The sequence below is a fragment of the Python bivittatus genome, unplaced genomic scaffold (assembly GCF_059951505.1).
Source record: "Python bivittatus isolate LINGU-HERP-01145 unplaced genomic scaffold, Pbiv_v1 ctg000030_np1212, whole genome shotgun sequence".
Taxonomy (NCBI): Eukaryota; Metazoa; Chordata; class Lepidosauria; order Squamata; family Pythonidae; genus Python; species Python bivittatus.
In genome coordinates, this window is record NW_028277031.1 from 3,635,195 (window position 1) to 3,706,531 (window position 71,337).

At 45.5% G+C, this 71,337-nt stretch overlaps 2 protein-coding genes across 3 annotated transcripts; one reads left to right on the forward strand and one right to left on the reverse strand.

Annotated features, from left to right (window-relative positions):
* Nucleotides 1–745: 745 nt before the first annotated feature.
* On the reverse strand, nt 746–30,776 carry LOC103050506 (lipase maturation factor 1-like). 2 transcript variants are annotated; one of them, XM_088152782.1, is made up of 3 exons: nt 30,591–30,776; nt 21,406–21,715; nt 746–889 (listed from the first exon to the last, which is right to left on the reverse strand). In XM_088152782.1, the coding sequence occupies exons 1-3, from the start codon at nt 30,754–30,756 to the stop codon at nt 871–873; spliced, it is 495 nt and encodes a 164-aa protein (XP_088008908.1). In that variant the 5' UTR covers nt 30,757–30,776; the 3' UTR covers nt 746–870. The 2 variants fall into 2 exon arrangements, with proteins under 2 accessions (XP_088008908.1, XP_088008911.1); XM_088152785.1 differs by lacking the exon at nt 746–889 and adding an exon at nt 9,238–9,369.
* Nucleotides 30,777–36,760: 5,984 nt separating this feature from the next.
* Nucleotides 36,761–54,748, forward strand: SOX8 (SRY-box transcription factor 8). The gene is made up of 3 exons (XM_088152794.1): nt 36,761–37,392; nt 47,882–48,120; nt 51,398–54,748. Exons 1-3 carry the CDS (start codon nt 36,956–36,958, stop codon nt 52,135–52,137), a joined length of 1,416 nt encoding a protein of 471 aa, XP_088008920.1. The 5' UTR covers nt 36,761–36,955; the 3' UTR covers nt 52,138–54,748.
* Nucleotides 54,749–71,337: the final 16,589 nt, after the last annotated feature.

A 71,337-nucleotide genomic window follows, 5' to 3' on the forward strand; every position in this document is an offset into this window, starting at 1 on the left:
ATTTTGGATACAGCTCTAAAACCTGAAGCCTTTTTAAAGCTTAGATGGCATTTGTAAATCTTGGCCCCCACTTTCCCCATATACATTCCTAAAAATGAAAAGAGCACACATCTCTTAAAAAGACCCCCATGCATGTAGCTACCTTGGGGGGCAAGGAGGGGGACTGCGCCACTGGCCTTGCCTTGGCAGCAAGCTTGTTTGGGTCATCTTCTTTGGTTTGGGGCCAACCCCACGGAAGGGCTGCCTGGGGAAGACCCTCTCTGTATCTCGTCAGCAATGAGCTTTCGGGAACCGCTATTTTTCTGAAATTTAGACCCGTTTTGATGGTTGCCTTCTGTCTGAATAGATGGCCCTAGACAACCTTCTGCCTGGGTGTGCAATTTTCTCCAAACTGGGAGCCACGCTTTCTTTTGCTTTTCAGTCGGCTTCAGGTGCCACGAGGGGAGCGGCAAGGACCCACGCAGGGCCAGCCTTTGCAACCTATGGGGAGGGGGTTAAAGGGAAGCAGGGGGGTTGTAAGCCTTAAGCACTCCAGGGCAGGAATTTTCAAACTTTTTCAGGCCATGGAACCTGTTAGTGAAAAAACAAAAGCAAATTTCCCACAACCTCTGATCAAGAGGCGAAGCTCTAGGGATAGCAAATCGTCTGCATTCGAATGACCCCTTTTTAAAAAGCCTCTTATGAACCCCATCAAGTTCTCATGGAACAGAGTTTGAAAGACCCTGCCCTAGTGGTACTTGGGGACAGCCTTCAAGGTAAGAGGCACGTCTCTCTTTAGAAGGGAAGGGGGGAAAATAGAGTAATTTTAAAATACTACATACCCGAAAAGTGCATGAAAAAAACAACTACTCGAGATGCTCTGAGTTATATTCACTTACCAAAGGAATACCTGCAAAATAAACAGGAGGGAAGGAAGGGTTAGAATACTTTGGAAGATCCAACGTTTTCTGCATGTATTTCTACCTGAGGGGAAACCCCCATCAAGACAGGACAGCAAAGGACTTCTCCAAACTGGGGTTGTTGTTGTTTTGGCCTTCTGGACAACGGTGCTACAAAATTTGGTGGTATTGTTTCCTACCATTTTGTGGCAGGAAACAAACAAAAAATTTTTTTTTTATTTTTATTTATTTATTGGACTTGTCCCCGCCCATCTCCCCACAATGGGGGACTCTGGGCGGCTGAGCCAAAATGGTAGCATAAGACTTAATATAGCTATTTTTTTAAAAAAAGAAAATTCCGATTGAATCCCAGAACCTTGGAAAATACCAGCTTTACCTAGCCCTGCCCATTTCCCACTGTCCCCGCCCCTTACAGCTCTTAGGCTCCTCCCAGAAAAAGTTAAGGGTGTCCACAAAGAGGGTGTTCTCTTTCTCATACCTCTACCAAGGTTCATCTCTACCAAGATGAACTTCTCAGCTGAGCTTTCAATCTTCATTTTGTTTCTAAAACTTTCAAAGACTTAAACATATGTTTAAGTGAGAGAATTACACTGGCACCCGATGCAAGTCCATTCTCCACCCCAAGAACAGAGACTTTGTCCCAAAATGTCTGCAGCAGAAACACAGCCAGGCTCTGAAGTTTGTTGGTGCTGGGGCTTTACTTCAAAAAAAAGAAAAAAAGTCAAGAGTCCACTGGAGTTGGGCAGCCAAAACATTTAAACAAATCATAATAACTTTAAAACATGCCTTCCAGGTTTAAAAGGTTGAGAGGCTGAGGAATGGTTACATCCAACATTTTACAGGTTTGGGGAAATTAAGGAAAGCCCCCCCCCCCGCCCAGGAAAAACTGGCCCAACTATTTTGGGGCTTGTGGGGGTTTTAGAATGAAATAGAAGAATGACCAACAAAGAGATATCCAGACTGATTCACATGTCTGTAAGGACACATTTTGAAACCACAGTCTGGATGAAGCTTCATTTTTAACAGACTTTTTAGCAGTGCCCCCTCCCTTCCTCTCCTTCCTCCGAATTCTCAAAAACCCTTGCAAAAAAGACTTTCTTCTTTGCTTGACATGCCTTTACTTTCAACAACTTCTGTAACATAATGAAGAGTTGCCATGTAATTGACTGACATTCGGTGCTGATATCATTTCACAGGTAATGTTGTGATGACATCTATGGCATGTTCATTCTTGACTGGCTAGGGTCACCCAGGCCACAGTTGAGGAGGAGCAACTCTCCAAAAACAGAACAGTGCCAGAAAACATTTGCTGCCAAGTGGAGAAAAGCAGTGATGTAACAAAACTGTTCAGTCCGATCCCCAACAGCCTCAGGTAATCAAATACCTGGAAAGGTGTCGCCCACCAGGGTTAGAAGGCTGAATGCCCTAATTCCATATAAGGCTATTTCCTATATTTGCAATCACTGAGGAAGGCCACTCCTTGACTAATTAAAACACGTACATTACCTGCATGCAAACTCAGAGACATATGAATAAACGGTCCCAGGTTTGATTTTTAGCATCTTTGGAAGAATTCAGAACAAATTGTGCCTGAAACTTTGCTGGAAGCCAATACAGAGAAAATTAAGTTGGATGGACCCATTGTCTACCAACGGGGCTTCCAACGTTTTTATAACTGGCATCACATAGGATTAGGAAAGAAAAAGTTCAGTGTTCAAGGAATGCAACTAATTTTAATAGACAAAAAGCTACTCGGCTGAACGTATTTCTTTCAATCCACCCATTCAAACTTTGTGGTGAGATGCTAGGCCTCCTTTCCCAGAAGGAAAAAGCCACCCTTCGCTGTCCTCCCTGTGGCTTCTGCAAACTGTCATGCTTGGCAGTGCGGAGAGGGCAGACCATCGAAAACCATCTCATACTGTATGGGTGCTAAAGCAGTATTTGTTGTGACACCACCCGAGGCAGCCTCCGAGGGTGTAAAATGAGTCAGGCTTTGCACCCAGTTTCTTGGACGGAAGTCAGGGGACGGGCAGAGCGGAAGAGGCAGGAGGGGGACTGGCCACGGGGATGCAAATGTCACATGGCTCCAGGAGGCGTTGGAGCTTGGTTAAAAGGAAAGGCCCTAATGCAGTTGCATTCCCTTTCAAGGTAAGCAACGCTGTTGCAAAGGGAGTTCAGAAAGAGCAAGCTGAAGAAATGAAGAGAAAAAGGAAACATTGCAAAAATTAATTTCCACTCTGTCATTCACTCTGCAGTAGCCCTCCATCCCTTTCTGTCCTTGCAAACTACCCTTGACTTCCACCACATCCATTCACTGCTTCATAGGTTGCCTTTTGCTCTTTAAACTTCTGAACTCTTTCTTTTTCAAACTCTTATCTACTCCACCCAACCACAACTTTCTCCATCTTTACTTGACTCATTTGCTTCTTCATCTGTTTGTCTGGTGACTCTTTTTCATCCTCTGTATATGATCAAAGCTTCTCAACACAGCTCCCTTGGACACATACTTTTCTTTCAGTCCTTATTCATTCAGCATCCTTCATTCTTGACTGCTTCTCTTCTGGTTCTTCCACACATCCTTCTTAAGTACCACATTCTCACAACATTCAACTCCCTTTTATGGAACACCTGACATACCCAATTCTCACTTCCATATAACAAAGTATGCAGAAGTTTCATTTCTTTCCACAAATATTTATTCCTTGTAACAAACCACATACTTCCCACAACGCTTCTATCAGCATTTGCACATCTTAAAATTTCTCCATCTATTTCCCCATCATTAATAAACATTCTACCATCACACAAATTTATCTACTTACTCTGGTTTTTCTGCCATTTATACATAACTTACAAGTTCACTCTCTTTTTCCTGTCAATCATAACTACTATGATCTCTGATCACCTGAATTTTCCTCCTTGCATCATTCAGTCTATCTAAAATTCATTGCCAATTATTTAGGCTCTTAGTTAACACAGCATTGTCTACATACAATATTCATATCCCCAACCAACACAATTCTAACATCACAAGATTTCCGTATGCATACTATTTAGTATTTTTCTCCCATCCATCCCAATTTTTGCAGCAATTCCTTTTATGCCTTTTTTCTCTGATGTGCCTCTTTTGTTTCACTGTTCGCCTAGTAACCTCTTTCATACTTCCGATTAGTGTAATTCCACAACTTCTCTGGCGCTCGGTAACATAAATCTTTTCATTCTCTTCCAAACAGCTTTGACACCCACTTTCTTTGCATCCACCTCCCGCTGATTCTGCTGGGAGAGAGTAATCTATTCTTCAAGACTTGTTCATTCATACTTTCTTCACCCTGCAGCCATTCTACTTTCACTCTAGTTTCTTTCCCATCTTCCCTTTTCTTCCTTGTTCAGTTTCTCCCAAGATCCACTCTTGAGGCTAGCAACAAATGGCCTGTCCTACTTTCAGAGCTTCTCATCGCCCTGTACCCTTCACCAGTTCTCTCATCTTTCACTGTAAACAATTAAACTCATAGCACTTTCAGATTTATATCCGTTCCTTTACCATGCATGTATATGTACATATGTATGTATGCGTGCGTGCGTGCGTGTATAGAGAGAGAGACATACTTAAAACTTGCAATCAAACCAAGCAGACATTTTTCTAAGCAGATATTCACCAAACTGTCTCCTGTCTCATTCTTGGGTCTCCAATGGCCCAGATCCTTCCTGCACTCTGTCATGCTGCTCCCATCCATCTTTTTATGTCATCTCATCAGATTTTTTTTCCCGTTTGGGTCACATTCATTCAGAAAATTCCACAATGAACAAAACTGGGTGTTCTTCACTCGGGGACTACCTGCACATAATGTTTTCTTTCCGTTCAAGGCAATGAATAGATACAACGCAAAGATTGACAGATAGACAGGTTATGCCCCAAGGTGCCACAGCTATTATTACTGCCCTTGGCAACTTTCAAAGGTGGCTGTGGGTGGTGGTGGTGTCAAACAGATCAGTGTAGCGAAAGCATTACAATGCAAGCTTGGAGTCTTTTATACTTTGTCATGACATTGCACACACAAAAGGGCAGATCTTGTGCTGCAACACTGCTTTCATCATGTGGACAATCTGCCCATGGGGAAACAACCTGGATGAGGAAAGGAATTTGAAGTCTGCAGGGCAGATCATGGAGCAACCCACAAGATGACCACAACAAACCACTTCCACACTGTGGTCAAGAAACCACCTGTCCGTGGCCATCTGATCACCAGGGTCTCGCTCCTTTTGCTTATTTTTTTCCTGAGATCCTCATCCACAGCCCACTATTGCCTTCTTTAGGCTAAGAATTCAGTTCCACAGACCACAGCACCAGCTCCTTCTCTGCCCCAAATGTCCAGTCCATCTCTTTTGCCCCAAATTAAGAATGCCTGTGTTTACAAAGCCAAGACAGGAATGTTGGAGACGTGGGATGGCTTTCTTACCTGTGTAGAGAAAGGACAAAACCAAAGCCCGTGAGAAGCTACTGGAAGCCCTTTCACTGAATCAAAAATGAAGCGATAAGGTGGTATCAACCTGCTTTGTTATCAAATTTGACTCCCTATTAACCTGGAAGATTGAGTAACATCTCTAGCAGCTGTTTCCAGTTCCTGCTAAGCAGCAGGAGTTCCAGAGTGGTCATGGGGAGGAAAGAGAAGGAAATACATTTACAAGAGGAGTAAATGAAAGCACTTGGTTGGTTTCTACATCCCCTTTATTGTGGTTCCTCATCTTTCAGGAACAGTCCTGTAATTACAAAGATTCACATTTGAGGGCTATTTCTTAGAAGGAGAAAGTTCTCTCCTTTTCTAAAAGTTTTGTGCTGTTTGTTACACGGAAGTCACCATACTTTTTACTCCAGGAAGCATTCAACCAAATTCTCTTTCTGATTTCTCTCAGATCATTTGCGGGTCACTTTCTCCAGGGAACTGGGAAGGAGATGCCTGATCCTGCAGTGGGGGTGTATGCAGTCTCCAGATATATTGACCACCAAGTGCCATCATCCCCACTGGTCATGCTGGCGGGAGATGACGGGAACTGCAAGCTAACACATTTGAAAGGGGCGGGATTGAGGAACCCCACCTTGCATTAAAACTGTTGTCATGGGACAAGGACAGCCCATTAACCAGAGGACATGTCACCTGCACCACCTGTATCCACCCACAGCTCTGGATGATCCACTCTGGAAGTGGTGTTTTCCCTCTTATCCTGCATCCTGCTGGTGGACCACACAGGACGTGTTAATGCACACAGGGGAAGGCAGTTTGAAATGGTATATCCCAAGTCAACAAACTATTTCTACTTATTCTCTGTGGGATCACTCCTTCCATATGGTCCTTGATCTGTTCTATTGTCCTTCAATCCTCTCTTGACTGGCAGGAAGACTGGAGCCCCAGTCTCTGCAGCCACTTTTTTTTAATGGGTTGGTTGAATATCAACCAGTAAACCTAGAGAGTGTGAAATATACTAGCCTGTCCTTGGCTTAATGAGAGTAACTGGAAGTAGAATTGAAAGGAATGGACCTGTGTACTGCTGCCATCTGCCCAGCAGGAAGTTCCCCTCTCCAGTGTCTGCACTTCCAGGAACTGGGGAACTCCTTCTCTTGGCATATTTACAGCTTCCACACTGATACAGCTAAACCTCTTTCTCAGATTCCAGCTCTTCAAGGCCATCTATCCAGCAGGTGCACGTATCAAAACAACCAGTAGATGGCAGCCATGAGATACAAAAGAACACTTTGCTGCCACCTAGAGGTTGATGGGTTGAACAGTCAAACAGTCAACCAAAGTGTTAAGGAATTTAAAAAATTCGATGCAAGAAAGGATTTTTTTTTACATTTTTTTTAAATAGAGTATGGAATAACTAGAGAACTGTACATGCCAGTCATCAGCTTTTCTCAGGGTGGATCAGCAGGAGGGGGCTGGAGCTTCAGCCAAAGGAACTGCCAATCCTGGCCCCTAGAAGAGTGTGCATTAAAGCCATGCGGACAGCTGCCCAGGTGAGACCTGTTCTAAGCATGCAATAAAGGCATGCTGAGGCTGCAGCAAAAGTTAGGGCAGCACGATTTCCTGGGGGGAAGGGGAGGATCACAAAGCAGCTACGTGGCGGTGCCGATGTTAATTTTAATACAGCTTTTCCCCCCCCATCCCATTTTTTAAAACACGCATTGTACGTAATCTAGAGAATTTCTGTTATTAGGCAGGCCATTAAATAAATAAATACATAAGGATATCTCAACACAGATTGGAATGGGAGGGACTTCTGGCTGCCCAGATGTTGCAAAGCCATCACTCCCACCGGCCCTTGGTGTCAGGAGCTGCCGCGACTCTTCCTTCAGAAACACCAGATGCACCACAGAGTTGCAGAGCAGGCGATTCCAATTAGGATCAGGGGAAACATACTGGCGTTTTTTCTCCTACCACTGCTCATTCAGTATGATGAAAAACTTATCTTGCCTCTGAAACGGCTTCCAGGAAAAAGAAAAGAAATCCTGTCAAAGTTCTCCTGGTGATGTTCTTACATTCACCGAGCGAAATGTTTTCCAAGGAGGACAGAGACGTACCGTTTTTCATAGAAAATTCCTCCCTCCGGCCACCTGCACCTAGTTTTCCTCTAGATCCCGGGGAGACTTCACGCCGGAGGGATCTCCCCAGAGCTGCTGTTATTGCAAAGAGGGAAATCTGCCGTGCTGAAAAAATCTGCTTCCCCCAGAGAAATCATTCATGCAATTTCTCTGCCCATCCATTTAATGGGGAACCTGGGAAGGCCAGTGGTCAGCTCCGATCCTCTGCTTTGAATCCCCTGGATGGTGGAGGAGAAAGAGATTGCAGCTATGTAAAACCGTCGCTTATCCTATTATCCTTATCACAAGGAACAGGATCACCAACTTCCCTTTTATCATCATCATCAGGATGACGACGAGCTAAAAGAACATTGAACGCAAGGAGCGAAACCTTAACATCTGAAGCAGGGAATTCTTCATTCTAGCCTGGCGATTTCTTCCCCTTCCGCATCTGATCTTTCACAAGACTAGGACCGAGGCCCAGGATCACTGCAAAGCCATCTCAAGAAGGGGATGATAATTACTCCCTTCTGACATCAGCCATCACTAAGATGTAATTTCGGGAACCAAAAATATGCTTCTGATTAGCCTCGTTAGCTCTGCTTGCATGGCAACGCCGTGACCGTGTCACATGGTATTAATCTGGGCTTCATTAATATGTCGTATCAGCTGCACACAGTGGTCTTTGAAAGCGATACCCCGTGCTTCTCCAGCCCCCCTCCCGCCCCCATATCAGAAAGAGGTGCCAAAATCTGCTTCCTCTACAGGAAGGATGGACCCCCCTGGGATCCTTTAACTTTGAGTTTAGGTTTCTAGAAATCATTCCCTTTTTTCCACTAGGAGGAGAAGGACTGGAGAATGCAACTCAGCGCCTTCTGATAAACAAAGGCATTCCTGGAGTTTATTGCCAAAGAAACAAGCAAATGTAATTTTAAGAAAGAAGCATTATATTGTTGTTTATAATGAAAAGCTGCTTTTTTGAAATAACAAGCTCAATGCAAAATACCTCTGAAAGAAAAGTTAAGCAAACAAACCCCACTTCTAAAACGAAGGGAAGTCAACCTTACCCTTTTTTTTTTTTTAACCCCCAAATATCCTGATCAAGGAAGAACTTTGCATTTTCACTGCCTATGGTTAAACAGGACTGGAGCCCGATGGGATTACCCAAATTTCTCCCGCTAAAATCCAGGCAAGTTGTAATTAACTTGTCTAAGTGTAATTCAACTTAGCTTGCAAAATAGAATCCATAATGAACAAACCAGAACTCCGTTATGGCTTAATACGATGGATTGGTTCAAACAGCATGCAAAGGCATAATGTGGTTTGATCCTGACTTAGTCCACAATGGTTTGTAAGCCCCAGATTAAAGTATCGTACAATCACAGCCAGCAACAGGTTCACTTACATTAACTCTTGGCAATGGCTCTGTAAAGCTGGAGTTTACAATGTCCATGTTATAGAGAAGATGGAAAACAAGCCAGGGTGAGATTTGAACTCAAATATCTTGAATCACAATTCACCCTTTCATTCATCAGCTACTAGGAGATAGATGTATATACTATATACCAAACAGAGATTTGCACAATTCACACAGCACTGATTTCAGTACAATTAACCTCAATCCATTTGAGACACAAGGCTGACTTTCAAACACAGCTTGCTGAGCCCCACTGGATGGCTTATCTTGGGTTGTTTTGTACATGTCAGGGCTTTGGCCCTACCTGAATGGAAAGTAATTTTTTTCCCAAGCGCGAATTCACAAAGTTCTCTTTGCAGGTTTTATTAAGATGACACACTGGTACAAGAATTTCCAGTCTAGAACCAATATGCCAATGTACAGTAGAGTCTCGTTTAACCGACCTTTGCTTATCCGACATTCCGTCTTATCCGACGCCCCTAAAAAAAACACAACACACATAAATCGGCGATGAGAAAAGCGTGCCGCTTGTTTGCGAGCGTGAGTGTACTCTCTTGTTGCTCCTGACGGTGCGGCGCCGCAACGCAAAAATCGATTGCGACAGGCGCAGCGGATCAGTTTTTTTTTTTTTACCGCACTCAACCGTCACTGTGCGTTATCCGACATTTTCGCTTATCCGACATTCTGCCGGCCCGTTTATGTCAGATAAGCAAGACTCAACTGTATCTCCGCATACATTACAGAAAAGATTTGGGAGTCTGAAGCTGGTTGCTCATGTAACGGTTATTTATTAGCCTAACTCTTACAGTATGCAAAGGTGGGTGAACATGCGGTTGCCAAAGCCTATTTTTCCGTGTCTGGCCTCACCCCAAAACTGCCTAAAATTAGTGGCCATTTGTCATCTTGTCATTTCTGACACAAGGAAGCACACAAAAACGATAATGTACAATCTTGAATAAGCTCTGACTGACTGATTACGTACCATCAAGTTGCTGTTGATTTTCAGCAACCAAGCAGATAGACCTTCTCCAGGATAATGTTCCCCCAACATGGCCCTTTAGGTCTTCTCATGGTGCTCCCATCACCACCAATTTAATGGGTGATTAATTGAGTCCATCCATCTTGCTACTGGACATCGTCTCACTCCCAGCATTACAGACTTCTCAAGAGAGCTAGGTCTTTACATAATGTCCAAAATATGATAATTTCAAATAATGTAATTTTAAAAATGAAGAACTCCCCTCCAATCTATCCTGCAAAACCCAGAAAAAATATGGGAAACCCCAGCCTTGCTCTTCTGTGTAATACAATTCAGCCATTTTGTACCATTCTATGGTAGCCACTGGCCCCCTTCCTCAAAATGTTGCCCATACCACCGTACACCTTTCCCAAGTCCTGACACAACAGAAGCTTTCATGCATGGAAGCCCTCTTTTTTCCCCATTTACTTCCACTCTAAGATTTGGAGAGAGATTTGAGAATTCACAGAATTTAAGCAAAAATTTGTCATCCAGCTTTTAAACCATCAGAATTCACTGGAACATTTCGAGAGAGTAACCCAAAAACCTGAACCCATCTCTAGAGAAGGTTTTGCTAGGAGACAAAGTTATTTTTTTTCATGAAAAGAAAAAAAAATGCAATTGTGGCAGATCCCAATAAAAGTATTGCCCTAAAACAAACGTTGGATTTTTTTATTTTCATCCATATTGTTGTTTTCTACTTGATTCAAACATCTAATATTGCCCTAGAATCATAAGAGAAATAAATGGCAATGTTTACAAACTCTTTCCATCTGTGTACTTGTTGAATGTGTTACTTTACAGAGGAGTAATTTTACATTTTAGTCTACCAGTTCTAATTCAGTCTGGTGAAAGCAAGCGTACAGCCAGGTAGATTGTAATGCTCTTGCCAGGAGATCCGCATGCAAACCAAGTCCAGGAAGGCTTCAGACTGCCACTAAATCCTAAGAGAAATTATCATGTGGATCTCCTCCTTTTCTTTTTCTTTTTTATCAGAAGGCATACCCTGTCCTAGTGAAATTATGGGAGGAATTCAGAAAAACCATCCACCCAATTTCTATGCCCCAAAATCTGGCGGAGAATTCTCCAAGACTACTTGTACACAGATCTAGTTTCTTAATTCTCCCAGGCCTCCCAAATTCCAAGGGGAAAAAATGATAATGTATGGATCCCCTTTGTTTCCTTCCATAGGTCTGACTTTTAAATTCAAAGATGAAATATTCTCTTGTGCAATTTAGGCAACTGGCTGTGAGCACCCTTGAACAGCCCCAGCAGTGGGACAGTTCATGGTCAATGTTTTCAAGCTTTCTCCCTTCAGAAAGGTTTGTTTTTTCAATGCCATATTTGAATACCAAGCAGCTAGAATGAAATTCCTCCCCATTTTCCAGATCGTCTTCAGACATGAGGGTCAAGACGTGCAGCTGAGACACCATCAATCCCAGCTTTCCAATCCTGGCTCTCCAGAGGTGTAGATCTCAACTTCCACAATTCCCCAGCCAATGTGGCCAGCGGTCTACAGTGGGGCTTTTCATGCTCTGTTTCACAGAACCACTGGGCTCCATGAGAGACTAAGGGGGGGGAAAGCTGACTTGAATGCAGGCCAGGGGCATCCAGAGCAATTTTCCTAAGGTGCAGAAGAAAGGGTAGGACTTGTCAGCTGACCTTCAGAGGGGTTCCAGAAAATTTTTTTTTTTTAAACTAATGGGTTCTGCTGCCTCAAAAAGTTTGAAAACCCTTGGTCTAGAATTCTAGAGAATCGCTTGGTTTGGGAAGACAGGTCAACCAATTACAGTTGCCTCGCCAGTGGTGGTGTGCACATTTGAAACATTTTGAGCTCAACATACTTCCAGAATCATCCTAACAGCACTGGAACAGCTGTTTTAAATTTGGAATGGGGAGCTTTGAATTCAAAACATTTTGCACACCTCGAATTCAGTATTATGAACATACATAAAGTAAGAAATTGAGATGGCTGCCCCAGAAAATGTGTTTGGTTGATATACATTTTCTATTTGTTTCTTTGTTTGATTCATATACCACCTTTATTTTGTACAACTCAAGATATTTAATGCACCCAGAAAGAAACTGGAAGCCAGCGCAGCTCAGACAGGCAGCCGTGTAATATGGGCACCCGGTATCTGAGGAACCGTCTCGTCCCGGTTGTTTCAGCCCACCCCACTCGGTCCAGGAGAAGGGGCAGGTTGCAGACCCCACCAGTCAAGGAATTTCGATTGGTGGGGTCTAGGCAGAAGGCCTTTTCTGCTGTAGCTCCCGCCCTATGGAACATCTTGCCTCCCGAGGTCCGGTGTGCCCCCTCCCTCATGGCCTTCAGAAAAGGGGTTGAATCCTGGCTCTGCCAGAAGGCCTGGGGGCCGGATGGGGGCTTGCATCTGGCTGGTGGGGTGATGGGGTTGGTTCCCCTGCAGCATCTTGAAGGTTTTAGGCCTAAAAATTACAGAGGGGTTTTAGGACATTTTTAAGGTATGTTTCTATTTTAATTATTTATGGATTTTAGCCATTGTTGAAGGGATTGGTGTTTTTTCCTTTTTGCTATTGTGAGCCGCCCAGAGTCACCCGTTGGGGGAGATGGGCGGCATACAAGTTTAACAATCAATCAATCAATCAATCAATCAATCAATCGTGGAGGGCCTACAGCTGTGTGCACTGCTGCATTTTGGACCAGTTGTGCTTTCCAGATGGTCTTCAAGGGCAGCTTCCTGTAGGATGTGTTGCAGTAATCCAACTGGGAACCAGCCAGGATCGGAGTGACTAGGCTACTAGAGACTCGTGTCTACATCAGCCGCTGCCCCAGAGTGGCACACCCAAAACCATTGATAGCACATCTCTGAGAGGGGACCTCCCTCTGCATCCAACCAGATTACAGTGATATAAACCAGGCTGGCCCTCTCATCCACAGTCACGTTATTTACCGCAGGCCAACCTGGCATTAAGTAGGAACAACCAGAGTCCAGAGCTACCAAAGGTCTGCAGACCAGGTCTTGGGGCCGAGCACAGGGGGTTAGAATTAAATATGGAGGCCCCCTTCTCCAAGAGCAGCCATCCATCTCCTGCCATACTTCCCCATGCCCATCACCACCACAATTTCCTCCCCTGCCCTCTTGCCATCCCACTCCCTCCCTCCCCCAAGCTGAAAGGATCCAGCCAACCAAACACACACAAGCAACAAGGGTTAGATAGGCCCCTACCCAGGTTACTGGAGCTTCAGTAACCCACTTTGCACCACCCCTGAGCAGTGCCTCCAACCCACATCACCCACACTTCAAACCTGTAATGGTATGTGGGAATGATCCTGGGAGACGGGGGGAAGAAAAGCCGCCTAGGGAGCAATCAGAGAAGAGAAGGCATAGTCCGCAGCTGCATAATGGGCAGAGAAGGAACTCAGAAAGGAACCTCCCTGACTTATCAGGCTGTAAAGGGGGCAGCCTGATAAGTTAGACGTCCTTTCATACTTGCAAGATTCTATTAATGTAGCATACAATAAAGTAGAATTAGCTCATCCGTTGGTGTCTCCTGTCTGGTCTACCTGGGAAGGTTGACACCCTGGCCCCAGCCACAAGATGGAGGGTGAAAACAAGGCCACTGCTCTCCTGACTTTCTCCAGCTGATCCGTGGCAGTGCCAGGCTCTGCCGACTTCCTTCCATGCTTCTGAAGCTGAAAAGCCATGTCCTGCCACCACGCCGCTACCACCTCGGTGAGTTCAGGCAGGATGTAGGTGTTCCCCAGCCGCCTACACCGCCACTGTTTCTCATGCCTCTCCCATCAACCTGTGGTATTGCCCAAACCACCACTGATAACCCACCATATCATGGGGGAGCACCTGTAACATCCACACAGCCTCAATAACATACCAAAGACTTAAAAAGGGCAAGCCCACATATCTGCCCTGGTCCATGATGAAACCCTCCCAACCCTCCCTTAAAATTTGAGATATTTCAAGAGGCCTCCCCCCACGAAAGCCCAACCCTTTCTGTTAAAGCAGGGAGCTCTGGGTGGCATTGCCACCTTTGAACAAGGTGCTTCTGGAGCCTCGCTAACAACACGGGTTGAGGTCTGCCCACTCTCCACATATACAGGGGTCACTTGACAAGCCACAGCAAGGTCTCCATTCCGTCACCGCTTCTGCTATCTACTGGGTTATTCTGCCAAAGAGGAAAACCGAGTTCTGGTTTCAATTAACTTTTCTTCTTTTTGCCTTTACAGCAAACCAAAAACGAGAGGTATGGGATTTAATTAAGTCAAAAGTGGCAAGTGGCACTTTTATACCTTTCTTAATTAAAAAGAAAACTTTGCAACCAATAATTACCTTCTCAAGGCAATGGAGGAAAAAACATTTTTTTTGTTTTTTTGGCCCAAAGACCCAAGCCCGCCTCTGGACATTATTCTTTCAACTGCCGGGAAAGGCCAACGGGACTTTATTAAATTAAATCACACCTGTGGGTGGGGGCCCAAAAAAAGCCTGCAACCCCAGCCCCCATCCACTTCCTATGGAAGATCTGGGGGGCACTTACAAGCTTCTGCAGAAGCCCTAGGGACATCACATGTGCCATGTGTCATTTACAAAATCATGTCATGATTCGCCTGACGTTATCTGTCCCCTTTTCCCAGTTGGGGAGGTTGATGGCTACCACCTCAAGAAGAGGTGGCCTGCCTATAACTGCATCCAGTAGAGAGCTCCAACTTACAAACGAAACCCACCAGATTTTGGCTTGCTTCTGCTCGTTCATGGCTTTCCAAACTTAATAGCAAGGGTCCTGTCACATGTGCCTCCAGCTAGCAATTCAAGATGTTCCTCTCCTATAAGCCCTGTCTTCTTTTGACAAGATCACAAAATGGACAATGTTTAGCAGTGTAAATATTTGCTTTCCCTCCAAAACACAAGCAAGAGGGAAAGGGTTACGCATCTTCCAACAAAACAGCCATTCCAACTTTAAAACCCACTTGCTCCTTCCCACAAACCTGCAAACGGGCCTCAACCTTGCAGCCACCAAGGCAAGAATGAATCCATAAAAAGTAGTAAGTACAGCCCCCACAACTACAAAAGGTGCTTACCCATACCTCAGAAATAACTAGACTACAAAGCCTATCACTGCTCATTAGTCACACTGCCTGGACTGCCAAAGTTGAATCCAACTTCACCTGGAAGGCCACCTATTTCCCCGGTCTGGTTGAAATGAGACATATACAAAATGTGTGAGAAATAAAACTGGAAGTTCAGATCTGGTCCCAGTTCCCAAGGAACTTTCCATGGCACAGGTGCATCTCTCACTTTCCCAGAACAGCTGACTTTTCATTATTCTATCCACCAACAAAGAGACTTATTAGAAACATCGGAACAAGTCAATACCATTGAGCAAGATCTTCTATCAAAGTTCATGCAAACTGATAAACTACCTGCCGCCCTCAACAGTATGGTTTCTCTCATCTGTTTGTTTTATACACCACTATAATCAACAAGGGGGAAAAAACCCTACTCTACTGTCCTTGACAGGGCCATCCCATCACCCTCCAAAAGTTCTCTAGATGAATTTGGTTCTAGCGGCTTTCAGAAAGCCATCAGGATAGCTGCTAATATGGCCTCCGATAAAAGGTTACTGGATAAACCTGGGGCCATAACCAAGAAATATTTGGGTGCCAGGTCCCCAATGCCTCCAAATGAGCGACCACTAATAATTTATCTTGAGAAGAACACACTAGATGGGTTGATCCAGTTTCGAGATGGCAGTGCTGGAGATACCTGGAAGCCACGCTTGTTTTTGGCTGGGCTGCTGTGATCTCATGGAAGAAGTCTAAGCATTCTAATGCCTTAGAAACTATTTCAACCATGCAAAGGCCCTTTTATCCCAAAAAAGTTCTAGGCAGCATGCATTAATAGCTCAACAGTTAAAAATGTCCTACTTCTTTAAACCGCCCGTAACAAAAGAACCGCAGCATTAGACACAATGCAGCAGGAGTCAAGCTATTTAAATCAAGCTATTAAAGTCAAGCTATTTAATCAGTGCACTGAAGGGCACTGATTAAAACAGCAGATTTAATTGAAAATGAACACTAAACACCTTTCTGAAAAGGAATTTATTCACCACTTTCTGGAAGTTATTAATGAGGAAGTGAGACAGGTGGTTTGGCAGGGAGTTTCTGAGCTCAAATACAAAGATCAGTTTTGGAAGAAGAAAAATAGTTACAATCCTAAACCCACCCTGTTAAAAGGGTTAACTTGGGCGTTCTTGATTTAGAAATATTTTTAAATATATGCTATTTCCACCTCACATATTTTAAAATATATGCTATTTCCATCCTTTATCCACATATATACAGGTAGTCCTCATTTAATGACCACAATTAGGACTGGAAACTCGGTTGTTAAGCCAAGTGGTTGCTAAATGAAACCACAACTGGGCTTATGATCTTGCTTCAGCTTTCCTTTGCTTTACAGACTTGCAAAGGTTGTAAATATGAGGATTGGTCACTTTTTCATCACTGTTGTAACTGCAAACAGTGGCTAAACAAGGCAGTTGCTAAAAGAGGACTGCCTGTATTCATTATTACCCTATAACAGATAAGCCCATATCAGATAATATAGACCGACCAGCAGAAAATCATAATTCTCTCAGCGATGCAGGACCAGCGTAGAATAAGTAGAGGAATTCATACCACCCCATTTTGCTTCATCACGATTTTTCAAGCTATGTTAGTGTAGTTAGAAATTAATCATTGGCGCATGTCCAACTCATATCCTTGGGAAACCAGATAATAAATTTTACACTGTGCTTCTGCCAGTTGACTTCTGTAATGCTAAACCTCATCACACCCTCTTTTCCATTCCCATTGTTTTAAAACAAATTCCTTTCTCCCTAAACGTGTCCTCTGAGACGTATTCATGGCAGTCCGACTCCTTTCACGCACTAAGTCTCTTTGCTCAAGGAAGCAGCTTGAGTCCTTGTGCTCACTGACAAAAATGTGTGGTTTGCGTAATACCAGGCAGTTGTGGTGGATGGACTCTGAGGCTACAGGCAGAGCACCTGGGGATCCACAGGGCTACAAGATGGACAAATGACGTAACTCTGGGGAAGGCAGTTTCTGGGAAATCTGAAGCCCTTTGCACATCTTGAGCGTTTGCCTTCTCGGGGTCAATGCAGGAAAGGCACTGGGGAATTTTCATATATAGGCAAGACGAAGTAGAAAGAAATACAAAGAAATGTAAACAGTTGCAAGCTCTACTGTAAGGGATGGAGCTTAAAGGAAATGAATGCAACCATCCCAAAAGTGTCTTCCTTTGGACTAGAAAAGATTAAAAAATAAAAACCAAGACAGTTCCTCCAACATCCTCTAGCCAGTTGGAGGAAAGTGGAAAAGAACTGCAGTGAAGTCAACAGTGTTTGGCGTCTGAAATCTCCTACCCCAAAACAAACAGATAGATGGTTTAAAAATTAAAATAAGGGACTTAAAAAGAATAAATTGCTCCTTGCTGGCAGAAATGAAAGGGGGAAACTCCATTTATCTACCTTTGAACTGGCTTCCCATTACTAACTTCATACTGCCCATCCAGTAATTGAAGATTTTGAGTCCAGCAAGGAAGACACACCACATGCTAGAAAACAAAAGGCTTGAGATGTCCAGGTGCACCGATCTGGGTGCCAAGGAAAACCTCTCCAGATGTTTCTGTGTGAAAGCCCATCCCCTCTTGCTTTCCGGTCAGCACATGAGTAGCAAACCAGAATTCCTCCTCTGAAAGGGACGTGGGATAAATTCACAGGAAGAGGAGACCCAAACTGTGTGGACAACTTTAAGCCCTGGCTATTGCTCCTCTACTGTGCAGAAGAGGAGATTCATTCCATTCCCCAAACCTTTCAGAGCCACAGAGGACCTGGATCTCCACAGGCTTGGGTCTCTTTCCATGAGCAGAGTGGGTGGCAGAGTCTAGCCAAAGGGATAGGAACATTGGCGAGATGAATCCAAGATGAGCCCACAAAGGACTGACAAGAGGATCCTGGGAACAGGAGAGCCAGGGTAAACAGAGGAATCAGGAACAGAAACAGCCAGACATTGCTTTAAAAAGAAAAGAAGCAGCGTGTGCACTATGACAGCTAACCAGGAGAAAGACTTCTAGAATAATAGAAAGAGGGAGGATGGGAGGATGGTCATACCTCCCACAATCTGATCTCCTTTGGCAAGAAAGCGTGAAGCCCTGCAGCAAACTAGAAAAGCAAGTAAGCTTTCAGAAGACACACCGAAGTCTCTCCAAAGGCCACTAACCAATTGTGATGTCTAATGTGACAAAAGTGACAAAAATGTGGGGAACAACCATACCAACTCATTCAATTCACACTGAATGTAATGTTTCCTTCAAGTCAGACTTGACTGCTGTTGACTACAGGAACATATCCTCTGAGCCATCCTGGCAACATTATGAAAACATTATGTCATTGCTTCTTAGATGGTTGTTCTGATTTCTCACTCTGGCCCAGAGGTCCCCAAACTTTCTCAGTTCCCCAGGAGTTCCCAAACAGTGAGCTGTGATGCCCCAAAATGCCACAGTGACCTCACTAACAGTTCCATTTATTAAATAGTAAAATATCCTATGGCGCCCCTCTGAGTTTGCTGGGTCACCATGACTCACCATTTGGGAACTGTGGGTCTAGCCTATAACCTGGAATTCCAGGTGGTGACCCAGCCAGGGAATAACCAGGTCTAACCTCGCTTAGCTTTCCAAGGTCAGCTGAGGGCTGCCACCTAGCTGGATGGATCTTCCCAGATACCTCCAGGCAATTTTGGGCTTCCAAGTCAAGACAAATCCTGGGAAAAGGAAATGGCAAATCAGCTGTGTACTGCTGCAAATAAACCTTTTTATTTTATGTGGTTAGCAAGGGCCAGGCTTCACTCAAAGGAGCCTTCACCTTCTTAACCTGCAGATTCAAGAATCAGACACAACTGGCTCAAGAGGATACTCCAAAAGGCCTTTGAAGAAAATAAACATGGTGGGAATTTTTAGCTAGCCTGGCTATGGTGGAAGATAAAATAAAATTAATTTCCCCTAGAACCCACTTCCCAGGTCCAACTTCCATTAGAAAGCAGTTTACAATCTGTACTGGGGGGAAAACTGTGCTACTTCTCACCCCAAACTTCCATTTGCATCGCCCACAACCATCTCTAAGCAACTGACATCGCAGGGTAAACACAACGATGACATGGTCTTGACCCCCTGCTGGGAATCTGAATGTAGAAAAAACAAAATATAACCACAACTGAACAATCTCAGGAACAGGATCCTTTCGAAACCATTCACACAGCCCTTTTATGTATTGTGCCATCACTAAAATGAAGATAAATGGAGAGTGGGGTAAAGCGATATTTCTCCTCCTTGTGTTATCATCACCCTTGATCAAAGTGCCATTAACTCTGGATTATTAAGCCACCGGTTGCCATAAATTACCTGGCAAGTGGGCTAAAACTGACTTCGCCCACTTTGCACAAACAGAGTGGGGAACAGTAACCTCAAGTAATCTTAGCCTAACAATCCAGTCTCAAATATCCAGAGCAATTTCTACAAAACCACAGCGCTAAAGTGAACCATGTGCCTGAAAGGACCTGGTTTTCAAAAGATGCCTTGTGGGAAAGAAAGTTGCAAGCAACAGACTCAGCTTGCACCTCCATTTGGGAAAGTAAGTGTGCCCGGCAGTCAGCAAAGTGAGCATAACGCAATCAGTCAAAGTTCACGAGCTGCCAGATGCCATGAACTGGGAGTTCTCTGGCATCTGGCAGCTCGATGCTCCTACCAGTTCTATGGAACATGGGACCTAGGGCATTTCCCTTCTCCATCAAGGAGAACCGCTCCTACAGGTTCACATTTATAATCTGATTTTTGCAATGCAGAAGGGTGTTTCTTGATTCCCATGCTACAGTGGAAATCCCCATTTTTGTAGGAACCAATACTTGAGAAATGCAGCACCGTCCTTTGATGTTCCAAGCTATAACTTGAAAATCCTTAAATATTGCACCACAACCTTGAATTCTTTGGATCATGGGCATATGGATCATGGGCATATTAAAACTTTTCCACTGAAAACCACCCACTGCCACCTTCTCTCAGGACAATGACTCCTTTTCTTTCCTTCGATGGTGCTGGCAGGTTCCTGAAATGCTTTGCTGTGTTTCCTTTCCAATTCTGCTGCTTGCTCCTTTTAGGACCGGATCAGACAATTGGTCCAGGTCAATAAGCAAACAGGAATTTTGGCACCACAAAATATCTTCAGTGGTGGGCTTAGCCAGTCACAAAGCCCTGGTTTACTGCTCAGGATATTCCTAGGATGCTCACTTGTGTGAGAATTTTGCCACAATGTGACTAGTGGAGGCACAGAAGCTTCCTTGGAAATAAAAATACCCCAGAGGAGTTGCTAGACCAAGAGCCAATGGGGGGCAGTGGGGAAGGTGCTGGGCTAGGAGTGGGGAAACCCAGGTTCAAGTCCCCGCTCAGCCGTGGAAGCTTCCTGGGGGACTTTTGGGCCAGCCCTCCCCACTCAGCCCAAGAGCCAGGGTGATCCAATGGTGAAGCTGCTGGACTAGGAATGAGGAGATCCAGGTTCAAGTCTCTCCTTGGCCATGGAAGCTCCTGGGATGATTTTGGGCCAGCTGGTTCTCTCTCACCCCATATATATTATACAAATAAATTATAATAAATATATTTATTTATATAAATATTTTATATATATATATATATATATATAAATATATAAATATATATATATTTAATTAATTAAATATATTTAATTTAATTAAATATTTAAATATATATAAATATATAAATAAAATATAACCTATGTAGCCACCATCTCTCAGCCCAACCTACTTGATGTGAAAAAAAAAATGGGAGTATTAGGTTGACCACCTCCTGAACACAGAGGGAGGATAAAGCTAATAAATATATAAGTTCTCCTCTATTTTGTTCTATCATTCAGTTTAACTGAAAGGACTTCTCAAGCAGATTCCTTGGTAGAGTGAACTTCCTGCAGGAATGTTCTCCCCAGTGACTGCCACCTCCTTAGCTTCCCAAGAGAAGATCTCAGAAGGAATCTCCAGTAGCATTGCTCTCTCTCCATCAAGGTATGTTCCAGCCTTGAGAAATCACTGGAGAATCTCTCCTTCCCCTGGGAAAAAGATCAGTTAAATGGCCCATATGCCCTGCTCACAAATTGGGTGGGAAACCTGGGCAGCCACTACAACAGCCTGACGGATTTTATGTTTCTTCTGGCTTGCTGGGAGAGGAAGAAGAGGTCCTGGTGGAGAATTTCAAAAGGCCTTTATATCCAGGTTCAGATGGAGACTGGTGCTTTGCAGCCTACCAACTTCCCATTTAATTTAATTCAAAGCAAATCTAAAACAACTAGAGTCAGGCGGGAGGGGAAACCTGGGGTATCCCATCAGAGTAGTTTGTCCACCTCTCCAGGATCCTCAAGCAGAAAAGTAAGAAACACATTGGCTTACCAGATCTGTCCCACGTTAATTAAGGAAAGGTAGATCATCCATACAGCAGCCATGAGAATCATGTTGGCACATCCGGTGACCAGGACGAAAGCTGAGATGGCCAAACCGATGAGAGCGAAGGCATCGAGGATGCTGTTCATGTTGGACCAATCCAAGAACCAGATCAGAGTTGGGGCGTAGCTTAATGTCTCCATGTTGATTCTGCCCTTGAAATAGTGCTTCACATTCTCCAGGTATAGCTTGCATGGCAGAAGCCCTCGATCTCCAATAAGTGCTTTGTTTTGATGGTAGGCAACCAGAAAGGCGACAACTGAAAGGAATATCAACAACAATAATGGTGGGGAGGAATTCAGGAGATTAACATGCAACGCCTGAACAGCAGAACTTCTGTAGCAATCTAGCCATTTTCAAAGTTAAAGGGCAAATTAAAAGCATTGTAGAAGGGCAGAATCTTGTTCAGTTTCCTATTCTGCAGCCTAAGGCAGCCTCCTGAAGTGAAGAAAGCCTTATTTCATGCATAAACCTTCAAATTATTTTATTTATTGCATTTATATCCCAGGTTTCCACAAGGAGCTCAGGAAGGACAATGCAATGCAGGCTTTATTCTGAAAGCTGGAGCTTTCCGAACAAAGTCTCTGAAATAAATGACAATGACAAACGTCAAGTCTGCATCCGAAAGAGGCTGTAAAAATAAGAACTGCTTGGACTTTACAGAAGGAACCTAGTCTTCTGGGAAAATGTTGAATACCCAGAGCAGAAACCAAGGAAGAGGATAGGTCATTTCTGCTCTATGACAGTTCTTATGTATTTAATATACTACACCATTAACTACCAAGGTCTATTCATGATTACAAAAGAATGTAAGATAACATTAACAACAGATATTTAAAGCAAAACTAACAATAAATAGCCTAGAAGGTCAGGCTTCTCAACTCAGTTGCAAAGTCAGCCCACGTGCAGGTAATCTAAATCATGGCTTAGCAAAATGTGTGAACCCAACTACCAGAACCGCATCCCACCTAAGTCTGAACCTTGCACACTGCAGCCAAAAATCAAGAGAAAGTCAGGTGTGTGGCTCACTCAGTTGTGACTCTGTGTATTGTGGCAATCCAACTATGTCATAGGTATTTATTTTTATTATTTATTAAAATGTTTAGACTACCCAATAGCCAAAACTTTGGGGGCAGTTTACAATAAAACACACTAAAAGATACAATTTGAATAAAAACATATATAAATAAAATCAAATCAAATGAAATGCAAAATGAAAACACCATATAAACTAGGCGGCAGCAAGTGGACTTTCAAAATCTAAAACTGCATGAATTAAAGACAATTAAAAGCCAGTTAAAAAGCTTGGGAAAATAGAAAGTCTTCACCTAGTGCTAAAATGACGCTAATGTGGGTGCCAGCTGGGCCTCTAGCAAAGGCATTTCACATATGGGGTGCGACCAGAGAAAAAGTTCTCCCCCTTGTAGAGCCCCACCTCACCTCCTTTGGGGAGGAAACCTGGAGGAGGTCCTCATGAGACAATATTAAGGCCCAGGTGAGAATATACAGGAGAAGGCTGCTTGGTATATATAAACCATGGACTGAATTTTATTATGCTGTGCAAATGCAGCCAACTGTAGACTGTTCAACAAACTGTGACTTTTCCTACAGTGTGAACTGGTTTACTAAGTTATAGCCTGCGTATGTACACGTGTGCACTTCAAGTGAGGCTTACTCCCAGCAACGGCATGGACACGTCCGTGCAGTTTTCTCAGCAAGATTTTTGGAAGAGGCTTGTCCATGCCTTCTTCTTAGGGCTGAGAGAGAGGGGCTGGCCCAAGGTTATCCAGCTGGCTTCCAAGTCTAAGGCAGGACTAGAACTCACCACCTCCCAGGTTCTAGCCTGGTACCTTCACCGTTACACCAAGCTGGCTCTTATAACCCATGAAAATATCATTATGTTCATAATCAATAAAGTAATTATGACTGCCAAAGGTATGTATAAACTGTGAATGATGGGCCCCTCTTCTAAAATAAACATTCAGGGCATCACCATTCACTAAAGCAGTGTTGTCCAAACTTGACCACTTTAAGATGAGTGGACTTCAACTCCCAGAATTCCCCAGCCAGCCATGGCTGGCTGGGGAATTCTGGGAGTTGAAGTCCACTCATCTTAAGTGGCCAAGTTTGGACAACACTGCACTAAAGTTTTGCTCAAATGCAGATGTATCAGTTTCACTGACCTATGCACTTAATTTGCTTTAGTTGATCAATGAAGATGTTGCTAACCAGGGGACCTCTTTAACCTGCCCCAATATATATGTATATATGAAAGCTATAGGACTCCATACAAAGAATGACCATCCACAATCACACGTTTGGGTTAATTTTCTCTCCCCCAAAGCTTGGAAGCATGGGGGTTTTTTTTGACACAAATAGTTTGGAAGGGTTGCCTGAATGCATCAGTTGAAATCTTCTGCCTGCATCAACAAGGGACCGTCATCAAAAGCAAGGATAAATAACGTATAGCCTGCATGAGAGCTCTGAACTCAGCTTTTGTGGCCCCTCAAATATCTCAGGGCTAGGTTTAATGGCACACTGTGAGAAACCAAGCCATGGTTTCTTGCAGGTTTTTTGGTGGAAAACAACTAAAAACATATCCCCACCCACCAGCAGCCAACAAGCCTTGGGGAAGGAATGAGAAGCTGTATCTGCTCACTTTAAATACGTCATCCCCTTGTCCATGTGGAGCCTCTGGCTGTCCCATCATAAGGTAATCCAGCTGAACCCGGGACCTTCCTTCATACAATCCCCCAAATTATCTTGTTTAAAAATAAAAATCCACTTCCTTGGTATGGGAGAGGAGGGACAAGTCTTCCACAACCTAATTAACTTTGATTAACATGGCAATTTGCTAAGGAGATTTTCTTGCAAGCGTTAATCAAAATCTACCTCAAAATTGCTGCCCTACCCCTCTAAACTGCTCATCAGCTGCAAAAAGTCCAAATTAGACCCCAGGCTTAAGTGCAAAGATAAACAAGGGAAGAGCGAATTAGGGAAAAATATACATTGCCCAAATGGGTAGGGAAAAAAAGAGCGCATGCTGTATTTACATGCAGGTTAGCACAAAAGAAACCTCGAGGAGGACACGCTTAGCCACAAGAAAGTCTTTCCTTCAAGAGCAACGCTGACACCAAGCCCCTCTTACTGAATGACAAGAATCTCAGGAATAAATGAAATATTGAGGCAAAAAGATGGAAGGCACATCGTGTGCCACTCGAGGAAGCCAAATATTCTACTAACAGGATAAAAGGTTCATCCAAATTGATCCAAGGAATCTACTCTCATCTTCCTCCAAACCTAAGTGCAGATAACCATCAGGACAATATTTTTACACATCAAGTGAGGTAAAAAATGAGCAAACATCCTGTTTTTAATTCAAAGGGCATGATCCTTTTCATCAGCCCATTGGTGGAGTTCATTCATTCATTCAAACAATTTATATGGCCACCCAACTCAAACACTGCAATTCCAGCCGGCGTAGACGCAAAAAACAGAACAAGCTAAAAATCCCAGTTAAAATCCAAAACATTAATAGATGAGCAGGAATGCATTTTCATCCCCCTCTCCAGATGGGAACTCCAATCAACCCCGGGCCCAAGGCCTGAGGAAAAAGCCAAGTTTCACAGCCTTTCCGAAGGCCAACTGGGTTGGAGCCAGCCATATCTCAGGCGGGGAGAGAGTTCCAGAGGGCAGGTGCCACGCAGAAGAAGCTTGCATCCTGGGTCCCATTAGATGGTAGAGTTTCACAGAAAGGTCCTGAAGCATGTGGGACGGGCAGATATCACTGGGGAGAGTTATACCTAGGACCACACCTTCTCTCCAGGAATTTCCCTTCCCTGCTGATCTTACAATAACTAAGTCAATTGGCCAAGCATTTTTCTTGGACATTAGCGACACCGAGTACACTTTCTTCTCTTGGACATACCACTTTCTCTGGGCAGTGAGACTTCAGAAGAGGGCTGACCCTCAGCTCCAAACAGTGTCTTCACTGGCTAGCCTTGCAGACCTTTTTGAAAACATTTAGCCCGGAAAGATATCCCACGTCCTTGAGATTCTCCAGACAAGCCCAATTCATCCAGAACAGGAACAAGCTGAAAATTCCAGTACGCTCCGATCGGCAGGCTTGGACCTGTCCCCACTCCTGTGCTTCCTGCCCCAGCCTCAACTTGTCATGATAGGAGGAGGAAGGGATCACATTCTCCATACTCTATAAAGATTCAATGACGCGAAATCCAAAACTTTCCGGTCACACGGTCCTTTCTTCTCCACTTCTATTTTTTAAAACATAAAATGAAAAAAATAAAATCTTAACTTGCATTTAAAACCAAACCACTGGGAGAAAACAACCAAGAGTCACAACGCCTACCATGAAAACCAAACCATATTTTAGACACACACACACAGAGAGAGAGAGAGAAAAATGCCTGCAGCCCCAGATCGATGATATCACCAATCTGATCTGAATAAAAAAAGTTATTTCAGCCCACTAACCAAAATAAGTCCCAAACAACCACTTTTCAGGATGAACGTCAAGAGGAGAAGCAGCACAAACGTGCTCACCATATTTGTCTTCACTCCTGGTTCCTAATGAACTTAATGTTCACCAAAAGCAGAGCTTATTTGAAAGGCAGGAAAGAATGTAAGTTTCCATCACCTGAATAAATCCATACAGCATTTTCCATCACTGGGAAAGTTTCAATACTACACTTCCAGGAAACTCAGCTGTGAAACCACTATTTCCTTCAATACATGCTAAGTACATTTCCTTCCAGGGCCACATGTGGGCTCTTACAGAGAATATCTCTGAGCAACAGGTAGAAAAAGATTGGGGCTGACAATATGCTTGTATTTTAAGCATTCCTCTGGAAGCCACAAGACACTCCTCCAGTGCTGAGTTTCCCATTCTTACCACAGGAGTCCAGCAAGATGGGCACAGCTGAGAAATAAGGACTGGCCAAAACCGAGATGCTTTCTAGACGGAATGATGACAAAAGGAGTTTTATTGGGGTCTCTGGCCATAGGAATTTCCACAACAAAGTGTCACAAAAGAAAGGAAAAATACAAAACATATTCAGACAGCAGAGCATACAAACAACTGTAGTAATCAACTTAGCCCGCAGCACACTGTTTACAGGGCTTTCGTGGCTGAAAACAAACCTAGCTATTGTTTCCATCATATCTTTATTTACATTTGTGGAAAACAGCATCAGTCACCACTGCAAAGTCTGCAAGCATATTTTCTTTAGCAAGTGCCACAAACCTTACATTTTTATAAAAGTTGCATAAAGAAAGTGATTCTACTTTAAACAGGGCGAGTTATTTTGATTCACAGTCGGATCCACATGTTATGTTTGGCCATAGTTAAGCTCAATTTGCTGGGTTCACACATCATGCTATGCCAGAAACCTAACTTGAAACTTCTTAAACATTCTTGTACCACAACCGCTAGAAGGCTAAATGAATTTGCGTGAAACACACACACACACACACACACACACACAAACACACACATATACATCATGAATCAAATCAAACCTTTATGATAGCCTTTGGGCCAGAAAGCACAACAATAAAATACATAGACGTGTAATTATTGACAAAACTTTTAAAAAGGAAAGAAAAATGCATAAAATGCATTATTATAGAAACTGTAGTACCCATAGCAGTGGCAATCGCCAACATTTGTGCTAAGCTTCAACCGTGGGCAGGACGGACACAATAAACGATAGCACAACATCGGGCAACCTGGAAAGATCTGCCAGGGTCCTGGTCAGACAGCAGCGGCGACAGACAGACATTGTGCTCTCTACCAGGGCAGTTCTTCAGAATGGGATATTTCTTCCTTCATTCCCTAAAGGGAGAGCAACAAAGGAGCATCTGGCTTAGGGATTCCCCAGAGCCATCTCCACACGGGCATAAGCACTGCTGAACAGGGATGTTTTATCCCGTCCCCACAGAACTGCAGAGGGTAGAGCATCCAACCTGGCCAAGGACGAAATTTCAGAATTAGAACTGAAGAGAGATGAGATGATGGCACGTGGCCGTCTGAGAAGAATCCATAAACTAGGCTTAAACTGGTTTGAAAATCAGTATCCCAGATACGTTGTTTAAGATGACTCCTGGCCTTTTCAAGCCCTGATGGACAGAGACTTTCCAAAGAAAGCCCTAAGGAATCACATTTGCTACTAGCTTTTGCTAGCCAGACTGATTTAAAATGGTCTCTGAGGACCAGTGGAAAAAATCAATTTCAACCAGAAATTAAGGAGATGGAACCAGGCTCTGGCAACCACAGAAACCAAACCTGTCTCTAACTGTAAAACAGCATTCTTGATGCATCTTGGAACTGCAAGCATTACTCTTATAAATTTGGACTGAACAGCTTCCCGGATATTCAACGTGGTAAAAATGCAAACTGGAGTACCATAAAGAAGCTGAGAGATGACCTTAGCAAGAAAAACCCTGCAAGCTGCAGGAATGAAATGCGCCCCTTTGAACAGAAGAATCTTAAGACACCTTGGGCCGCACTTGCCCAATAACAGAAATGCACACTCCAAGATAAGGAAGCCTGGAGCTGCACCCCAAGATATTTGTAAGTATGTACCCACTCTATTGGGGTCCCATTGATTTGCCATTTATGTAACCTACTGTTGTGTCCTGCAAACATTAGCGCTTTAGTTTTTGGGTAATTTACTACAAGCTGTTCTTTTAAGCAGAAGGGAGCCAATGCCCTCAACGCCCTTCTCATTCCCACCTGGGAGACAGACAATATATCACTGAGGTTGCAAACTCTGCCATCACTGCAACCACTGACTGGCAAAGTCTGGAATGAGTTTTGGCCGTGTTCCCACTTAGTCTGTGCAAGTCTCATTAGTTTTTCTTTTTTTTTTTAGGTGATCGCCACCAATTTGCTTGTGGCCCCCAGGGAGTCCCAACACACACTTTGAGAACTCTTATACAAAGCTTTGTACAAACATTATGACTTGGAGTGGCATGGAAATCTGTTTCTATTAGACAGGGAAAAAAATCATCCTTTGAGTCACCCTATCTTAGCATTTTACAATTCTGACCATCAGTCTCACTTCAGGGTTTTTTTTCTCCTTAAAATAGTTTCCCAAACTTCTATCTTGTTTGTTATTTCTTCCAGCTCTATATTTAGGGATCAACATACAGTACAGGCAATTCAGACTGTACTGCAAACAGCCCACATTTACAAGTAAATCTTTAGGATACCGCCACCTTTATATTCAACTCCCTTCCTAAAAACTACCACGCTGAATCTAACTACTAAGCTATTGCTCCTCCACACAGAGTAGATGATTTCAGGGTCCCCTCTGCAACTCCAAAGATTCTCCTCCTAGTTATGATCAGTTAAAATCCTACAAGCTGGGTGTCTTTATACAAACATATGGAAGCACAAAGTTTAGCTTAGAATATTGTGCAAGTCAAACTAAGTTAATGATGCAAAGTGTGTTGGATGTAGAAACTTTGGTTGATAAACCTCCATGAAGCTAGCCAGGGGTAAGAGTGTCATGTGAACAGAGTTACTGTGAACTTCAGCTCTCTTCTCCTTGCTATTTACAATGAGTCTCCTATTCTCATTTTCTTGCTCATATAGTTAAGATTTTAATTTGAATAATCTGACCCGTTTATACAAGTAATTTGTGAACAAGCAGACAGCTTGCTTTGCACACTACATTATTTTGTACATTTTGCTTTGCGTGCAACACACTCGCCCAAAGCTGGTGAGTGAGTGGTACTACCTTCCACTTCTAAAGTTGGGTGAAGATCACCTAAACCAGCGGTTCTCAACCTTGGCAACTCTTCTGGACATGCTGGCTGGGGAATTCTGGGAGTTGAAGTCTTCACAGCTGAAAGTTGCCACGGTTGAACAATGCTGATCTAAACAGAACAGCTCCCAAATGCAGTAAGAGGCTGGGGGTTGGTCCATGGCAGTACAGTGAGATCCCAGACACGGTTATTCCCCTCTCCCCATCTACGCTGCTACATCACATTGAGCCATAATGTGGATAGCTAGGCTTGTTCATAATGCTGTGGGAGCCATTGAGACCCATAAATAAGAACATGGATTGCTGCAATAAAAAAACAACGGAGCGGCTTGTGGGGCTCAGTGCATGAGAGTCCCTGCTAAAGGGGTTGCAGGAGGGTGGCAACTACAGCTTTGGCCAAAAAAAGATGCCTTCTCTTACCTCCTTGCAAAAACAGCCTGTTCATGGCAGAGCTTGGCAGGGATGCTAGGTTGACAGTTGGGATCAATCTCTGTTTCTCTTCTCAGTAACACTGTCTGGATTCACCCACTATGCTGAGCCATGGTTACTGAATAAGGCACAACTGGCTGGTTTGATGCCACCTGCAACTCTTACCTGCTGCAAGAGTTAATACCTGCCAGCCCTCCAAGGTAGGCCAGACTAGAACACCAAAGTCATGAATGAATGAATGAACAAACTACTTTTATTACAGTAACAGAATCTTGTAACTCTGAACGTGCCTCTTCCCTCCCTGCCTTTATCTTAAGGAGGACCAGGGAGGATCCAGTCTGAGAGGCTTTCTCAAACTCCATTCCTGCTCTGGACTCAGATTTCTCTTATCTGACCTCGCCTCGGCTGCGGCTCTTCCTCAAGGTTATTCTCACGGCCCTTTTACAATACCCGCGGCTCGGTGCGCCATGTAAATCTGATCAGGATACAAATGGAGATCTCCCTCACGGCGCAGCTGTGTCTCTCCACGTTCATCATGGTCTGCTCAAGTAAACCACGTTCTGTTTTCGTCTGAAACACAGCCTGGTCTGCATTCATTCAGAACTCGACCGGCCAAGAGCGGGCTGCGACCCCAACTCGCGTAGTTCTCGGCCAACGCTGGCCGGAGCTTCCCCGCACGGAGCCAGCCGGGCAGCCCGAGGCTCGGCCCCGCTCCGCCGGACTTCAGCGGGGTCTCCCTAAGCGGGGAAGAGGCGGGCGAGGCGGTCCCGGAGGGCTGCCTCCGTTCCCGGAGGGAGGCGAGGCTGAGGGAGAAGCGCGGAAGGGGCCGGCGGGAAGCGGCGCCGGCGAGGGGGCCCGGGCGGGGTCGGGGACCGGCGCGGCACCCCGGGACCCCCCGCCCGGACGGGCACTTACAGTAAATGAAAGCGGTGGCGCGCAGCAGCACCAGCCGCGTCAGCCAGAAGGAGCCGGGGCGCAGAGGCGGCGCCGGAGGGGCGCGCGGCTCCCGCGGGCCGGGGGCGTCTCCCGCCGGCCCGGCCGCCCCCCGCCGCTGCCGCAGCTCCCCCGCGCTCGCAGCCATGCCTGCCGGATGGGGCGGGATGGGGGCAGGCCGGCCAGGGCGCATGCGCGCCGCCGGAGAGGCCACGGAGCGCGCGCTCATTGGCGAAGGCGCGCGCTCCCCGGAGCTGCTCGGGCAGGGGCGCGCCGCCCGCCCTGCCCTGCCCTGCCCTGCCCTGCCCTGCCCTGCCCTGCCGGGTGCGCTTCGCTTGTGCCGGGGGGCAGAGGCGACCCCGGAGGCTCCGGAGTTTCGGGCTGGCCGGGCGCTGCAAAGTCGCCCGCGCACAAGCAGCCTCGCCTCGCCTCGCCTCCGGCTGCGGAAGCAGAAGTCCCGGCGCCCAGCCGGAGGGCGAGCGGGGAGCCCAGCGCCCAGCGCGGATGGCCGGGCGGCCGGGGCCTTAGCGGTGCCTGGGAAGACCTTGAAGTCCGGCGCTGAGCGAGTGGCGCCTCGCGGGCACCCGCGTCTGGCTCGGCCGTGGCTCGGTCTTGCCGCAGGGCAGGGAGCTCCTGGCAAACGCGTGGCCGCTTTCAACCGGCAGATGGGTTTGGCTGGGGAGCATGGGGCCTGGCGCTGCACTGGGGGGAGGAGGAGGAGGCAGGTGGTCCCTCTCAACCCCCCCCCCCCCGGCTCGTACTCCCTTTTGGCCTGCCCGTGAGTTTCCGCCCGTGCGAGTTTATCCGCTGCGGGGCAAAAACTTTCGGGATGTGAGATTTTGCCACTCTGGAGGGCAAAAGAGGAACAAGAGCCCGTTATTTCCTTTAAGACATACTTAACGAGGATTTCAGCAAATGCCGCATCGTACAGTAGATTCAATAGAGGAAATTAAGTTGACATTGGAAAGCTGCGATTTACTGACATTAGAAACAGGCCGGAGGTGTGGTAATCCAGTGTTAAGTAATCCAGTGCAATGAGCAGAGTGTAATAGCTGATGGCACTCAGTGCTTAAGCCAGTGTTGTCCAAACTTGGCCACTTTAAGATGAGTGGACTTCAACTCCCAGAATTCCCCAGCCAGCATGGCTGGCTGGGGAATTCTGGGAGTTGAAGTCCACTCATCTTAAAGTGGCCAAGTTTGGACAACACTGGCTTAGGCTATAGTAACACAGAGCAATGCACTCTGACCATGCTCAGAGGGACTTTTCCTTTTCACAGAAGTTCCTGGACTGCAGCTTTGGTATGCTTCAAACTGAAAATAATAACTTCCCTTAAATACCAGCTTCCTTATTTGCTTATGCCAATGGTGTTCAGAAGTTGCGCACAGGCAGTGTAGATCTGTGACCTCAAGTGGCTGGCCAGATTCTGCCGAGCATCTGCCTCCAGGGATTTCCTCTTTTCTGTGGAAGAGAAGGGGATTTTTCCACCTCCAGCCGAACAACCTCAAGGAAATAATTTTAAAAGGGTTTTTTAAAAAAAATCTCCAGTAGTTTGTCAAGTTTGGTGTGCATAGTGGTGAAGCTGCTGGTCTAGAAATTGGGAGGCTGTGGGTTCTAGTCTTCCCTTAGGCACAAAAGCCGGCAGAGTAACTCTGGGCCAGTCTCTCTCTCTCTCTCAGCCCAACACACCTCACAGGGTGGTGGTTGTGGGGAAAATAGGAAGCATTATGCACGTTACCTTGAGTTGTACAAATAAAGGTGGGATAGAATCTAAATAGCATTTCCCTCCTTGGCATAAAGCGATGAAAAGGCAACTGGGGTGCTATTTCCTTCCCCCAGATGCCACCCCACTTCTGTTTGGGCACCTTTGGCCTGGTCAGAGTCAGTTGGGAAAAAACAAAACTAGCGATGATCCCTCCAAAAAAGCGCAGCTCCCAGGTAACTGGGAATTCTGGGGATTGTAGTCCCAACACATCTGGAGAGTGGAAGGGTGGGAAAGGTTGATTTCTCTGGAAGGTTTGGGTGCTTTTGGATGAGCAATTGCACACAAATTCTCCATGAACCCACCAGTGTCATCCAATGAAAGTGAGCAAAGCAAACGGATGGTATTGTGGACCCAGTGTAGACATTATTGATGGTTACATGAACAAGGGGGGACTCTATTCTCAGAAGCCTTCCCTAGAAAAATATCTTGGCCCCCTTCTGATCCCCAAGCTGGGGGTTCTTGGCCTTTTCATATGAGTGCAGCTACCAGTTGCCTTAATTTTATGCTGGTTCTTATTTTGCTTTTACAGTCTTTAGTTGCTGTTCTTTTCTCTGGCATCACACTAAACTTCAGGAATTTGGGGTGAGGATCAGATAGACAGGTAAGGAATGTCTAGGTGGCCCAGATGCCTCTGCTCTTCCTCCAGGCTCTCAGTCCCACTGAGGCTTTGGAAGATTCTTTGAATTAAAACTTCTGATAGTTGTCTTGCTGCAAAGCAGGAAATAGCTTATATATTGGTAGCAATGCCTCCCAATTGGGGAGGGTAGAGCTGCCTTCCAGGTTCAAGAGCAGACTATCTCTGGTCAAACTTGGGAAGGGCTGAGTCTCCACGCATTGGCTGCTAAACATGATTGGACACCCCCCCCCCCCCAAGACCCTCCGGTTTTTAAAGGTTGCAACTCAGAGGAAACTCAAGATGCTCTTGGAGATCGAAAGGCAGCAGAGATTGCGGCTAGGAGGCCGCGTCCCTCCCAGGAGAGGGCCAGACCAAGCAAGGGCTTCTCTGCAAGGTTGATGCGGGGGAAACAGGCGCTGCTTCCTGCATCTGGGCGCTCTGGCGCGCTCGCGCTCTGCGGGCGCTTAGGATCGCTGCCGCAGGTTGACAGGAGCGGGAACAGCGAGCGCGCCGCCTCCGCTTTCTCCCCCGGCAGCAACCCGCGCTCTGCTGGGGACCCGGAAAGCTCAAGGGTTGGCTGCTCTTGGTTCGCGCCCAGCCCTGACCCTCGCGCTCTCCGGGTCCCCAGCAGAGCGCGGGTTGCCGCCGGGGGAGCAACGCTGGCTGCGTTCACACCAGGCCTTCACCTCGGGGGCCGAATTAATCGCTTCCCTCGGCTCACAAAGACGCGGAACTTTCAGCAACATTCGGCCAACGCCCCCCCCCTCCCCAAAAGCGAGCCAAACTTAGGACGTGCGAATGCAGCTGCTGGCTCTCTCGCCGCCCGTAAAAGGTTATTGCGCGAACGGAGCCTGGGAGAGGAACTGCAACGAACTGGGGCTTCCTTTGGACTTTTATGTGAGAAAAGCCAGCCGGGACGGTGGGGACTGCGCGCCAGCGCCCTTTTCCTTCGGGGTGGGGAGCTGTGTTCACACAATACGGGTACAATTCGTATCCGCGTTCAGATTGCCAGGGCCAAACCCGTTTTCTGGGTTCCCACTGAACCATCATAAACATAAAACATCATAAACTGAACTAACACGGGGCTGAAGCGTGGTTAGTTTGTTTCCGGGCGTTCTAGAGCAGCGGGACGCGTCAGCTACGGCAAAATCTTTTCTGGATCGCTTGATTCTGCAAAGGAGCTAGCTTCCTGCCCGCCGCTGCCCAGACGGGATCTTAAAAGAACTTGGATGTCACCGAGGCGAAAATGGGTGCACTTCTGCTAGGCTAGGAATATGGCATGGGAGGCTCATTTAATAGATCATGGCTTGGTACGGTGAGCAAACGCAGCTGTATGTCCGGTGAAGTTTCTGCAGAGGTGGGGAAAAGATCGCAGGTCTGAGCCCTGACTTTTTCTGCCCCCTCCCCAGTTCTGTTTCAGTCTGTTCTCTGCCCCGAAGTACGTCCCTTCCTCTGTAAGCCTTTGGGCCAACTGGTGACGCCTGGGGCAGGAGCTGAATTTGCTTCTTCAAACCTTCCCGGCCCCAGTCGGGACACCCCTTCCACCGGCCTTGCTCGGCGCTTAGGTGTGATCTCCTTAACCATGGTTTGTAGACTAAATCAAAATGGGCTGAGTCGTGCGCAACACACTATAGCTTAATAGCGCGGCGTATGAAGGTAGCCTAAGACGTAGGAAGCCCTTAAACAAGTCTTCCTTAGAGATAGACTACCCCAGTCCAGCGCCGCTCCATTTCTCCTGCCAAAGAGGCGGATTCCCGTGTCTTACATACCGCGAGTCCCCCCAGCGCCTTTGAGGGCACAACATTGCCGAATTTTGGTAACTGCTTCTTCCGGTGAGGGAGGGAGAAAAGGGGTCGGGTATCCAATAAATCAGTTCCTGCACAACGAGCCTCCCTTGGGAGATGCGGGGGGGGGGGGGGGAGGATAAGAGCACTGACACTGGGATTTCTCCTTCCAGCTTCCCAGAGCATCTTAATCAGGCTCGGAGACCGAATTTACAGCAAAAGGTGGAACTCCGCACTCCTGGTTGGGCCTTCGGTCAAGGGCCGAGGCTGGTGCAGCCTGGCCGGTGGGCAAACACATTTATTTCAGAGTAAACCTGGAGCATAGCCCCCTTGGGCTGAGCAGGTCTGCTCCGAAGTCGGATCGCAGTTTGCGCCTGGTCAGACTCTCCCAACACAGCCAGCCAACGCCTGGGAGCTCAAAAGGGTCCAGGCGGCCCGAGCCCGCCCCCCTCCCTCCCTCCCTCGAAAATCAGTCTCTTCTGCCAGCCAAACGCAAAGTCGTTTCCTGCACTCGCAAACAAACCGGAGAGATGTTGCGTTCCCACAACATCCCAGCCAGGCACTAGCTAATTACTTTTTAGCTTTGGCTCGAGGGCATTTAGTCAAGGGTGTGGGTGTCCTGAGAATCCAAGCAAACGAGGATTTGGTTAATCGTGGATAAGCAGGTGGTGGGAACTAGCCAGAAGAAGGTTGAGGTTTATGCAACTGGGTTAATCAACTGGTGGTTGGAGCTGAAATGCTTGTTGTGGGATTGGGGCGTGCAAAACAGGTTGAACCCACCCAATTGTGATTTACCAAGAAAATCACTGGCTGTATTCTCACCATAAGTTCCGCTAAAATGGTGAGTTTGTGGTTCAGCGGGTTGTGAGAACCAAAGCAATTGGGTAAGTGCAGTCAGCCATAGTCCACTTAACTAGGAGTCAGCATGTTGTGGGAATAGAGCCACAATTAGGTAAAATGTGCTCTCTCTCCCTCTGTTCAGCACCTTTAACACATTCTGACCTTTACTTGGGGACAAACTGCTGTGGACTGCATTTGGTCTACTTTCTCTAACTTCACAGTGGCAGTAGAGGAGTAACCATTTGCAGAGATTAGTTTTTTCTTGGCAAGAGAAGGGGAGATTCTCCAGGAAAGGGAGACTTCAGGCACTGAAGTGACTCAGGGAGATCCCACCGGGCCCTGGGAGTGTGAGGACGGCCGGGGATTCCCTGCGACTTTCATGGATTAGTCAGAGAGAGGGGTGACTAATTGTGGAGCCTCCACACTCAGGGCAATCAAGGTCCAATTCCAGACGTCAGAAGCAGGACTGTGGGGAGGTATCTGATTGGCCACCACGTGGACCCTGCGCTGCACTAGGTGGACTTCTGGAGCCTAGTCTGGTCTAGCAAAGCTCTTCCTTTAACCGAGGTTCTTCGGATGTATGGAACTACAGAGCCTATGCTCCATGGAAGGATGGGTGTTGGTCCAGCACGTCTGGACAGCACCACATTGGGAAGGGGCGTCTAGTAAAATTACTCCCCAAATAAGTGCTATTTTATACTCCTCCCCGCCCCCCCCCCCCCCGCTTGTTACTACTGCAATTGAATTGTTTGCTTCTCACCTGGGCGCTTTGGCTAACCCAAGAAACCATGGTTAAAGAAAAGCGCGGCTTACCCATCAAAGAACTGACCCGCAAGAGGCTGTATATTTCTTAGGTTTGCCTAGGGCTAAAACCGGGATCAAATTACGGCATGTTGAAAGCCGTGGATTTATATTATTACGCAGCCAAACGGCAAACAAGCGAGCTGCCAACTTTCCACCCTCCGGTTTTATTTTTTCTGGATCCCGGGTCGCTTTAAGAAGCCGGGAGATCCGAAGCCCCGCCCTTTATGCAGAGTAGCCGTTCTCCGCCGGCCAATCGGTGTGCGGGAGGAGGCGGAGCGGGCTCGCCCCGCCGGGCAAGAAAGTCGCTGGCCGCCGCGGCGTCGGGGCGTTTGGACCGAGCGGCGCGGTCGGGCAGGTTGGGCGCTCCGGCGGCGGCGGCGCGGTCGGTTCCCCGGGCGCACGGGAGAGCAGCCAGCGTCGGGCGGGAGCGAGCCGGGCGGCGGGAGGAGGAGGACCCCGCGCCGGCCGCCGAGTCCGGGGCTCCGGGCTCGCCCGCAGCTGCTCGGCGGCGTCCCCCGCGCGCCCCTGCCCGCGCCGCCAATGCTCAACATGAGCGAGGAGCACGCCAAAGCCCTGGAGGCGCCGGGCAGCCCGGCCGGCACCGCCAGCTCCCTCTCGCACGTGGACTCGGACTCGGACGCGCCGTCCTCCCCGGCCGGCTCGGAGGGGCCCCCGCCGGCCCCGGGCTGCGCCGCCGCCGCCGCCGCGCAGCGCGCCGCCAAGGGCGAGCCGGGGGACGTGGACGAGCGCTTCCCCGCCTGCATCCGGGACGCCGTCTCGCAGGTGCTGAAGGGCTACGACTGGAGCCTGGTGCCCATGCCGGTGCGGGGCAACGGGGCGCTGAAGGCCAAGCCGCACGTCAAGCGGCCCATGAACGCCTTCATGGTCTGGGCGCAGGCCGCCCGCAGGAAGCTGGCCGACCAGTACCCGCACCTGCACAACGCCGAGCTCAGCAAGACGCTGGGCAAGCTTTGGCGGTGAGTGGCGCGGGCGCGGCGGCGGCGGCGGGCGGGGGGGGGGGGCGCTCGGCCGCTCGAGGGTCGGGAGCGCCGGCGGCTGGGGCGGCGGGGCGGGGCGGCTCACCTTGGCAGCGACCCGTCGGCCGGTCGGTCTTCGCCGCCGCTCTCCGGAGCTGTTAGCTGAGCGCGCTGTAAAGGAAACGGTTTGCAAAACGTGGGAGTCGATCCGCCGCTCGCGCTCCGGTGCCAGAGAGCGAGGGGCCCGCCGTCGGGCCGGCTGGGCGCTCGCTTAACTCGAGGCGCGTTGGGCCTTTCGCCGCCGTTCCCCGGACTTTCTCCGCCCAAATCTGCACGTTTAAAAATCAAAGCTCACCGCCCGGTCGTTTTCCGGATGCCTTGACCGGTTTCTGTCATCGCCAGCAAGCAGTGTAGGGAAAGGCTGGCTGTGGACGATGGGAGCTACGTCTCCATCTATTTGGGAAGCCTCGGGCCGGCACAGTTGGTTTCAAGCCAAGGGCGTCCGTTCTCAATGAACAGAAGAAGTCGCGGAGCCGGCCGAGCTGATGCGCTTGTTTAAAGTTGCTCTGATTTCGGTGAGGCGGTCAGTGGGTGCGTTCCGACTTCTCTGAGTAAGCAGAATTTAAAACTGGTCAACTTTAATTGGTTTCTATCTGCAGCCAATTCCTGTTGTGTTGCGTGTCGGTTTTATGAACGACGGGGAGCTGTGTGTCGGAAGGCTGCAAAGTTAGGAGCTCCGTGGGTTTAAGTGGACACCATTTTCAGAACTAGGGCAGAGCGGAACTGGGGCTATGTAATCCACCCTTGCGTGTATATGTAAAACCTGAATCGTTTCCAAACATTCTCTTACAACTTCCAAGCCTGGACTTGCTCTGGCTTCCCAGGGCTACTGTGGGGGGCCAGCTAGAGCCTCTGAGACCCCCCTTCTCTCTCATGGATAAATCCCAAAGTTAAGGAACACATGGAGGGAATCAAAAGTGCAGCCAGGGTAATGAAGGACAGCTGGAAGGAAATTAAGGGTCAAATCAGGGACATTCCTAGAAGTTCAAAGGGATTTACTTTAAATCCCTCCCTCCCCCAAATCTCAGCTTTTAAGGCTGCTGGTGTCTACCTGTTAGAAGGGTGACACTTTTAGGGATAGTCCTGAATCCACTTGGTGTGTGAAGGGTATGACTTCAAGGGTCACTGATTTTCCAAAGCTGGAAATATGGTGCATTATAAAAAAAACATGGATGGAGGACTAAGAAAAGGGTTCTTTCCTTCCTTTTGTCTTCTTTTTTTAACCATCGTTGTAGTGCCATGTTCCTGGAATATTTGAGGATCTCACTTTTCAGCTATAGGTAGTGACATACTGATAGATGAGAACATGGCTCTCTGTGTGACATTTCTTCCCACCTCATTGCTAACAAAGTGACTATTCATGTGAATAAACACCAATGATTTTCTTTTCTTTTATGGGTAAGAGGAGAATGAACCCCTCAAAGGTGACGTATCTCATAAGATGTAAAACATTGTATGAACTGGAAGTGAGCTTAGCCCAAACGATGCTTTTAGTCACAGGAATTAAAACACACACACACATCGGTTGTGGCGCCTTAGAGACTAACGATTTTATGATCCTTTGAGCTTTCCTGGCTCTCGCTTCTCCATCGGATCACTTTTTGAAACATCTCTTTTCTTGTTGCCTCTGGAAAAAAATTAAAAAAAAACAAAAAACCGTGGACGGTTGTCAGTTTCCCTCGGAGAAAAAGGATACTTTAAAGTCCAACATATTTATTGTGGCAAGTTTGCACGGACTAGAACTCGATGCCCCAAAAGCTGACGCCTGGCTGCAGTTTTTTTTTTCAGGTGCCACAAGAGTTCCTTTGTTTTGCTGGAGCAAGCTCAGAGCAGCTGCCCCTTTGGAATTCTGCATTAGCCTGGCGCTCAGGATTTGTTGTGAACCTTCGTTGCTCTTGAGTTACAGGGAAGCCCTGGTGAGGCTGTAGCACATTGGAACAAATCTATTGAGGGTGGAAAGGACGCGTTTACCCATTCCCTGGTTTGTAATTTGCAGGCTTAGGATCCTGGCCGATCTATGAAAACACAGTGGCGTTTATACTCGCTTTATATATACAGTATTTCTGTTTATCTAAGTTTCTGGAAGCTCATCCTCTTTTTCTAAACCTGGCGCTCAGTCAGAAATTAGACCCCTAATAAATGAATGGGGTAGTTAGAAGAACTCAGTTTGGTGCGGTTCAATATTTGCTTTAATAAAAGCCGGTTTCTTTTTTTCTCTCTCAGGCCACCCTCACTCGCCATCGTTAAAATTAAAGAGTCAGAGAACTGGCTTTCTTTAACTACACTTTTTGAAGCAACTTTTTGAAACCTACAAAGAAACCATTTTGTTTTTACACGAATTGCTTGCCTTAGATGGGAATAACAGGCTGTTATGGCTTTGTTTTCTCCCCTCTCCCCTTTATTGATGTATTTTACCGTTTTAGTGTTCTTTGAAAATGAATTCTTTTGAAGCCATCCAGAAAACCCTTAGCACAGAGCAGATTCAATATAGAATAGATAAATAGGGGATATGCCACCCATTCTCCTTAAGTGTAATGTTTATGGTTTATTGTTTTTTAATTGCTTTAAATGTTTTTTACTGGGTTTTGGTACTGGTTTTTTTTTGTTATTTATTTACATGTGTTTTATTTTTAGTTTTTAACTTTGTGAGCTGCCCAGAGCCACACATGTAAGATGGGTGGCTGTATAGATGGAATAAATAACCAGACAAACAAACTGGAAGGTTACAAGAATGCTATTTGGCATTAAGATAGAATAGATCATGGAATTACTTTATTTCTGTCCGCTATCATCAGTTTCTTTGGTCTCAAACAAGCATGTGTGTGACTCCAGCTTTGGTATTTTTTTAATGCTCTGTTTATGGCAGCAATATGTGCCAAGGCAACCATAGGGCTTGCTCTGCATGCTGCAGTTCAAACCTGCCATGGCTTAGTGTCTTGTCTGAACCCAGCCAATGTTGCGATAAAGCGTCCACCACCCCCTGTTATTATGTCCGCATTATATCTCACATGACTCTGAGAAAAGCACAAGGCCACCCAGCGAGTTTGCTGCTCAGAGGAGATTTTATTCAGGCATTCCTTGCCTTGCAACTCCCTCTTTTAATGGTGTGGTACATTATCCTCTTTTCTGTAAGGCAAAGTGTTCATATTTGCAGAATTTTTTCACCCTCTGGAGGAAATTCCAGGTCTCCCCCCTCCCACCCCGGCTCAGAGCAGTTCTCTGCATGGAACTACAGGATGTATTTACCTCCAGCAAGATAGAGAAGGTTGTTGCTGCTTTAGCACCGGTTCACGCAGGCACTTGCCCTATGTGTGAATATAGGTGGATCATCCCAGTTTTCAGCTTTCTCATCCAGCCTTGACTTCTTATGATTTCCAGTGGAGCTGGGTTGTGCAATCAGTGATGATCTGGTCCAGACATTGCACTGTAAGCCACCATTTGTTGAGTGAATCACAATTGGCTGGGTTTGCATGACTTGCTAAGCCATAAGCCATGGTTTACCCTCTGCAGTCGCACAGGTGAGAAGCCAAAAAGAAATCTTATGATGGCTTAAGGGAGATTTCTGAAAGTAGCTGGAGAGAAATCAGAGTGAGTAATATCCCAAGTTCAGAACAGGTAACTTTTACAGCTGTGGACCTAAACACACAAACAGGTCTGATCATCCAGTTGCGTGATAAACCTACATCTTTCTAGTGGTTACAAATCAGTCAATGCTGTTTGCCCTGGAAGGAATCAAGTTGCTGTGGGATGTTGAGGAAGAGACTTCGTGCTTCTGGGTTGTACTTCTTTTGGGGGCATATTTATCCCAAGGATAAAGAGCATTTTTCAGGATACCAGGCTTTGTCCTTTGCTGAATCTGATGCTAGAAGGAAATTCTAGGCTCGAGGTGACCTTTTCTCCGGGCCGCAAAATAAGCTTGTCTAGCCTAGAAATGTGGGCACAGTGGTGTTTTCATATTCAGAAGATAGACGAGCATCTATCTTTAGTTATTGCAACTTGCGTGCACCCTAGATTTGGAACAGAGAGGGCACCAAGTGTGAAATTTGGTTGAACCCTTGCCTGGCCATCATCATTTGCTTAGCCATTGTATAGTGCAGAAGAGAAAGATGTGATGGGAAGAGGAAAAACTCCAAGTCCTGAACTATTGTGTGTGTGGGGGGGGGGGGGAGTGAGACAGAAATGTTATAGATGCAAATACATTGTTGAAGCACATGCAAAATACACAGAGATGAATCCCTCTACAGGTTCGCCAGTGTGCCTTGTAAAGTCACTGATGTCACTGCTTACAAAAAGAGTTTCCAAATCATAGGGTGCCCTGGTTCCCCTCTCTTCCAGTCAGACCCCCACATCTTGAAAGAGATTCAGAGAAACTGGAAGAGGGGCAAAGAAAGGCAGGGAAGATGTTTGGAGGACTGGAACCCAAGTCTTACAAGGAGAGGTTGAAGGAAGTAGGTGGCTTTCACCTTTGGAAAGATAGGCTAGCCTTTGTCTAGATTTGAAGGGGTTAATAAGACCTGCTCTCCATCATTCCAGAATATAGGACACAGGAGAACGACCTTGAGTTACAGGAAAGCAGATTCTGGTTTTAGGAGGAAAAAATCCTAAAGATAAAAAGAATTCTGGGTGACCCAGAAGGGTAGTGGCTCCTCTTCGCTGGATGTGTTGAAAAAGAGCCTGGACAGCTCTCTCATGGGGATGTTTTAATTTGGGCCTCCGCTCTGAGCACTCTAAGGCCTCAAGGGCCCTTTCTAACTCTCAAGCTTTCCCTCAAGAGAAGATTTTTCTGTATAGTTTCTCAGAATAAGCCCACTGACCTTAGTGAGACTTACTTCCAGGGGGAAGATGGTAACTTCAGTTTTGTGAAACTGGAAACTAATTTGTGGGTGGAAACATGCAACAAAGCAAGATCACAAGATGCAACTATTTTTTCTTGTAGAAGCTATTTTTGCAATTTCTGGATGAGCAAGTGAAGCTTCAGGATAGGGATCTGGAGTGCATCCTGGGAAGATTTGCGCCACTGTTTTTAAGGCAGGTTGTGAATGCTAAACTCTCTTTGACGTAAATGTATTTACCCCTTGCATATAAATAATTGTGCACGCAGACACACTAACGGGGAGAAATTTATTTTGGAAGCCGATGTGACCTCTAAGGCATCGTCAGTGGAGATGATGACTCTTCAGGCAGAGAGAACTACTTCTTCCTCTCTTCCCCCCACCCTCTGTTCCTACTCCGCAGCCCAACTGCTTCAGAATATTTATATTGGGTCATTACAGTTCAGCCTTTCTCAGTCGGACACCTTTCAAATATGTGGGATGTTGGTTGTTGTAATCTTCAGCCAGCGTGGGACCTTAAAGTCAACCCAACCGGAAGGCACTGCGTTGGGGAGAGCTAACGCAAGGAATGAAACACGTAACCAAAAAGATTCCTGTTGGTTTTGTTTAAGCGAGAGCATTGTTATGCATGATCGTAGTCAAAAGTGTTGAGTTTTATTTTCCATTAGATTAAAGATTGAATATATCCAGCAACAATTTGTTCCTTTGGACATTGCTGTGAATCTGAAATAACGTGGCCTGTTTTACAATGTATTACGTGTGTGTGTGTGTTGGTGTTTATGGGGGTGGAAAGTTCCTGCTCTGTGCCTGAATGTTCTGCTTCTGTCATTTCTATCTTCTGTGCTGGTCATCCACTCACAAATCCTTCGTAGTGTCAGCAAGGTTATACTCCCTAGAGATACTCTGACATCCAAGTCTCTTAGGCATGACGTAGCGCCATTTTTTGGCTGAAGACACGTGCAGTTCTGTTGCCCTAAATAAATTGCTGTTTCCTTCTCAGTTAACCCCAAAGTGAGTTCAAGGCTGAGAACTTTTCCTCATCTGCCTCCAGTTCTTTGGTATAGACTTGCACCAGGTTTATGCTTGGAACTGGGTCACCTAAAGTTTTAAAAAAGCACCAAAACGCCTTTTCTTCATGAGCTCTCTTGAAGTCACTTTAAAACAGATGCATTCTTACTTGTTCCTTTGAATGTATAGAGGTAAATGTTGTATGTCATGGACCTTTTAGTTTAGGGGCTCCTTATTTTACACTTTGAGGTTATCATTGACTGTAATGTACTGTATTAATTCTTGTTTTCTTCCATGTCTGGAGTATACTTAGTGATAAATGCTTAATAAATAATTAAGATTAATCCTGCTGCCAGTTTGGGCCATAGCTAGAGAAGAAGGAAGAAAGCAGTACTGTGTGGAAGACTTTTCAAGGCTTGAGCTACTGTAATCCTCTCCCTGGTGGCAGTCCAAAGTGCCCTGCAGAAAATATGGTCAGAATCAGTCAGAGAGAATCAGAGATCTTGGGCCACTTCACAAAACTTGGAAACATTTATCTTGTGGTCTTCCTGGATTGCCCACAGCATGATGGATGGGCGTAATCCGGAGATGCCAGAAAACGTAAGTGGGACCTAGTGCGAGCAGCGCTTTGAAAAGGCATTTTGAAATGAAGCACATACCGAAAGCAGATTTGCTCCGGGGATCAGAATGAAATGGGGGTGCGTAATTTGAGACACTTGCTCCATTTTGCCTCATCCGCTCCAGCCTTGAAACGTTTGTCTGCCTCCTGCAACTGGAAGGTGGGCCAAAACTGGCTTTTGCTGCCACGGGGTTTTGAAGAAGATGTTTTGAGCCACGCTGGTCTGACTCTTGGCGTACCCTGGGCTTGCACTCTTTCAGTTGCAATTTGAACAGTGGATCTATTGAGCCCCTGGGATCCAGTCGATGCCACGGTGGTCCTCGCCGTGCCGGTTCTCTAGGCTGGTTTTTAGGCGGTCGTGGATTTAACGTGCTTTAGGAAGACTACCTTGATCAAATCCTGTATTTTGTATTCAAGTGCATTTAACTGGCATGAACTTATGGAAATCAAATGTTTAGGGGTATCTTATCTGCTGTTTTATTTGCCGTTATAAAAAATTGCAGTTTTCTGAAAGATTAGCTAAATTTAAAAGGACTTTGTAAGCAAACAACCATACACTCCAAGTGCTGGTATTTTTTAGTCATTTTGACAGCACCCTTCTTCACACAGCCTTGTCACCTTCTAACACTAACAGTGCGGTTTTGTATGTCTCTCTGTTGTGACCCCTACTGACTCCCTGGGTTTTACTTCTGAGTAGACATGTATAAAACTCTATTGTAAAGATCTTGTCGTCTGAACTTAGCATTTTCATTTCAGTTCTCTAGTCAAAAAGCAAATCAAAAGTGTATATGAACAGGAGAAATAACAGAGATAAATAAGATTATCAAGTATGATTTTTTAAAGAGTAATTTATAGAAGTTCCCATTTACTTAGACTGCATTCTCTTTGGAGACGAGAAAAAATGACCGCTCGTGCTGATGTTCTTTGGGGAGGCTTATAACAAATGATAAAAAATGAAGTGAAATGAAAAAAGGACAGCAGCAGGAAAATGAAAGTACAGTGAAGTACGAATGTCCTAAATTCATCCCATCTGCAGTCAAATGGAAGACAGATGCAGTAACAGCGTTGCTCTCAGCTTCAGTAGGTATAAAAAACATTGCAATTATCTTTTATCCTGTCGTTCAAGCTGAAGCTCTGAACTCTAACACAGAGCAGTCGTACTGTTTGGAAATCTCCAGGCAGTTTTTTGTTCCTCTTGTGGAGCTACACAACCTAAAAATATGTCAACTGCTTGCAAATGCTGCTCAGAAACGGGCAGCTGGATTGTGTGATCAACCGGGCATTCAAGGCAGGAGTCTGAAATCGGTGCCACTCGCCCTCCAACATCACAACTGTTGTTAAAAGGGGTGGGAACAGATGTTCTCCTTAAGGTGGGTTGTCTTCTCGAAGGGGCTTTTGAGCATTTTTCAAAGGCTGCCAAAAGATGGACAAGGGGCGCTTCCAGCTGTTTGGGCTGCATGCAAAGCCCACCAAGATGACTGCTGCAGTTTGTCACGCTGGATGATATCTACACGCTGCAATCAAGGCGTTTCTGTGGCATATTTGTGGAGGAGGATCGTCGCCCAAGAACAGCACGAGGCGGTTTGGTTCCGAATCGTTTGAGGAGCTATTGACCTTTGCGTGTTGAAATCTGGAAAAGAAAATCTACCGTAGTTGATGCGGTAGTGCTTACTCAGAAGTTAGTGGGCCTTGTGCAAAAAAGTAAGCTGAAGGTTGTGTTCTTGTGTTTCTTGACTCCAGAACAAGCTCTGTTGAGTCCAGTTGGTTCTGCTACCAAGTAAATAACTACAGGATTGCAGTATTGTAGCCAAGCCAGTTTCTCTTCATCTGGACGTTTTGGACATTTGAGAGGTAGACAGTAATCTCTCTCTCTCTTTAAGAAAACTGAGGAAACAAAGGCTTGTCTGCCCAAATGTTTTAATTTGGGTTCTGTTGTTCCGATTGGGATGAAGCTGGTACAGCCCATGACGTTGGAGTGAGATAGTATTGTCAGCAGAGCTTAATTTATGGGATCCCAGGTCCAGGTCAGCTTCTGGAGCAGAAAGTAAATATTTCTGCTGTATCTCAGGGGATGTTGGTCATGGTGGTCTTCTCCAACCTGATAGTCTTCAGATGTTGCAACAATTGGAATTGCAACAATTCCAGCCATGAGGTTCACATCACATCTGGATGGTACAGGATTAGGGGAAGGTTAACATTAAGTCTTGGCCATAAAATCCAGCCAAAGTTAAATAGTTCTGTTGATTTCAGACAGAGCCACGCACACGCTAACTTGTTCCTTGGTTGTATTGCTGCTTTATTTATTTATTTGTTTGTTTGTTTGTTTGTTTGTTGCTGCTGGCAGCAAAACAACAAACCCTGTTCAAGCATTTTAAAGGCCAAGTCATTTATTAAGAGTGTTCTGAAATGCCTTTGACAGTTCTGTTGTTATTGTTTTTTTAAATATACTCTTTGAACTTTTTCAGAAGCCATCTTGAATATTATTGTCTGTCAAATTACAGGCCAGATGGTATTGTGAACGTTTTTGTTGTGCACTGCTGGAGAATGGGGTGCAACTGACCAAGGATTTAGTGACGTAGGTCATGGGGAGTTGGTTTGAGGGCATTTGAGGTGTATCTCAGTTGTGAAAAGCGTGTTAAGGGAAGCGAAATACTAGCTGGGTTAGTTGTTTATTTTCATCAAATAAAACGATTGAGCTATGCATTGGAGATCGTTTTCCATTTTGACAGGCAGTTGAACTGGTCTTAGGGTTCCACTGAGAAGAGGAATGGGAGCCTCATGTCGCCTGCACCTTGCCGCCAAAAATTCTAACTACTTATACAAACTAAGGGGATCAGAGCCTGCCGAGACTGATGGGGAAAGAAATCTTGGAGTAACGATAAACAGTTCAATGAAGATGTCAACACAGTGTGCATCTGCGGTACATAAAAGGTCAACAGTATTGTTTGGGTTAATAAATGATATTGAAAAGAGATGCCAGTCTGTCAGCCCTGTGAGACAGGAAGCACGGCCAGATGAACTAATTCTACTATATTGTAAGGTTACATTAACAGAATCTTGCAAGTCTGAAAGTACATTTCTCGCTCTGTTGCCTTTACAGCCCAAGAAACTAGGGAGGGTCCCTTCTGAGCCTCTTGCCCCACCCATATTCCTGCTGCAGGCTAAGCTGCCTTTTATCTGACTGTTCCCTTGGCTGCATCACTTCTCCCTGTCTCCTAAGGTCATTCTCACATACCATGACACAATATTATAATGCCCTTATATGAATCACTGGTGTGACCGCATCTGGAATATTGTGCACAGTTCTGGTCACCACATCTTGTAAAGCTCCTCTACAGTGGAGCTAGAGGAGGTTCAGAGGAAGGCAACTCAGATGACCAAGGGGGTGGAGCAGCTTCATTATGAAGAAAGGTTGCAACATTTGGGGCTTTAGCCTAGAAAGGTGAATGAGAGAGAATATGATGGAGGTGTACAAAATTATGTGTGGTGCGGATAAAGTAGACAAGAGGAAGCTGTTTTCCCCTTCCCAAAAGACTAGAACTAGAGGTCACCCAATGAAATTGAATCCTGGAAGAATCGGGACATACAAAAGGAAATATTTTTTTACACAACATGCAATTCAGCTTTGGAATTCGCTACCGCAGTATGATGCTGGCTACCAGCTTGGTTGGTTTCAAAAAAGGGTTGGATGAATTCACAGAAGTCATGGGGATCGATGGCTATTAGCTTTAATGGCAATGGGATTACCTCTGAAGGCCATCTGCCAGGAGACCAGCAGGCTTCCTCGTGCAGTTGGTTGGTCACTGTGAGAACAGACTGTTGGACTAGATGGGCCCTTCGATCTGATCTGGTTAACCCTGGTTATGTTCTTAGGTTCTTATGCCACCTTGGGACGACATAAGAACGTCAGACTTCAGTTGGGTCTAAAACATCTATGAATGACTGATTTAGTTTTCCTCTCTTTTTAAAGTTTGCTGAGTGAAAATGAGAAGCGTCCCTTTGTGGAGGAAGCTGAACGATTGAGAGTTCAACATAAAAAGGATCACCCGGACTATAAATACCAACCACGCCGGAGGAAAAGCGTCAAAGCCGGCCAGAGCGATTCAGATTCAGGAGCTGAGCTGAACCATCACGGAGGAACCCAGATCTACAAAGCAGACTCAGGGCTGGGCTCCATGAGTGAAGCGCATCACCCCGGCGACCACACAGGTAAGGGAAGAGAGGAGTCTTTGCTCAGGGGCAGAACCCTTAATGTGCTTACCTTGGACGCCTCAGGTAAGAGGTCATGGGAAACACCCAATGGCATGAATGCAAGTGGAGACTCTGCAGCTCTGCCCATCTTTCAAGTGCACCCATTTGGTGGCATTTCCTTCTAATTTGGGAATGAACGTTGTGGGAAAAGAAAGGCTCGGTTCTGGAATATTTGGGGAAAAAACCCATCCATTCATTCATTCATTCATTCACTCACTCACTCACTCACTCACTCATTCATTCACATTTGGTAGCGTGCACGTCCTTCTCCATCAGGGCTCTGCAGCCTTTCTCCTTGCTTGATGCAGAACAGGATTGTGGCGTTTGCAGGATGCGCGCCATGGACTCCCAGCCTTTTGACTGGAGCTGTCCCGGACGCCTTTGCCAGCACAGGGTACAATATGAGACTACCCCCTCTTTTCCTGTCTACAAAATTGGCAGTTTCTCCTCTGCTTCTGTTCCACTCACGGTCTTTTTTGCGAGAAAGCTGGGATTTCTCCACTCCTGGCTTCTGCTCCTGGGCATAAAGCCAAGACCTAGGGGATCTGTTCTCAGCTCCAGAGCTGAGGGCTACAAGCATGCTCCCTTTTTGGGATTGGGGAGCTCTGAATGTGTTTGTGGAAAGCTCTTGCACTCGGTTCTCCTTTTCCTTCCAAGGGGGCTTGGGAGCAGGGCCCACATGGACACCTTTATGCATCCTCTGGGGTTAGTCTATGGCAACCAAACGTCTAGCATGGCTCTGTGACCACCTGCGGCACAAGCCATAATCGGCTGCAATACATCACCACGCGTTCATTTTTTTCCTTCATATGTTTGCGGGTAATTTCCATGGCCAAGAGAGGCAGGTTCATCCAGACATGACACACTGCAGGGCAAGAGATCACTCTGCCAGCATTTTCCTATTTTTCTCAAGAATAGATCAGCTTGTAGTTTAGCTGGCTTGTGTATTTTCCCCAATAAGAAACTTCCTTGTCCTCCCCTTTGTTTTCCTTCGGTTGCATGGCAGGAATATTTTTAAAAGGAGTGTGGAGAGGCCAATAGTCAAAAGCTCCACCTTGAAACTGGAATCCAGCAGCTTAAAAAGGACGGGTTTTTATGCTGTGTGCAACTCCTTCCCGGTTTGGGTTGGGTTTTTTTGCAGCTTCCGAAGAAATCACAGTACTTTGATACTGAAATTAGGTGGCAAATGAATTTTCAGTAGGAAATGGATGAAAAATGCATTTTAGGTCTCTGCTGTGCTTATTGCAACAATAACATATTTTTTTAAAAAAAATAGGAAAGGGGGAAGTGGGATGGACCTTCTCCTGCCTCTCCAGTCACAATGGAGCAGTGTTTCTCAACCTTAGCGACTTTAAGATACGTGGACTTCAACTCCCAGAATTCCCCAGCCAGCCATGCTGGCTGGGGAATTCTGGGAGTTGAAGTCCACGTATCTTAAAGTCGCTAAGGTTGAGAAACACTGCAATAGAGTGTTGATGTCTTATCTATCCTCGTTATAAAGCAAGAGTGTCTTGGTGATCATGCAGTTCTGGCATGTAAAATCATCAGTAGCTTTTGCTGCTGTTCAGACCACCTGCTCAGATTTCTACAAGCATTTGCCCTTGTCAGCTTCAGAGCATTCCCTGGCATATGTGTGGGTGCAGACATGCACGTTATGCAAGGGCTGTGTGAAGCTTCCATGAAAAGAAAAATTCAGTTCAAAATGCAGTTCTTGCCATCAGCCGGGCAAGACCAAGGAAGCGAGCGTTAGATTTCAATAAGGTCTCTTCAGTGCTAGAATTAGGGGCAAATGCAGAATCCTGGAAACCGCAAGAGCAATTTCCCGGCTTCCTTTCTAGGGAGTTCATTTGCATGATCTGAAATGGGTTTCTCCCCACCTGGGCTGAGTTGCTGCTTATGAGATGAGCTGGCAACAGACTCGCCTTCTGTCCCTTGATTATGTCTCCCCTTCCTTCCATTCTTTTCCCAACCTCTCCAAAATGTCTCATGTGGTTCATTCAAATCCATGGAATGGATCTGGGGCTTCCAGTCTGGCACCTTTGAATGAGTGTGAAGATTTGATGGACGTCTGCATGCGTTTGCATGCTCTTCTATTAAATTGACTTACTCCTGGCAGTTTATATCATAAAAACCAGAAAAGCCAATAAAAAAACCACAAAACTACCATAAAACAATAGGGGCACCTAAATTTGTCATTCACATGACAGATTTAGACTAACTTCATTCATCGAAGTGCAAACTCAGTTTAACTTTGCAAAACTAGTACAAACTAGTACAGACGTTGGTCATAATAGCTCTCGATAGATGCACGGCATAGTCCTTCCAGCTGGCTCGTGCTCAACAGTTTGGCAACTTCTTGTTATCCCGATAGCTTCTGTTTCCTCTTCCTTGCAGCTGCTTATACCTAGAGTGGCTTTCCGAAACTGTCTGCAGAGAGTCCACTCCATCTCTGGCTTCGTGTTCCCCATGTCCATCAGAGAGACTGTTATAAAAACCTTGAGGAGGAAGTCTCTTCTGTATGCAGTTCACAAAATAGACATGTAGGGTTTGGAAAGCCGTTAGGCTAACGTTTGCTATATAGGCCAATGGTCCCAGATGCTATCCTTGATGTCTTGTAGGTTTGGAAAGACCCTTGGCTGAAATGTAGGAGAATCCCCCTATCAGATGAGACAGTATTGAGCTAGGTGGACCAAAGGTGGGAATGGTAGAAGGTAGCTTTGGATATTCCACTCCACTTTCTAGTAAGTATAGAGTCAACTCTTACTTTGTCTCCCCCACAGTCCCTGTGCTTAGCACATCTGGAATTCTAAGCTCATTCTGTAGGCACTCTGCCAAATGGTTGCCACAGGAGTATGGCCCATCGTAAGGCCACGTTGTCCAGAAAGCAAACTTGTCAGGTTGCTCCTCACCTTTCCTTTTGCCACTTGCCCCACCTGCTCTTCTTCATCCCAGCTTAACTTGGTCATTTTCCTGGTAGGTGGGTGCATATAGAAATAATGGGCTAGGCTGCAGCCTAGCCTCTTTCATATTTTGTTAGCAGACCTAGGAGGATTTCCAAAGCATTCTTGGAAATAAAGGTGAAGCCAGCGGCTGATCCTTGGCTTTCCTGCAGGTCAACTTCTTGTTTAATTTTTGTTATTGAATAAGATCACCGTACATCGTTCAGGGCTGGTGTTTAAGCTAAACCATCTTCCCCTTGAAGATGATGACCATGTTTTAAATACACTTTCTCTAGGGCAGCCTCATGGACCTCCTACGCCACCTACCACCCCTAAGACTGACTTACACCCTGGGAGCAAGCAAGAGCTGAAGCACGAGGGCCGGCGGCTCATGGAAAGTGGTCGGCAGAACATTGATTTTAGCAACGTGGATATCTCTGAGTTGAGCAGTGAGGTCATCAACAACATGGAGGCGTTTGACATCCATGAATTTGACCAGTACTTGCCACTCAATGGCCACTCTGCCATGCCAGCCAGTCATGGGCAGAACTCCACAGCAGGATCTTATGGGACTTCTTACTCTCATTCAGCCAACGGCAACACTGGTGGAGCCACCCAGGGATGGACTCACAAGAGCCCTGCATCTGCGTCCCCTTCTTCCAGTGAAACCAGCCAGCAGAGGCCTCATATCAAGACCGAACAGCTCAGCCCAAGCCATTACAGTGAGCAGCCCCACAACTCTCCAACCCATTCGGACTATGGATCCTATACCGCTCAGGCGTGTGCCACCACCGTTTCCCCAAGCACAGCCACAGGTTCTTTTTCCAGTTCCCAATGTGACTACACAGATCTTCAGAGTTCCAACTACTACAACCCCTACTCGGGCTACCCTTCCAGCATTTACCAGTACCCGTATTTCCATTCCTCTCGCCGGCCGTATGCCACCCCCATCCTTAACAGCCTGTCCATACCCCCTTCTCACAGCCCCAGTGCGAACTGGGACCAGCCAGTCTACACAACCCTGACAAGGCCTTGAGCTGATGGAAGGAGCTGATTTTTTGAGGTCTTCCCCCACCAGCCTTCAAAAGTATGCACTACACAGAAACAAAGATGGAGCAAAGAAATATAATAATAATAATAATAATAATTAATAATAATAATAATAATAGAAGAAGAACCATAATGGAGCATTGTTGCATGGTCCGAAGTGCCTCCTGTTTTGTCGATATGCCTGGGCGTTCCCTCCAGAATCTCTTAGATTTTCCAAGACAGAGTTCTATTTTGTTTATTACGAATTGTAAATAATACTAAATAACATCTGGACCAATGATTGCTCTTGAATAGATGAAGGATGATACTTTCTAACTCCTCTGTGAGGACTTGGCGATAAGTTTGGGTTTTGCGTCCAAGACTCTGCAAAAGTCAAGGTGAAGATGGTGCTTAAGGGTTTGTTGCAAAGTAGGGACAGATCAGCCTTGCACAAAAACCCTTGTAGGTTTTTTAAATCCTAAGTGTTCAATTAACAGTACTGAGGGACCATTCAAGAATCTTTTGGGACCAACCAACCAACTAATGTCAGCATTTCTTAATTTTAGTTGAGAGTTCTTCTGAGCAAGGTTTGGCTGTAATTAACATTTTGTTTGGAAGCTTAAAAAAGCACGGTGATATATATATATATTTTTTGTCATTGTTTGGGGGTAAATCTGTTAAATATGTATTTATGTTCTATCTAATTTTTGTCCTTTTAATTAATGAAGTAATTCTGTGCAAGAGGTAGAATTTAAATAAAATAAAAGTCTTTATGGTGCATAAACTAGTGGAGGAGTTTTCCCATCCCCCCAATTATTCATTAAAAAGAGGAAAAAAGCATTTAAGGTCCGTCAGAAAGGAAAATTAGAAATGCTTCAGAAGAAACAATGATAATGCAGGAACCTGAAAGGTGGAGAAAAAGTGAGCAGTTCATTCAGTGGCAGAGTTCACATGGCATTTGAGCGAAAGGCGTGCCAGGCTGCTTCTGCCTAACACTCACTTCCAGGTGTGATGAAGTAGGACCTAAAGGTGATGGCCGCTCCCCATTGTTTGTCCCTCACACCTGGAACTTGAGGTAGACTGCCACTGGAACAACCGAATGCATCCCAGTTGATGATGGGAGCTTAGCTGTGCGGCTTCTAAATCATCATTTATGGCTTGGTAAATTGGGAGAACCAGGCCACCATGGCCAGTGCTGCGTATCCTGCTTAGAAGAAGACGCACCTTAAAATGTAGTGGGAGCCCACCCTAGGTCTGATCCTGGTTTTGCAGGACTCTGGCCACCTGAAGGTACGGATTGTAAATGTGAATTCCTGGCACTGACTCGTTTTTTCCATCTCAGAGTCACCGGGCGACCTTGATATTTGGTACTGCAGATGAAGTGATATTTTCTTCCCTTTGATGGTGTCCCAGCCAGAAATAAGCAGTGGGCCTCCATACCAGTGCTTTCTAAACATTTATTTTTAACATTTATTTTTATTTAGAGAGGTTTGATGGAGTCAGCTTTTTCTAAACACCTTTTTTATCCGTTGCCCATCAAGTAGCAGGGGGCTGGAGCCAAATGGGGCTCAGAATTGATACTTCTATCAAACTAACTGAACACACTCAATTTGGTGGGGGGACTGACCCACTTGAGCCGCTGCGGCAGCATCTCTGAAGTGCCTTCACCGAAACCAGCTTGGCGAGCCAAATTCCTCTGTGCCACAGCTAGGAATTTCACACGTGCAAAAATATCGTGCAAGGGGTTGCACATTTGAAAAGAGATGCAATATCTTACCTGGTGAAGTGTGTTACGGGCTTCTGGCCAGAGTTGTATCCGTGGATCTTTCAAGGGAAAATAAAAAAATCTGCCGGAGGAATCAGGTGCAACCTGATATTTTGCACTGTGATTCCTTCACTGGAACTTCCTTTCTGTACTGGCAAAATGTGACTCTGGAGTGAATTCACTCTATCTCGCTGAATTTGTATGAAATTAAATATGGAAAAAGGAAATGTTAATAGGTTCTCTTCCCATTGTAAGCTAAGTTCGATCTACAAAATTATTTTTGAAAATGTTATTACATTTTTGAACTGGCCTGAGGGGCCCAGCTTTTTTCTTCTTCTTAAAGAAACGTCAGTTTTAGCAGAATTTACACATTGAGTTTCACTTTAATATTGCCCTATTTAAGAACCAGATGTTATTCATCAAAGCTGTGAAAATTAACATTCTCCACTACATTTTGGTTAATTCTTAGATGTAGGCTAATCATTTTGTTGATATTCGTTGCTTTGTATGCTGAGCATATAACAACCATCTATTCTAATGGTAACATTGTGCCTTTTCAGAGAAAAACAAATCTTTATGAACCTTTAAACTTTCAGAGATTATTTAGCTTATCTTTTCTATGTTTCGTATTCTTGGGTTTGTTTTCGTTTTCACCTTTTCCTTTAAAATGCATATTTGTGGGAGGTGGGCTTGGAGCACAAAAGAGAGTGGGGCTGAAGATGGAAACCTTCTTATGCAATCTATTTTTCTGTATAAAGTTTGAAGGTTGTCAGTTATCTGTTCTGTTCACTGGCTTCTGACTAAGTAATGCTAACTTTTGTACAGATCTATTTGATAAAATTAAAAAAAGAAAAAAGACTTTAGCCCTGTCACTGGCATGTTCATTCAGTTGTCTCTGTTTCTCCAGCAAAGAAAACATGGCTTTACTTCTCCAGCAGTGGGTTGCATGTTGAGCAAACCTCTTGGATCAATTGGGTAGAAGACCGTTGTTATAAAGGGAGGTTCTTACTGAGATCCAAAGCCTTCTGCTGGAACCGTTTCAAGGGTTAGAATTCAAAACAAGCAATCTGTGTTTTCGGAACATTTGGTGGGTCAAGAGTTAGTTCTCTTAGTGGATAAGAGAAGTTGGTTGAAAGAGCAGTTAAATCTTACTCTACCAGTAGCAGCCTTTGCGAGGGAGCCTGGAAGAAGCAGTTCCTTGTAACAGAGGAAGTGGCGGATGAACAGGATCAGGCCTGGCTACCACTTGGATGAGAAAGCACCAGGAAATCTAAGGGCTGTAGGCTAGGTGGAGACTTCAAACAATAACGTGGAAGAAGGCATTGAAAACTACTTCCATATTCTGTGTTTGCTAAGATATCCTGCTTGGCTCCAGAGACGCGGGAGGCTAACACCCTAGTAGAACTCATAAAGTAATCATAACTTGTATGTCACCATGATTGTGTAAAAATAAGGAAAAGGCACTTGGGGTTTAAATCAATCCATGTTGCAATCCCTAATCTCCAAATGGTCTCTTAACGAGCCAAGTCTTTTTTGCTCCGTGAAAAGATGGGGGAGTGGAGGTCATACAAATGGGGGGGGGGGGAGGAATATGCTATAAGAATAGAGCAGCTGTTGAGAAGTCTGTTCCTGAGCTTACCCCCCCCCCCCGCCCACCGGAGAATCTTTATTGCCAAGAAACCCTCCTAGGCGTGCCCATGAAGTCACCAGGAGTCCAGCTCAACTCAGAGGGGACTTCGTAGAACAGAGAAGAGTTTCACGTGGATTGGGTGACAAAAGAAAGGTCCAACTGCAGATTTAGACTTGGCCAACTTTGGAAGCGATTTTATCTGGCACCCAGTGACTGTTCCTACTTTTGTTATAGGGTTAATTAAAAAACAAACCTTGGGAATAATAAGGGAAAGGGTTGACATAGGAGATGGAAACAAACCTGATGTTCTTGAAAAGCCAATCTGCTTCCAAGGAGGGTGGTTTCAAGACCTGCATGCGTGGTGACATCACTGCCTTAAATCAGTGACCTCTTACATGGGATAAGTCCAAACAATGCCTTAAGTCGAAACCATGCAAACCATAATGTGGTCTAATGTGATACCTGAGCTCAGCCAGTCTAATCTGTAAACTTTGATGTATGGCATTAGTGTTTTGTGCAACCCTAGCCAACTATTCAATACACCATGGTTAAATAATCAGGTTGTGTAAATCCTGGCACTCCAAACAAATACGCTCTCTCCTCTTCCCCCGCAACAGATCTGAACCATCCTCATTCATCAGAATACCTTGTTTCTAAGGCTGGATAGCCAGCTGCCTCTTGGAGGCCTGTCCCCCTTCTCCACATCCTCAGCACTGGGGTTCTGAAAGGCAGCACCCATATTTCCGTATGGTAAGAACTCTGAATGCTGGCTTGGGATGGCCTCTTTGCCGCTGTTTCTATCCCCCTTGCTAGCCTGAATCCCCGGGGCAAGCCAGGATTGCAAACAGGAGGTTGCTCTGGCTAATGAGACTTGGCTGCTTTGGGAGAAGCCAGGTGTCAACGAGCATCCGCTCTGCACAGAAAGTGCGCTAAACAAACTATTCCAAGTTTGCTTGGTGGCTGCGCTAGAGAGGAAGAGTCAGATCCATCCTGGGACATCAGCGTATCCAAGGCTCCACATAATCAGTATGCCTGTCTCTAATAAATGAAAGGGTTATAAGAGTCTTCAGTTTGTACACTGCCTCCGCGTTTTCCTCCTTCAAGTCCTTGCACCCAGCCCTTCTGCTCCAACAGCTCCTAGATTGGCTGACAGAACGATACAGTTCTTGCTACGGCTAAATCCTTCCCAAAAAAAGAAAGCAAAGGAAAACGAGAACACTTCGCCTTGCATTCTTAACGGGCGTGATGGCCAGCTACCACGGAAACAGGCCAACCGTTTTTAAGACGGCCAATCTTGTGGCCCATCCCTACAAGGCTGTCAGAGCCCTGGAAGCCGGGAGCAGCGCCCAAGGCCAGCCGGCCATTGCGATCGCCGGCGTGAGCCGCCATTTCTGAAACTGCCAAGTTCTAGTTCCTTGATGGCTTAGGCCAACTCCTTATGGGGAACATTTGCTCGGTTGACTGGAATATTTTTGTCAATAGGATAATAGAAATGGGAAAATCTTAAATATTGTTGCAGACAGAGGGACCTCCTGCATCCACCAGTAGGGAATAACAGACAAGGTCAGGTGGGCAGAGCGAGGGACGAATTGTTGCAGAGGACGTCTGCTGACTTCGTGCTTAAAAGAATAAGCCAGTCCTGTCGTCTCCATTTGCACAAGGAACTACTAATATTAGCCCACATCTAGATTTATTTTCAGCACCTCATGGTCTGTCTTTTTCATACCAGGCAGGTTGCTTGCTGAGATTTATTTCATTCTCCCTTTGGGCTTCAGTGCAGTGGAGAAATGTCTCTGCCCCGATTTGGAGATAAATAGGGAGCATTACTGTCCTAGGATTTCCAGGCTACCAGCTAGGTGGTTTGGAAGGAGGGGGCCATAAGGGGGGGAGGTACAAAAAGTCAAGGTGCAGGCCAGAACTGGGCACTCATGTAGCACATGTAAAAAGGGGGCGGGGTTTTGGTCATGCCGTCTTTTTTGTGACCCCTCCTTGCAGATGTGCCTGCTGTTTGGCAGTGAATGGGAGTGGCCGTTCCAACATATCTGGAGGCCTGGGGGTTGGGGAAGGTTGAATTTACGTAATTAAAAATCCACCTGCTGCTGAATCCACTTTCCATCATCACACCAGATATGTTGTATAACATCTTGGTCCCTGGAAGGACTGTTTCTTGGTATCTAGTAGCAATAGACTTAAGAAAACACATACTTTGTAGGCTTCTTCACTCCCTGCAAAACACTCGGATTTTTCGCCTGCGTGAAAAATAATAGAAGCAGACGTCTGAGCATACGTAGGGTAATTTTCGCAGCCAATCATTCTGGAGTGAACTCTGCCAGATGTCAGAAATTGCACCCAAATCTTCTGAAGAGTTCCATTTTCTCTAAACCAAACTGAAAAGTTCTTTCTTTGTACTTGCTGTGATTTCAGCAAATGGGACATTTTTAATAACCTGTATTTCTGAACTTTCGACTGGTGGGATGTGGAAGGTGTCTGTTAAAAGCTTCTTCAAAAATACCACTTTTTATATATTAGCAGTCCCGAAGCTAGTGATGGTGGCTCCTCTTCTCCCTTTCTGCAGCTTTTACTTTGCAACTGAAATTTAGGGGAAATGGAGTGGGGTGATTCTGAAAACAATTGGTGCAAATGTTTTGCCATTCTGAAGCGGGAAATTTGGATGTAATAATTATTACAGCTCACCTTCAATCCATGAACAATAACACTCTGTTAAATATCAGCAAAGAGTAACTCTAGTTCCTCCCAAGGATATATTTATTTCAGGCTTACAGGTGTGTCCCAGAGAAGTAAGAAAGAGGAAATTTGCTTTAAAAATAATTTGATTCCATGTGTATATATATAAAATCCCCAACAGTGTTAAATGCAACACCTTTCATTCATTTCTTTCCTCCCACCCTAACCTGTTTGAACTCCCATGGTAGAAAATAGAGAACTTGGAATAAAAGACTTCTCTGTCAAAGGCATCAAGTGGAAAACAGTCTCACTGCCAAGAGTTCCTGTTCATCCTTGTTCAGGGTTGAGTTGCGGCTGCTGAGATGGGAATGGGGACAGTCAAGAGGAAGTGCAGAAAACAGGTAATTCTGGATGATACCATCATGATGGCATCTCTTGAGGGTTCCAGAGTGGGGAATAACATGCTAGAGAAGCAGCACACACCATCTGTTGCAGTGAGGGTCATATTTTGTTCTGAGACTGCCAGGGCCAAGTGAAATAAGTGGTGGGGCCAGGACAAAGAGTGAATGCTGGTGGCCCTAGGAAACCTCGGCTGATCTCAAAAAGCTAAGCTGGGTCCAACCTAGCTAGTCACTGGACAGGAGGGCATTCCAGGGCTGTGGGCTGAACTGGGAAATCAAAAGGACATCCTGAAGAAAGTTGCTTCAGTACTGTTTGCTTGTTTATACAATGTATAGGCCGCCCTATGACACGTTCATGTATTATTCTTGTCCAAAAGTCCTAGAAAAAGGCAACAGTAATTTCCTTTCATGCAGTTTCTCGGAAAACATAATGGACCTGTTATCAGGAGTAGAGTATCAACATTAAAATAAACCAGTGATTACCCGCCCACAATGTATTTAAATCATTTCCCACCTTTGGTAATGTTTGTTCTTTATTTAATGAATTTTACCCTCAAGGACTGAAAGAAACATACTGGAAGCCCATGGTAGATAACCCAAAATGATTAACAGCTGCAGTCATAAAAATGAAGTTTGTTGTCATTCCCCAAATGGCTAAAAAATTTGAACAGCTGGTTGTAATGGCAATTGCAATGAATTTAGCGACTCTTCTGGAAATGCTTTCTCCCTCTGAGCTGCACGAGAGTGGCTTAGGAGGGCGATTGTTAGATCTGCTTGCTGTGCTGTGCTGAAGGACCAGAGGAGAAGGCCGTGAGACTGTTCTTCTTCTTCCTTCCATGTGGGGCAACCTTTGTAGGCCTCTGGGTTCTGTGCCCTTTACTTCAAAGGCCATCTGTAAGTCTGGGGCTTACAGCGTGCACCTCTACTCTGGCCTCCAGCAAGGCAGTAGAGTTCTTGCAAACCTCTATTTGCAATGGAAACAGGGAAGTTGGGAATCTGTTCAGGTTGGTGGGGGTGTCATAGTCCTCACAAGACACCCTTTCTACGCTTTTTGTCCAAGATAGTCCTCATGAAGGTTCATGAACAGGCTAACCAGTTTTCAGATGGACCAGTTTTTGGGTACGGAATTATATCTAGGCTGGAAATATCTGGATCACTGCTAGAGGACAGTGGGTTAGCTTTTTATATCAATTTGCTGGCCTCTAAAAGTATTACGTTAGGTAATAGCTTTTCCTTTTTAAAAATGAATATATGTTAGTTAATAGCCGCAGTACTATCTTTCCTCTAATTCTCCTCTTCTGACCGCATAGTTTTTTAGTAGAATGTTGTTGTTATTATTATTATTTTATTATTTTTTTAGTATTCTTCTTATTCTGACGCTATGCAAACACACTGAGAGCTTTTTGCACCAAAGTCAAATTCCTTGTCTGTTTACATACTTGGCCAATAAAGTGTTCTGTTCTGTTCTGTTCTATCTGGATTTTTGCAGCCCAGATCTGGCAGCCCTCATCTTGGGGACAATATCAGCTGCCCTGAATCTGTCTTGGGCTCTAGATTCCCTCCTGATGGTGCAAGGAAGAGTTAATATGGGGGGAAAGGGGAGAGGAAGTCATCTTTATTTCTAAATTAAAGAAAAATGGGGGGAAAAAACCAAACCCTTTTTCTGCACAAATGCAAGATGTGGCCAGTTGCTGGTGAGAAGCTGAGTGAGAGATGCTGAATGTTAATGAGTTGTCAGTGCCTGCAAAGCTTTTGTCTTGCTTTATCCGGTCCCCAATAAAAGAATTAATTGGACAGAAAAATGGCAGACTACCGAATGCACGACTAATTAAGGTGCCCTGAATACAGGCCGGGCGCGTTGTGGGGGGGAATTCCAAACCGTCCCTTTTCACAGAGACGTCTCATCCTAACACTTAGTCCCAACGCTGTTGCATCAACCAACGGATCGTTTGGAAGCTCCAATCCACAAAGGACTTGAAGTCAGTCCAGTTCTGCTGCCCGTTTGGGGGCAGGGCGGAGGGGGCTTGTGTTAGCAAACAAGGATGCATCGCCCTGACCCTTTTCCAGGCCCAATAAGCGGGGGGAGGCAGAGCTGGGACTCTTTTCTGTTTTTCCTTTTGTGACTCTGGAAATTGCAGGAAGAATACTTTTAATAAGAAGCCAATGATGGGCAATTCCCTTTCCTCCCACTATAGTTTGCCTGACGACACCCAAAGAAAAAGACTTTTTTCTCTCCTTTTAAGATGCTCGTTTTCATCTGCTTCCGGGTTCAATATATTCCTAATTTTGAACCCCATTCCTTTTTCATTCTTAATGTTTATGCAGCAGCCTGTCACCAAAAGACAGATTGGGAGACATGGGAAAGGGACACCCTGTAGTTCCTAGAGGCTCTGAATGCACCCAACAGAAGAAGAGCAGCTTGGGAGACACTGGGAACTACATTTCCCATAATGCACACCTAGCTGCTATCATCTGGAAGACCCAAGAGAAAATTTAATTTCTGCTATTAGAGTGGAAGACATCTGGGGCCACAAAGAGATTCAGGTGAGTTTGGAGATACTCTGAGTCAAGCATACTCTGAACGCAGCCGCTGGGGCTCACTTTTAGATTCACGTATTTTGTCATGAAAACTTAATCTCACCCTTTCAAATCAATATGGGAACATGATTAATCTTTGAAACTGGCACTTTTAATTTGTTTTCCAATGATTTTTCCTGTGACATGAAAAGAAAACTGCATACGGACAGGTGTAATAGAAGGAAAGAAGTATAGTGTGTAGATTGATGACAGTAATATAGCAAATATATACATTGTGAGGAATGGGCATGAAAATGGGAACAAATTCCACACACACACACGGAAAGTCCATGTGATGTAACAGTTAAAGTGCTAAGCCTAGGAGTAGGGACCCCAGGTTCTAGTCCTGCATTGGACCAGAGTGGCAGATTATGGTCCGTAGCTTTCACCCTGCTGTGAATTAATACAGGCTCATCGTCTTCATCATCATCATCTCCCAAACACATGTACAAGCAAATTCTCATGCTGATGGAGAAATGGGATGAATTGAATTGAAGAGGAGAATTGTGAAAACCAAGAAAAACGGACAGAATTATGACATAGAGAAAGACATACATCTAGACTCAGTGGAGAAAGAACACCTGTAACGTGTATCATTTTTCATCAAGAAGAGAATAGTGGAATGCTAAGATGCTGTACTGCCGTAGGAAGACCTGGGATCTAGTTGCCCATCAGCCATGGAAGCTTCCTGGGTGACTTTGGGCCAATCCTTCTCCCTCTGCACAGCCTCACTCATAATGATGTTGGATTTGAACTGCGAAGACCCAGGTTCCAGTCCCCACCAAAACATGGAGGTTCACTCAGTGCCTTTGGGTCAGCCAATTCTCTTTCAACCCAAGAGTCAGTGTGGTGTACTGGATAGGGTGTTGGACTAGAAATGTGGGAGACCTGGGTTCAAGTTCCCCTGAGGCAAGACAAGCTAACTGGATGACTTTGGGCCATTCACTCTCTGTCAGCCCAGCCTACCTCATCAGGCCATTCTTGTGTGTGGCTAGCATAAGGTCTAGCTCCATTCATATCTCCTCAGACTCCTTAGAGGAGAGGTAGGAAATAAATATAAGGAATAATATGTTAGAAGTGAACTGGTTCAAGAGCTTTGTAACGAGATTCAGCACAGAAAGAGCAGAACTGAAACCTTCCAAGCTGTAGTGACGCAGGGTCTGAAAAAAACAGAAAAATTTAAAATAATTATGGTTTTTGATCTTCATAAAATTCCTGGTTAGGCAAGTTAGTTGACTTCAGCCAGATAGATAGGTGGGTAGACAGACAAATAGATAAAATTATGAGGAAGGAAAAGCTAAAAGATTTGAGGGTATTGTTTCTCTTATCAGGAATAAAGATATGGGCAGATTAATACTTGCCAGCTGTGGATAGTTAATGTGAAAAATATGTCTTGACACCATGCCAAGTACTGCCCTAACCACTACAGCTGAGCTCGCTGCCACCATGAACGTTCTCTGGAATTTTCTTCTCCTGTGAAAGGAATTTCAGAAGAAAATTCTTTCATTGTAATGAGTAAGAGGTGGTAGAAAAAGAAATGAATATTTCTGCCCAGCGCTTTTTGCCACAGCTAGTAGAACTCCTTAAATTATGAGTAGATGTGAATATGTAGATTGTCTGAAGAGCAACAAAATCTGCTCCTCATGGGAGAACAAGAAATCTGCCTGAAATCATAGCACACCAAGAATTCAAGATAAGTAGTTTAATTTTATTGAAGAGAGAAGTAGAAATGCTCGTCCTTCCAGTCTGGTTACAAAAACAGAACTTGAAGTTCCTCCTCTCTCTTCCTCTTTCAAACCAAATTCTGAAAGGGCAGGGAAGGTATTTTCAAGCATTAAGAGAAGGTTTTTGCTGGGATTTCCCACTAAATGGGCATTTTGGATGAAAGGTGAAGTCCTAAAATAACACTCTTAGAAACAGATGATCTCCCCAGGCAGCTGGAAGGTCCGTAGCTATACGTATAGCTGGGGGAAGAATTACATTTGCCTTGTTTAGACTTCCAAAGTTGGCAGAATATTTCTATAGGATCATTAATGGCCACCAAAATTAAGAGCTGCCTAAGCGAGTCCTTGCAAACGAAACTTTGCACAGGGATAGAGACAGAAAAGAGAGCCCGCTGGTGCAGTGGTTAGCGCACTAGGCTAGAAACCGGGAGACTGCGGGTTCTAGTCCTGCCTTACACACACAGCCAGCTGGGTGACCCTGGGTCACTCCGTCCCTCTTGGACCCAGGAAGAAGAAGGCAAAAGGAAATCAATTCTGAAACCTTGCCAAGAAAACCGCATGGACTTGTCCAGGCAGTTGCCAGGAGTCCACGCTGACTTCAAGGCACGCACATACGAACACACACACACATACAGAAAGAGAAGAAGGGTGGGTTTGTGCTACTGTTGGCCAGAAAATGTATTCTCGTTCTGCTCTTAGCAATTCTCATCTCATTTCACGAAAGAGAGTTTGCTTTAGAAATTCTTCTCCACAGAGAAGAGAATTTTGGGCAAGTTCTCATCATGTGCTAATTCAGTGACAAACTGGTCAAGGGGCATATGTGAATGTCCTGTTTTTCATTGAGTTATCCTTCCTCCAGTGGTCTGTAGCATCCCTGGTTCCCAGCCTTACAGTCCGTTCCTGCTCATCTGGTGCTCCAGTGCTTGAGGAATGGCCGGAGAGTTTCTTCCCCTGCAGATATTCAGAGAAATTGTGTCTTCAGTGGAGAATTTCAAAAAGCCATTTATGCCAGGTCATAATGTGGGCTGCTTCTGTTTGGCTTAGTGTGTTGGATGAACCCAGGCATAATCTGGTTTATTTAATAAGCCACCGTGAAGCAAACCATGGTGAAATATGTTGCGGGTGATGCAACCACGGAAGATGGAGCCTTCCAATACAAAAAAGAGTAGCAGAAGTTAGAAGGTCCTCAGAAACGAATGAATGAAATTCAACAAATGAAGAGTAAATCAAGTGAGAGCAATTCTGAAAGGTGGGCCCCATCTTATTTTGCGAAAGAAGGTAATTTGGGGTCTTTATGTGCTACTTTGCGTTCCCAGATACTGGAGCCAATCACCCAACAGCTATGGAGGAGACAGATTCATTGGTTTGGGCAAAGACTTCATGCTAAAAAAATTGCAGAAAGGCCAAATCCACCTCATTTCTGACTGGTTAAAGATAAAAAGCTAAGTCCTGTATATTTATGTCGGACCCAAGCGAGCTGGAGATGTCATCCCGCTTGCTCTTCGCTGGTAATACTCCAACCCATTCTCAGCCTGGGTCACTGGGGGGAATGAGGGAGATGCAAATTTGTGTGTCATGAAAAAGCAACAAGCTGTCACTTTTTAAAAATTTCCAGCAGTGTGTGTGGGAGGAGGGGGGGGGTTATGCCTAAAATGTTCAGATGCGTAGTTTGTCCATCCGTTAGGAACAGATGGGCAAACCTCTCCTTCCTTCCTTCCTTCCTTCCTTCCTTCCTTCCTTCCTTCCTTCCTTCCTTCCTTCCTTCCTTCCTTCCTCCCTCTCCCTCCCTCCCTTCCTTCTCCCCTCCCTCCCTCCCTCCCTTCCCTCCCTCCCTTCCTTCCTTCCTTCTCTCCCTCTCTCCTTCCTTCATCCCTCCCTCCCTCCCACAAATATGTCAGGTTCTTCTAAGAGTTTTCAGCCCTAACATTTAAATACAGTTGATACACATGTCTTCTACATATGCAATTTTCTTTTGCAGTTTTGCTTGACCTACCCATATTCTGCAGCTTATCACACATCACACAAGAGACATTTGGTTATTATTGGCAAAATGCATTGCGAAATCCAGAAAGGTGAATTTCAGTTGGTGACTCAGAGCGAAACAACTTGTGGCACCAGCCCTTTGAAGACTAGCCATCTATGATTGTGCATGCTTTTGTAGACCACAGCCCACTTCATCCGATGCATGGAGCACTTCGTTTGAGAAGGTGAAATTAGATAAGTTTGTATTCAAATGCAAACTAATTACTCAATTGAGTAAGCCCCATGAAAAGCCTGCTTTGAAGCACTTTGAAAATAATTGTTGTGAATTTCTTGCCATTCTAAAGAGGGAGAATCAGACACTTAACTTCACCAGTTTACCTAACACCTTTATCCTTATAAACCCACGCACCCACCCACCCACCCCAGTGTTAAGGGCACTATTAACAAGTGCACTATGCACGTGTAAAGTTTCTGTTTCTAACCCATACATGTCTCAGAAATGCGACTGTCTGATTTTAGGAGTCATGGTTAGAGGGCACCGGGGGCAAATAGATTAGGGTCCAGTGGCCAACTGATTGGGAAAAGGAATGTAGTTGGCTCATTCTTACTCTGAAAAAAGGAAAGGCCAGCAGTTTAATAGTCAGGGGCAGTGATCCTGGAATGCAACAATTGATTGCTGCTGCCAAGCGTGTCTCACTCAAGGACGCAGATTTTATATTGATACAAAATTGTATGGCTCTTTCCTCCCATGGGTGGGACACTGTTGGCTTTTTGAAATTCCCCACCCAATTGGAAGGCAAGGAAATCGGGTGGACAATTTCTCTGAAACTTGCCAAGCGAAGGAGAAATGGGCCAATAGTTTTCCATGGGTGGAATTTTCTCATTGGGGTGACAGGGACATGGTTGGAAAAACTCCCCCTTCCCTTGGGGAGTTCCCTGCTGTTGAGATCTTCCCATAGGGTTGAAGGATGGGAGGCCAGGAAGGCTTCAGTGGGCTGGAGCGAAGAGTGGAAAATGGAAGATGCACCAAGGGCATTCCTACAAGCGTTGACCATCTTGTCGTGGCCAGAAGAATTTCTCTGAAACTCTCTTCTTCTCTGGAAATTTTGAAAGCAATTTGGTGTTATCACATGGAATGAGGACTACTGAGAAAAAAGATAGGAGAACTTCTCTGCTTAGTACTCAATACCATACAGCCATACCTTACCTAAAGCTACTTTTTATGCCCTGCTATGAGGATAGCTGTTCTGGAGTTCCAGGCTGGTCCCACTGACTGAACCAAAAGCGTTTGCATTCTAATCTTACATATGGAAATGCAAAAGATACGGGATGCAAAGTCTTTTGCATTCTAACACTAGATGTGGAAACCAGGTGATTTCCATATCTAGGATTAGAATGGAAAAGCTTTTGGTTCAGGCAATGGGACCAGCTTGGAACTCCAGAATGGTGTCACCAAAGCTGCATTTCTCAGTTCCTTGTTTTTTTAACTTTGAGTGCAAGAGATGTTCAAGGATATGGATATGGATATGGATGTGTGTGTGTGTGTGTGTGTATATATGTATATGTGTGTGTGTGTGTGTGTGTGTATGTATGTGTATGTATGTATGTGTGTGTGTGTGTATGTGTGTATGTATGTATGTGTATGTATGTATATATATATATATATATATATATATATATATATATCTCAGCTGGATACCACAGTGGTTAGAAAGCAGGGGTCTACCACACTAGACAGGACCCAAGGTGCAGATTGTGCAGAGAGGCCTCAGAGACAGTCCAACACCTAGTGGAAGGGTGTAAGATGCAGGCAGGAACAGCATATACTGAACGGTACAACCAAGTAGCTGGCATTGTGTACAGGAACATCTGCACAGTGTGTGGGCTAAACCCCCCCAAGTCCAGATGGGAGATTTCACAGAAGGTTGTGGAGAATAACAGGGCTAAGATCCTGTGGGACTTCTGGATCCAGATGGACAGGCAGGGACTGGCCAATCAACCAGACATTGTGGTAGTAGACAAAGACCAGAAGACAGCGGTGGTGATAGATGTAGCTGTGCCAAGTGACAGCAACATCAGGAAGAAGGAGCAGGAGAAGCGGGAGAAGGACCAGGGCCTGAAGGAGGAACTAGAGAGGATGTGGAAAGTCAAGGCCAAAGCGGTCCCAGTCAAGACCAAAGTGGTCCACAGCCTCGGGGCCGTGACTCCTAAGCTGGGCGAGGGGCTCCCACAGATCCCAGGAGCAACATCAGAGCTCTCTGTCCAGAAGAGGGCAGGGCTAGAAACAGCTCAGCTCCTTCTGGCAGAGGACCCGAGACTGAGGAAGACACATACCACCCATAGGGGTGAGAGGGGATTTTTTTTTTCTTTTTAATATTTGGCAGACTATTTTTTTTTCCTCCCCCCTTTTTTTTAGTCCTGAGGAATGAAAAACCACAGGTCCTGGTATTAAGAGTAGACTACAAGCCAAGTCCCCTTTTTGGCTGCTGTGTTGGCTAGAGGGTTGTAAACATTCCCAAAGCTTTTTTCATCAGCAGCAGCAAGGAAGCAACAGGCAGAATGGAGCCAAACAAACAGGACAAAATGTGCTCAGAGAAGCCACCTCCCTGAGCCGCAGAAGAGAAATAAGTCACAACAAAACAGGACTCTCTTGCCTTCCAAGGCACAGGCTTGATTAGTGGTGAGTCAGTCAAGCAGTGCTGTCTGCAGTGTTTGTGCCAAATTGAGTGTGCATTTAATGCTCTCTCCAATTAATTCCAACACTCTGTATTGTACTGATAGAATTACTGCTAATAAGGTATTACAGCACACACCTCTCTTCTGCTTCATGTTGGCCAGCAGCAACTCTTTGCCCAAGACAGCCTTCTGCATTACATTCCTTTTCACCCCATATTCCTAGGGAGGACCACACATTGCCATGGCCCAAACAACAACCAGAACAACAAAGCCCAATCCTCCCCCTCTCCTTCTTAAAGATGTGCCCAGATCTACGGGAAACCAATCTGTTTCACTTGACTTTCCTGCGGATTTCTGCCTAGATTTTTAATAACACTTTGGAATGTAAATTCACTTGCCTAGTTGGGGGCAGACAAGGTTTGCCCTAATTTTGAAAAATGTAGAAGCTGCAGAGGACTTTGGGCTGTCTTTTCTTCTGTGCAGCAGAAACTCCCAGCATTCTCTGGAGTTGTCTTCAGGCTCCCCAGATGCATCCGATGGGCCACAGGGATCCATGAAAGCTGGGCAAACTGGGCTGATGGCCCGACCCAGTCCAGCTCTTCTTCAGTCCATAAGTTCAAGCAAGTTCTGCGTGGCAGAACTGTGATCCCTCTTGTTGTCGGTCAGTGCAACCAGTGCAGTTTCTCTCCCGTGACCTGGAAATATTGTTGACTTCTATTGAATGTCCTAGTCTGGGTGCTCCTTGCAAGAGAACTCGGATACAACGGAACCCTCCATCCTGGTGACTGGTACTTTATTCTATGTCCCCACTGGATATGGAGGTTCTATGACCAGCCACAGTTAATGGTAGTCATGGATAGATTTCGCCTCCTCCGTGTATTTGGCTACCATCTTCAAACCAGCGGCAGATCATTTTCGCCGTTTATTACAGTACACGTGGCCTGAGGAAGCCTCTTTGAGTTCCTTCAGCGGTCCTTTTGAGCTCCACGTAGGATGTTCAGAGTGACCTTGCAACTGGTCCTTCAGGATGGACAGCAGTCCCCACGTCTTTTTACCATACTGCTAGATGGAACTGTGAGTTTAACCAGGGGCAGCTGGGAGCCTTCTTGGATCAGCCATGTGAAGAAATCCAGTTTCAGTTTCAGTTTCCAGCTATCTTTCCCTTTCTCTGATCACTCCAGTCCACTTCTAGCCTCCAGCAATTCTGCCAAGTGTTATAAATACAGTATAAATGAGCCTGTGCCAAAACATTTAACACTCAGCTTATTACTTGAAGGCTAGAGGTCAAACTAATTCCTCTGTAGAATGCAGTGTGTTTCTTTCAGCTATGCAACCTAGTTTTGGACTTTGGTACGTACACTTCAAGGAGAAACAACTCTCCTAAGAATTTTTTAAAAAGGGAGACTTTAAAGGAGTTTTAAAAAGTCAAAGTAATGCTCCTGGACATGCAGTCAGAGTCACAACACAGGTAAAAGGGGGCAGAGCTTTGCTTGCATGTCTGTGGGTGCCATCTTGATTTTTTTGACCCCCACCGTGGATGCCCCTGGCAAGCAAGATCCTTCACAAAATGTAACTTGCCAGGAGTCTATTTGTTTCCTAATGGGCAGTCTGAGATATAAAGAACAAAGCTTTTGTTTCCCTTCCTGCTTGGTGCTGGAGGACTTGGGGAAAATGCCTCCACACGCTGTGCCCTGAACAGGGTCTGCTCAACCCCCCGACTGCTGGCTCTGTAGCCTGGCCAAAGGGCTGGGTGCGAGGGAGACCCCGAGGCCGTTTGTTTCACCCCGATGCCAAAATCCAGATGAAAGCTTTCCCCCCAAAGTCTATCCAACATCTGCCTGAACTCACAACAGGAAGGGGAGCCCCATGGCCCCATGTAGAGCTGTTTTTACCATCAGAAAGTTTCTGCTAAGCTTTGATTGGAATCTGCCTTCCTGTTCCTGAAGAACATTATCTGGTGTCTTGCACTGAGGGTGGGAAGAGAACAGGCTGTGGCTTTTTCTTTCGGATGCCCTTTCAGGGGCTGGAAGAGTCCTTTCGTATCTTTCCTTTGCCTTTTCTTCTCGATTAAACGTATCTGCTTCCTTCAGTCCTTCCTGGTGAGGCTTAGATTTAATTCCTCCTGTCATTCCTCTTGAGAGAGAGTCTGGTGTAGCGGTTAAAGATGCCAAGCTAGAAACTGGGTGACTTTGGGTCAATCCTTCTCAGTCCTACGAAGAAGGAGACAGCAAACCACTTCTGGAAAATGTTGCCATCATAACTCCATGCTCTTCTCCAGGCAGTTGCCAGAAGTCAAGACTGACTCACCTGCAGGAAAGAATTAAAACAACCACCCCATTGCCCTTCATTGCATCCTTTCCACTTTGTCTGAATCTTTCTGAAGGTGTGGTGTCCAGAACTGGGCGCATGACCTGATCAATGCAGAATATAGAGGGATAATGATTTCCTGTGATATGGAAACTGTTCTTGTTTCTATCAGTGCAGCCTAAAATTACATTTGCCTTTTTTGGCAAGTATATCTCACTGTGGAATCCTGTTCAGCTTGTAACCGGTTATTGTTCCAAGACCTTTTTCATGTATTAAATCAGATACCATGTCAGATATCTCCCATCCTATACTGTATCTATACATTTATTTTATTTTTCATGTGAAGTGCACATTTATCTCTATTCAATTTCATCCTCTTATCTTCATCCTGCTTTCTAACTTATCAAGATCATTTTGATTTTTTTCTTTTAGAGTATTAGCTATCCCACCCCACTTTGTTTAAACTGCACATTTTATAGCCATCCCTTCCAATTCTTTTTCCACGTCATTAACCAAAACACTGAAGAGGTGGGAATTCCAGATCTGAACCACAAACATAATGGAATGAAGAAGTATGCAAAGCTGGATATTTAGAAACTGAGCACCCAGCTTCCTCAGCTTGGATGAATAACACATTCAATAGATTTTTAAAATGTCAATCTTTTTCCATTGCATTTATGAAGAAAATGGGCAATTTCTCCCATTAAAAATAGCCAAATAGTGAAATGTCCACTGATCCTTATTGCTTATAAATGCCTCTTCAGACAGTCTAAAATGAAAGTGTGAGGCCTAACACGTGCAGAGCAGAGATTCACAAGATGGGACCCCAGAGTTACAGGTGCCCCTGAAAACACTGAGCGTGGCCCAGGAGTATCCACAGGGTGTGATCAAAATGGCAGTCACAAGGGTACAATCAAAGTTCTGCCCCCATGTTAGAGTAAGCTTGTTGTACATCTTGACTTTTTTGACCATACACTGTGTATGGCCTGCAGAGATCTCCAAAGTTATCACATTTTCATGTGACAGGATGGGAAATGTATCACATTCAGGAACGGAAAGCTGTCCTATGAACTTTGATGAATATTCATTCAATATAAATGTTCACACATTTCCTTCTGGCCCCAGTAGTGACTTTGGCGTGCCACTGAAACATCGAACTCTCTTCTGTGAGACTAGGCTGAAGCTGCCATAACCTAAAGATGAAGCAGGCACATAAGCAGAGAGGACAAAAGCCAGGAAACTTGTCTGTGAGATCCCTTCAGGGAGGTAGATAAGAAGGAAGCCAGTCCTTAAGGAAAAAACAAAGGACCTGAACCAGAAAAAGGAAGTTGGGCCTGAGCACATGGAAGCCCTCACCCCAATCCCATCCACTTGTAAATCAACCCAGCAAGGACTTTTGGGGATAAAAGGGGTCCCAAAGCCCGCCCACTCTGAGTCGTCTGAGTCATCTTTGGATCCA

Excerpts from the sequence above, each read along its gene's own strand:
- LOC103050506 (XM_088152782.1), bottom strand. The coding sequence starts at position 30,756 with ATGGCTGCGAGCGCGGGGGAGCTGCGGCAGCGGCGGGGGGCGGCCGGG. Across the intron at positions 21,716-30,590 it reads CGCCACCGCTTTCATTTACT|TTGTCGCCTTTCTGGTTGCC; the intron begins GTAAGTGCCCGT and ends TATTCCTTTCAG.
- SOX8 (XM_088152794.1), top strand. The coding sequence starts at position 36,956 with ATGCTCAACATGAGCGAGGAGCACGCCAAAGCCCTGGAGGCGCCGGGC. Across the intron at positions 37,393-47,881 it reads ACGCTGGGCAAGCTTTGGCG|TTTGCTGAGTGAAAATGAGA; the intron begins GTGAGTGGCGCG and ends CTCTTTTTAAAG. Across the intron at positions 48,121-51,397 it reads TCACCCCGGCGACCACACAG|GGCAGCCTCATGGACCTCCT; the intron begins GTAAGGGAAGAG and ends CACTTTCTCTAG.